The sequence below is a fragment of the Sus scrofa genome, chromosome 15 (assembly GCF_000003025.6).
Source record: "Sus scrofa isolate TJ Tabasco breed Duroc chromosome 15, Sscrofa11.1, whole genome shotgun sequence".
NCBI classification, from domain to species: Eukaryota; Metazoa; Chordata; class Mammalia; order Artiodactyla; family Suidae; genus Sus; species Sus scrofa.
Window position 1 is genome coordinate 82,413,093 of NC_010457.5, and position 72,089 is coordinate 82,485,181.

At 40.9% G+C, this 72,089-nt stretch overlaps 1 long non-coding RNA gene across 1 annotated transcript; it reads right to left on the reverse strand.

Moving 5' to 3' along the window:
* LOC102161209 lies at positions 23,659 to 33,133 on the reverse strand. The gene is made up of 3 exons (XR_002339197.1): positions 29,160 to 33,133; positions 27,740 to 29,045; positions 23,659 to 26,255 (listed from the first exon to the last, which is right to left on the reverse strand). It is a non-coding gene; the product is annotated as an uncharacterized LOC102161209 (long non-coding RNA).

Sequence of the window (72,089 nt, forward strand, 5' to 3'; positions counted from 1 at the left end):
AATTTAAAAGTGTTTACTTGTTCAAACACAACTGTGTGTTTTTGGCCATTAAGACCAAGGCCAGAGAGCAGATTTCTTATGTTCCCAATTCGGTATCACTTGCAAATATTTGATCTAAAAAAAAAAGAATAGAAACCACATTTTAACATTGAATGTATTTGTGATGCTTGTGATGTTACAGGCACTAAGCACCTGTTACCCTGTATAACATTTACAGTAATCCCATGATATTTTAATCACCCCGATATGCAAATGAAGAAATTGAGGCATAAACCCCACCTATTTCCCTTTTCTACACTCTACTTTCTAGTAAGTGGCAAAGTCATCATTTGGGCCAGGTCTCTGGTTGACTCACAAGAAACTGATGGCTAATGGAAATGCTGACTCTCTGGTGGAGGACATCCCTTTCCCGAGGGCACAGTGCCTTTCTCCCACCCCTGACAACACTGGCTGCTGTCACAGTAGCTGAGAAGCTGTGTCATTATTCAGAAATCTGCATAATATGGATACTGTTGGAAGATGTTCCACGCAGACCATGGTAAGAATGTTAGCACTTCAAGTCTCTCTCTCCTTCTCTCCTCTCTCTCTGATGACTGGAGATTCCCTTTCTTACCCCATCACCGTCTCTTTCTTGGGGCTGCTCTGGACAAGTCACAAAACTCTGCCTCTGATTACTTTGTGCTCTGGTACTACCTCACTTAAGGGCACGTTCTTTCTCTGGCTTGGGCCATGCTCTATCCCACATACCCACAGTAGGTATGTTTTACCAATCAGTTCCTTTCTTGGTATGCTATTTCTTAAAAAAAAAAAAAAAAAAAAAAAAAAAAAAAAAAAAAAAAAGCAGCAGCAGCTTGGAGAGATAATGGAGTTTCACGGTTTAGAAAAAAAAAAAAAAGTTTGGAGTTCCCATTGTGGCTCAGTGGAAATGAACCTGACTAGCATCCATGGAGACACAGGTTCGATCCCTGGCCTTGCTCAGTGGGTTAAGGATCTGGCATTGCTGTGGCTGTGGCATAGGCCAGCAGCTACAGATCCGATTCGACCCCTGTCTGGGAACCTCTTTATGCCATGGGTGCAGCCCTAAAAAAAAAGACAATAAAAAAAATGTTTGAGAGAAACGCAAGTGTGAACAAATGACATGGGCATTGTGATGATCAAAGATTATCCCAAACTGATTTGAGAAGCATCTTGCAGGGCTCGTGTTCCTCAGGATGCTGGGCTATCCTCCTATTTCCTCTAAGATCGCTTTGTCCCAAAGGGTAATGAAACCTTTTGTCTCTTTCACTTATGCATTTATTTAAGCAGCTTAATGCTTAGAGGTCAACCACTTGCCCTCTTTCCAAGTTTCTGAGAGACACCTCGCAGTCACCCCAAATATCATCCATCATTTATTTCCTTCCATGGCCTCTAACATTTACACATAGTAGCTGAAGAAAGTTTGAAGCAATAAGTTCATTTTACTGGAACCGTGTCTAACTGTATTAGCATCTCACCCACAGTGGCTGCTCCATAAAATGTCAAATGATAAGAATTGCGGAGTTTGGGACGTTTTTCTGTGGTTGTGAAACCTGGAAGTAATCCAGCTGTCGAGTCAAAGACAAACCTCACCTGTGCTGCTGCAGATCCATCATGGGTAGGAAACGGAGAGATAAGGTTACACCCAGGGAGGTGCTGAAACATGGGAAACCGAGCCAACCCAAGGGCCACGTTAATTAAAGCAGAGCTCTGTCGAGAGGGGCTTATCAGAGACCTGAGACTCCCCAAATGTGCGCAGTTCAAGATCAAACCCAGCCAGATTTTTGCCATGGCCGAGGGGCCCTGGAGCCCCACCTGAAGCACAGCCTGAACTTGGCTGGCACTGGCCCAAATGCCTACCATGGGCTTTGATCTCGTAGCCCAAAGTGCCATGGGACTTCAGACCAACTGAAGCTCAACTACCTTCACGAACAACAGCAAAAGGTGGAGCAAGGAGAGAAGCAAGGGGGGCCCCCCAAGTTCAATCACATGCCAGCGCAGGGGCGCTGTGGCGAGAAGCAGTCGATGTCTCACAAACCGAGCTCTGAGGCTCAGGTCACAACAGAGGCCCCCATATCTCCCGTGCAGATATTTTGGTTTTTCAGGTTTCCCATTTGTTCCGATGTTCTTGTGCATCAACAGCTTTTGTATCACAATGTTTCTTTCTTGGCATTCCTGTCATGGCTCACTGGTAAGGAACCCAACTGGTATCCATGAGGATGGGGGTTCCATCCCCGGCCTTGCTCAGTGAGTTAAGGATCTGGTGGTGCCATGAACTGTGGTGTAGCTCGCAGATGTGGCTCAGATCCCGAGTGGCTGTGGCTGTAGTGTAGACCAGCATCTGCAGCTCTGATTTGAGCCTGGGAACTTCCAAATGTCACGGGTGTGGCCCTAAAAAGACAAAAAATAATAATAGTAATGTTTCTTTCTCTCGTGTGTCTGAGAATTTTAATGTAGTCTAGATTCTGGACAAACATTGTGGAAGGTTTGTTTTTCTATGTTTTGATGGAGCCGAAACTAAGTCCTCAGCATAGAAAGCTGTTCTCTGAGGAGAGTTGGCTGGTTTCGAAAAAGAGGTGCTATGTGTCCAGTCCTCATTTCTTGCCTTTTTTGTACCTTTTTCTTAGGAGGCTCTGTTCCTGGGGTCCCCGTGGCTGGCAGCCAAGTGTTGAGAGAAGGAAGGCCGCTGGGCGGTGGGCGCCGACGGAGCCGGCGGCTGTGCTGAGTGATGCTCTCACTGTGGGCCTGGCCCAGATGTCCGGCAGATGGGTGTCTGGAGTGACCCACACAGGCTGTGAACTCAGGAGTCTGTGGCCCTGGATGCCTTTGGCTGGCACCCCCTATCTGGTAGGTCTGAAACCTTCTCTGTGCATGGAGCACCTCATGGTTACGATGCCGAGTGTCGTCCGGAGAAATGGGTACTTTAATTGCCAATTGTACCGGGAGCGGCCAGAGAACCAGGCCCTGAAGACCCGAATCAAAACAAGAACAGGAATTCCTGTCCTGGCTCAGTGGTTAACGACTCTGACTAGGAACCATGAAGTTGTGGGTTCGATCCCTGCCCTTGCTCAGTGGGTTAAGGATCTGGCGTTGCCATGAGCTGTGGTGTAGGCTGCAGATGTGGCTAGGATCCTGCATTGCTGTGGCTCTGGCGTAGGCCGGTGGCTACAGGTCTGATTAGACCCCTAGCCTGGGAACCTCCATATGCCACGGGAGCAGCTCAAGAAAACGCAAAAAGACAAAAAACAAAAAAACAAACATAAAAACAACACCACAGCTATTTTCTCTATTGTTTCCCTTAGAGCAGTGTGCACGCTCCTGCTTTCCCCTCTGAAGGTAGATTCTAAAGTGAAAAACCTGATTTAGTGAAGTTGCCCACATTTGTGTTCTTTCATGTCTACTCATGAACCTCCTGCAGAGACAGGAGCCCTGGTCATGTGCTTTTTTTGGGGGGGGAGTCTTTTCAGGGCCACACCCTCGGCATAAGGAGATTTCCAGGCTAGGGGTCTAATCAGAGCTGCAGCCTGCCGCCTGCACCGCAGCCATAGCAACATGGGATCCAAGCCACATCTATGACCTACACCATAGCTCAAGGCAACACTGGATCCTTAACCCACTGAGCGAGGCCAGGGATAGAACCCGCAACCTCATGGTTCCTAATTGGATTCGTTAACCACTGAGCCACGATGGGAACTCCCCAGTCATGTGCTTATTATTAGACACGTGGTGCTTCTGCATTTTGCACAAGATCCTGGGGGCGGGAGTGGGGGCGGTGGGTGAGGGGCTTGATTGTGACGGTGGCCTTTCACTCAACAAGCTTAGGGTAGCAGGGCTTTGCTCCATATTGAGTTACTAGCATTACTTTAAATCTTTCAAATGGTCATTAAAATAGTCTTTAAAGCAGGAAAGGACACAGCCTCCTCTCTTTGGGACTTCTAGTCTAAAGTACACATGTTAAATAATACCAAGCAACAGTCCTACACCCAATTATTTCTGTGCATGATTCGTGTCCTTCCTTCACTGTCCCCTCATGCTCTGACCTGTGTCCCCCCCACACCCCCGGCTCTCTGCACACCAACCTGAGTGCTCCGGAGGCGTCCCAGTCTGCCTTTGCCCATGCTGTTTCCTCCTTCCGCCTGCTCTTACCCAGCATCTGCGTCACTCAGCCCTTCCTCCCTCCCCATCTTTGTTCGAAAGGCTCTGTTGGTCTTACGGAGACCCTCTTCCCGGGCCACCCTGCCTAAAGCTTCTCCTGTACCAGACACTTTCTGTCTTCCTTCCTGGCTTAATTTTTCTCCTAAGTATTTACTGCTATACTATAAATGTATACACACTATATATTTTCTTTTTAGCTAGTTTCATGTTTATCTCTCCAAGCAGATTGTTCAGGACAGTTGTTTGTCTTGCTTCCTCAAGCATTAGGCCTTGGGATGTGCTGCTTAATAGGAAACTGCTGAATGAATGACTGGGGCCAGACTCTGTGCGGGCCACTCATGATCAAGCCAAATATGGTTTCTCATTGCAAGGAGTGTCCGGTTATTAAGTAAGAAATTAAAACGAAACATGCTTCCTACAGGGAACCATGAGGATGAGCCGCAGAGGAGCCAAAACTGGTTTCCCCTCGGAGGCGATGTTTACACTGAGACCTGAGCTTACAGGAGATGAGAGAATACGGAGGTTCCAGGCATCAGAAGCTGGGTTGTGAGACGTGAGAGGGGTCCTGAGGTGCAACGAAGCCCAGGGGACGAGCAGGGGCTTGGGGTGGGAGTGAGAGTCCTGAAGACTGAGCAGCATGGAGCCAGCCAGGGAGGGGTGGTAAGCGGGAAATGACTTGATCCAGAATAGCATTTTAAACAGACTTGCCAGGAGCAAGATGAAAGGCTGACCTCAGTGAGTGCAGACTGTCAAATCTGTCCCTGGGAGAACTGGATGACCCTGAAGAAATAAAAATAGCACAGAGGGTACAAATGGACAGGCTTCTTGGGCTCCTTACAGTTCTGGAACAGATGGAAACTCATTCCCGCCTCAGCACTTCCACCCACCATGTGCCCGTCAGTGGCAACGTTCTCTTACCCATCCAAGCTACCCACCTCTTCTGGAGAACCAGTCTGTAGCTCTTTCTGTCCTCACTGATATTTCTTTCCTTTGATCTCCTAAAGCGCTAAGGTACATACCACACAGTATCCATCCGATCTTAATGGTCTGCTTTTTGAAAAAACAGATGCCTAATGCCCCAAGCAGAATGTCCTCTCCTGAAAAAGAAGGCCCCCCCCACCCCTGCAAACATCCCACCCACCTAGAGAAAAAATAAGACATACTAGAGTTTTCCAAAATATACCAACGGATTGAGGTCCAGATTATTGAATATGCACTGGCATTTCACAACCTTAGAACCAGGCTTTAAAGAGTCTCATGTTACATATGAGGATGTCTAGGCATATGTAGGTCAGCTGGAAAACCAGGGGGAAGAACTAAGCTTTAGAGTTATTATCTGGCTATAATTTAGTGACGTGAATGCAAACCAAAACAGGAAAAAAAAAAAAAAAAAGACCGGAAAGTCCTTTGTGATGTCAAGGTGCTTGTGAAGCGCAAAGGCAGAACATCTAAAATTTAAAGGCAAATCTCAAATTGGGCAGTTACCACAGGAATATCCAGTAGGACCTAAAAACCAAAACCAGGGGAGTTTGACCAATATAAACACCCAAAACCTCAGGATGGTGCGCATTTATACCCAAGGTAATAGAGAGAAACATGCAAGAACAGCTCTATCGTGAGGGTAAGACGTCATGGCCCTTCGTTTTGCTGTTGTTATACAGAGAATAGGAAAGTTCAATAAAGTTACTTCATTCATATAGTCTCCCAGTGTCTTCTTCTCAGCTCTCAAGGACCCGCGAATGGCTCAACGCGAAATGACTTGGCATTTCTTTTCTGGGGCCGCACCCGAGGCATATGCAGGTTCCCAGGCTAGGGGTCCAATTGGAGCTACAGCTGCCGGCCTACACCACAGCCACAGTAACGCAGGATCTGAGCTGTGCCTATGACCTACACCACAGTTCACGGCAACACGGGATCCTTAACCCACTGAGCGAGGCCAGGGATCGAACCTGAAACCTCATGGTTCCTAGTCGGATTCATTTCTGCTGTGCCATGATGGGAACTCCTGACTTGGCTTTTCTTGACTCCAGTTCAAAAACCATGGTGTGTTGCAGTCAGCTCTCTTTTAGTGAAGACTTGAGGTTGTTTTCCTCAGGCCTTGTTGAGACAATGAATGGGCTTCACATTGCTGATCTGGATCAAGCAGTTTGTCCGATTGGTAAAATATGCTCAGACATATGTGACTGCAGGTCCTCTGTGGCTTAAACTATGCTGATGTTATCCTACGTTGATTTTGTGTATCAGTTACAACACGATGCGGACGGCGGTCACACAGCTCTCATTACAGGTGTGTCAGCATTTCTATTCGAGGTGCTTGTATTCAAGAGTTTATAACTTGGCCATAAAAACTAATCATGGAATGAATCTTGGCATATAAAAAAGCCACTTCCCAGAAGATTTATTTTTAAAATACAAATGAGAAAAAAAAAAAAAAAGCTCCACATGCTTTGACGTTCTTACATTACCACAGCCTCTCAAATCAATTAGCAAATCCTTTTCCCTAAATTTTTTTTTTTTCTTTCTCCAAGTAAATTGTGTACTTCAGGGCCTTTGGGTCAATGTTTGACCCAACTTGGTTAGAAAAGGTTATCGCTTGGAGTGAAAAGAATTAAGTTCTTTTGTGTTACACAGTTTCCTGCAAGTTGTGAAAGGAGGAGGGAAGCCTGGCTAATACTGAAATCTCAAGTTTGAGTTCAGGGTTGTATTTCTTGTTATAAAAAAGATACTAGTATTATTAATATACATTTAGATGCTCTCTCTCTCTCTTTTTGAAAGATCTTTTGAGATTTTAGGTCATTAACTCTTGGGCATCTATTCAGAGAAAACCAGGACTCGAAAAGACACATGTACTCCAACGTTCATTGCAGCACTATTTGCAATAGCTAAGACACGGAAACAACCTAAATGCCCATCGACAGAGGGGTGGATCAAGAAGATGTGGTACATATACACAATGGAATATTACTCAGCCATTAAAAGGAATGAAATACTGGCATTTTTAGCAACATGGATGGACCTAGAAATTATCATGCTGAGTGAAGTCAGTCAGACAATGAGACACCAACATCAAATGCTTTCACTGACATGTGGAATCTGAAAAAAGGACAGAATGAACTTCTTGGCAAACCAGATACTGACTCAGAGACTTTGAAAAACTTATGGTTTCCAAAGGAGACTGGTTGGGGGGTGGGGGAATGCACTGAAGGTTTGGAAATGCTATAAAATGCTATAAAATTGATTTGTGATGATTGTTGTCCAACTATAAATGTAATAAAATTCATTGAGTAATTAAAAAAAAAAGACTTTAGGTCATGAAAAACTGTGAGATCAAAGATTCAATATTGTTTTTTCCTTGAAATTTCAGTATCATATTTGCTGCACACTGTGTTCCAGATACCTTATGAATATTAGGCCACTCAACATTCATACCAATGCTGCAAAGGACACAATACTGCCCACATTTTATAAATGAGGAAACCATGGCTCAGACTAATTAAGTAATTTGCCAGGGGTCACACAGTGGAGTGGGAGCAAAAACCCTGGCCCTGGGCAGAGGCTCAATCTTTGGGTATTCTCTGTAATCATAACAGAGGCAAGTCACACTAAAAAGTACCAAGGCTTCAAACTATTTGCAGTTAAATGTATATTGTAAAGGGCTTCATTCCACTAACATAGAATAAGTACTTGAATGGCAATTGCTTAGGACTCTGCAGGGCTGGACCTAAGAAAAATGTAGATACAGGCAGCCCCTTCCCCCCAATTAGCATGCCTATTTTTGCCCACATTGGGGAAATTTGGCAGTTTCCTCAAGTCATCTTCAATTCATTCAAAAAGTTTACCATGATCAAAAACTGATCACGAGGGCTGCAAGTAGCCTTGACTCAAAGCTAGACCTTCTCTTGTCCTCAAAGAAGAATCCCCTCCCAGGTCTGGTCAAAGCTGGGCTACACTTGATGAGTTCCCCGCAAGTGGGGACTCATGTGCTTACAAACTGAATGTGTCCTCTCACAGCTGCTGGTTATTAGTTTGGTTTTGATCAGATCTACTCCAAATACTTATTAGTCAAAGTTCAATTCACCACTATTTCACGGTTTTCAGAAAGCACTTTTCCTTTTCATTTTAATTAAAGGAGAAAGGAAGAAAAAAATTAAAAACAGAAGCAAGGGGAGCAGGAGGGCAAGAGGAGAGGAGATGTGATCTGTATCAAAAGCATTTTTAAAGCAATCATTGACCAACAAGAGGTCACAGATACCCAAAATCTGTTACCATCTCTCATCTTTTTTATAGTGTATCTATTTTTATCATAAGCCCAACAGGCAAAGACAAAGTCAGCTTCACCATTTGGCATGGAGCCTGCTGCAATATTGATGATATAGTATCAATCATGATTATAAGTTACCCTGTTATCATTATGTGAATATTATTTCATAAGTGTTAATAAGTTGCTTGAGCATTTAAGATGAATGGTTGAAAAGTCTAAATTCATATTCATGCCAAATATGTAGGACATATTTTTCATAATTGTTCTCGTCCCTTGGGTCAGTAATACAGTTTATAATCATCGTAAAATTTCATTCTTAATTCCTTTTAATTTATCAGAAGGAAAATATGGATGGTTATTACCCAATTAAAATACTCCTGATGCTTTTAAGGTAGACATTATGGGGTTTTTGGAGTTTCACTGAGGACAATTAAAAAAAGAAAGCAGCTGCATGACTTCAAAGCGTTTTAAGTGCTCCGAGTTCATGGAGATATTCAGCTGTTCAGTAGTACCCTGTTTCCACCTGTCTTGTTCTCATATCATCTGTGATGTAACCAAGGAAAAATTGGAACATTTCATCCACACAAAAGGTGCAGGAGCGTATGACTAAAGATAGAATTTTCATTTGGTAGCTAGAGACTCTGTTTTGATACTTAAACACCCTTGGCTTATAGTTGCCAAGAGCAGGGACCAGGAAGGGAGTCACTGAAAAACTCAGGACAAATGCATGAATCTGCGTCTACCTCCTTGGTTGGCCCAAGTGGCTCTTGCTTAGTGAGAGACCCGAGAAGTGTGCCCTTTGGACGGATGCTTTGCGAAGGTGTATGTTTTTCCCAAAGGGTTCCCATGCTGCCAGCTAGAAAGCACCCCAGCAGGGCAGACCCGGTTACAATAGCGACAGTTTCTTTCAGAGAAATCAAGTGGGTCAAAGCGATATCCATGAAAAGAAAATGACTAGTCTTCACAATTATGTTCTAATCCATTATGAAATAATCACGTACAGAAAAGTAGCCTCATACCCCTTCCTTTGATGCGCTCACCTTCTCCTTTCATCTCTATTTGATCATGACCTTATCTGATCATAAACTGATACCTGAACTGTGTTGGAATCTATTTTAATTTCCTCACCCAGGTGAGTGCATGGCTCCAGGCTTTTCTCATGGGTGCTGGCCTGGAATATGGGATCTGCAAGCACCGACTTGTAAGGGAAAGTCCCACACCTGCAGGTTCATTGCCTTTAGTGGCGGGGCAGGGGGACACTCAGCCAGAGAACGTGGAGTCACCGAGTCTTTCAAGGGAGGGTGGGAGCCCCAACTTTTAAAGAGGCTTACCACACAGGTGACAAACTGCCGGACTTCCAAGACAGGAAATCCCTTTAAATGTTAAATGGTAAGGACGGCAAATGACCTACATTCAGGAAAATGGGGAGCCAGGAATTCAACATCATGTTTGTTCCAGTTTAATGGAGCGTGTTTGGTGGATATTAACTGGTCCTGAGGATTCCTGCTCTACGTAGATGGCAGCTGTTTCCACCAGAAACTCACATCTTCAAGGTCTTATTTAAAAAAGTCACTTGAGTTCCTGGCAGATTGAAGTTACTGTGTAAAGACTCTCTCTGGGCCAGTTTTCACCCTTGAAATTAGTCTGGTTTAAAATTACAAATTATTCAGAACGCTAAGTAACTCTATGAAAATGTTTTAACATCTTCCTCAATGAAGGGACATCCCCCAGCCTGTGGCGCAGGCTTGGAAAATAAGCAGATGGATTGTTTCGGGTTTGACAGACAGCCTGGAGCTCCCCAATATCAAATGATGCCCAGGCTAACTCAATAGTTTTCCCCTGCTCAGAATGCAAAGTCTAGAGGGATTTCTGGCCAGTCCCCAAAAGTAGTTTGGGCTGTGGATCTATCAGTTTGAACCATGTGCGCAGAAGTGCTAAATTCTTGCCCAACTGATTCAAAATAAAAGGAGGGATGGGTACAGGGATGGCTGAAGGGGCCGGAGATATGTGAACACTGTTTTCTCACGACAGGGCCTCTGTCGTTCCCCAGCACTCAGAGGAATTACTGAACACATGTGCACACAGGAAGGAAACTGGGGGGCGGGGGGTGAAAGTTGTCCGTCCTTTGCTGTTTACACTTTCAAAAAGCGAAAATCCAAAAGAGGGTTGAGATCGAAAAGTTCCTGGGGAACCAAAAAGCTTAACCTACATTCCCTAGTTGTATCCACCGAAGCCTCTTTGAGCAGGAAGGTCAGAGTTAACTCTGATCCCGCTTCCAAAACAAGACAGCTTATTTTGTATGTATAGCCGTAAACTGTTTGCAAGTTTCCTCAGTCCCCGCGCTCGGGATGAATTATGAATGGAATTAGCCAGCTTGACTTGGAATTTCCTCACTTTTACTGGTCTTTAAACAAGATTTTTATACATTCATATGTAATCAATGGGGACCAGCACATGAAATGGTCCTTAACGTAAAACACTCTGTTTTAGAGTGATTTTGCAGTTAAGGAAACTTAAATATGAACTTCTAATGTGGAAAAGGTAGTTTTTACATGCTGCTTTAAAACCGATCTGGAAAACTGATGAGCTGGCCACAATATTTCTGTCAGAAACTGAAATTAAGTTTATATTTTAACGTACAATTTTAAGTGCTTGCTTTCTTTCATGAAGCCAATCTGCTTCTCACATCCACAGCCTTGGTCACCTTAACAATACATAAATTTAGTATCTGGTTATTGAGTTTTTCAGTTGCAGGGTAGAATAATTTAGATATTCATAAATACAGAGCATAAGGAGACCCTTCCTGAGTGCAAAACTACTTTTAAAATGATCACTCAGATGAGTGAATGGCACATCTCCTGATTTAATTTCAGCTTTTAAGTATTTTATATCCTTCTATACATTTTCCATATTAAACTTGCACTGTCTTAAAATTTCCCTACAAACTATGTCCAAATTGATTTCAATACCAGTCTGTGTACATAAACACTATGAGATCAGGATCAATGTCAAGTTTTGGAGAGAAAAGTGAACTTGGATTCTTTTTTTTTACTCCAGTAAGGCACATGTTCAAATTTATCCCCTGGCGATGTAAAAGAAGATGAAAATAAAATATTTCTCAAATTGCTCATGCAGAGAGTAAAACACAACCTATTTCAGTAACACTTTTATCATATAGCTAATATAAGAAAATATTTGGGACAGTTAAAAGAAAGGCATTAATTAAAGTACACATAAAAATTTCAAAGTTTAAAAAGCAGTTGGAAAAAATACTTCGTAGTCACTTAGAATCTAATTACTTGCACATTTTAATGGTCTTGTATATTTCAGTAATAAAATGTTTTTACAAACTTCTCCATGCCTTTTCAAGTACTTCAAACGTATAAAGAGCTGAGAATATTCTTTTTTCTTCAAAATACATTCAAATGTATCCACCATCTTGACAGACCTGTTATTATGGTAATCATTTTCTTATACCTGATTATGATATTTCTATCAAATGGAAAACTCTGATTTTTCTTTGGAAGGGGGAATAGTGTGAGAGAATCCCCTTAAAATACGTTTAATATTCATTAAAAGTTTCTTTACAAAAACTTTTGATATTACAATTTTATATAGACCACACTTATAGTTTTGGAATAAACCAAACTCCTTAAATAGGGCTGTGCTAATCTTGTTTAAAATTAAGAAACTAAAAATTACAGCAATCCTATAGCTACCTGAAGAAAGTTGAAAGTACTAGTCTTGATGTTTTTAATAGCTATGAAAATATTTTTTCCTGAAGGACAGATGAACTTCAGTCTGAAGTACGAACACAGAACAAAATAATACAAGCATAAAGTTTCCTTTTGAATTTCATTAATCAATGAAGAAATGTTTATTGTTAAATTTAAAATACAAAACTTTTAGTCTCGACTCTTGCGAAAATCCTGTGTGGTTAAATATTTGTTTCTAGATTTGCTCCATAAACCTACTTGCCCTTCATTTTTCAAAGGAACACTGACCGACCACATTCACAACTGCTGTCTGCAGGGAATGGCTCAAAGTCACCACCATGTCATCTGTCGCTCCCCCCTAGGCAGGCTCCGGAGAGTCAACAAGAAATTTTATTATTTATATCCATTCCTTTTAATTCTGTTATTAGCTCTCAAAGCCTTTAAATAGCAAATGTCAAATCACATGTAAATTGTTTGCTGTTTAGCTCCAAGTTCCAGGCCAGGCTATTTCAAATTCGATACTTTGCAAATGACAGTAAAGGGGGTTGCTTAAAAATTGTTAAAAAACACTTTTCCCCATATAGCTTCTGACCAAAAAAAGTCTAAAACACGGGGCTCTAATTCCCACTTTAAACTAATTACAGTTATTTTAGGCTAAAGTGTCAAGTGAACATTACTTATCAAAAGGTCCTCGGGTCTTCCATTCGCCTTGAACATTACCTTACCACGTACACATCAAATGCTCTGGCCATCTGGAAAATTAAAAATATAAGGCATCCTCACCCTAGTCACCCGCACAAGCCTCAACAGAAAACTAAAGGATCTCGGGTGGTAGCTTACACTTACCTCTCTGGGCTTTAGCAAGCGGTTTACTTAAAAAGATTTACTTTCTGGCAAAATGTAGGTCATTCTTAAATGCAGCTTAAAACTCTGGGCATCTTTGAGGAAAAAATGATGTCACGAAATGTGTCACTGCTCATTTATTTCCTATATCACTAAATTCTAATTAAGACACTCCTGATATCGACTCCTCGTACAGCAGCGTTTACACCATTTGGGGCCGCAAACCCAGACGTGGCCCGCTGGTAAGCTCTAGCTAAAAAGCACCCGTCTTTCATTGGGCACCGACATTTTTCTCCTTCGAAGACAAATACTTTGCAGACCTCGCACCCCTCTTTACAAACCTGCGCGGGGCATTCGGGGGGAGGGGGAGGCAAGACTTTGGTGGGAGCTGCTTCTCTTCAGCAGAGCGAGGGTTGACTGCAAAGGCGCAGGCTGGGTGCTCGAGCAATTTCCTGCCGATTTCAGATTCCACTTGGAGCAGCGTGGAGAGGAAGTCGGACTTCTTTTCCAGGCGGAGCCTCCACGTAGGACTTGGGGGAGCCCGCACTCGTGGGCCCGGGGCCGGGGCCGGCGAGGGCGCTCCTGGATCCCTGCGGGAGGCCGGCGGCCCAGCGCGGACAGGCGGGCCAGGGAAGGGGTGCCGGGAGCGGCAGGGCGCGCCGGACTCCGGAGAGGAGTCTGAGCCGGGAAGAACTCGCTCCCAGCGCTGCGGGATCCAGCCCCCGGGATGCCCTTGAACCCGCGGCGAGGAAGGCGGCCCGCTGAGCTCCGAGCGCCCCGCCGCCTCGGGCGGAGCCGGACGTGGGCCTCGCGCGCTCCTCCGCCTCAGCCGGCGGAGAGGTCCGGTCCGCGGCGCGGCGCTGGGGGCCCCATCCGGTCCCTCGGGTCGGCGTCGCTGCAGGCAGCGCATCCCACCCAGAGACCTCGAGTCTGAAAGCGGAGACCGAGGGTCGCCTGCGGCAAAGCTCGGCTTGCACATCACTTTCCGATTTGGAGAAAATGTCACAGGAGAGGGGGAAAGGGGAAAAAGGGGGGAGGGGAGGGAGAAAGAACCATAAATTCGAGTTCGAGGAGGGTGAGGGCCCGACCTACGCGCGGCTTCAGGCGGCGCGGCGGCGGGGGCGCCCGGGCGGGGATTCCCGGTCTCGCAGCGCACCCTAGTGGCCGCCCTGCCCCTCGCCTGCTCCCCGCGACGTTCGCTGGGTCTCCCCAGCTCATTACAATCCGCAATATATTATTTCTTCCAAAGTATTGACAATGTGTGAGACTCCAGTAACCCCGGAGCTCTTGTCTGTAATCAGCACATTTATTCACATTTAGGGAGAAGAATCCGAATTAAATCCCCGTGACCCAGATTGGGTTACAGTGTCATTTTCCCTGGATCCTCTTTTAAATCCACTCCACACCGCTTCTCTGTCTATTACATGCTAATTTAATTTTACTGTGGACGATATTTTCAGCATTTGCTGAGGACAGTAAATTTTGTAGTTTATGTTATTTCACTTTTTATGACTTTTTAACACTTAATAAAATTTTATTAGAGCACTTTTGTGTTTACAAGGCCACAAAACTCTTGGCAGGTTGTCAGAAGTCCTTTTTATTATGATCCTACTGATATACTGCGAGTAATGAAATAATCATGTCCAGAAATGTATCAAAGGCCAGAGGGATTATCCCACTTAATAGCTCCACAGATGCGCCCAGAAGAATGCGGACACGCGGCAGGACGGGCTGAGAGGCGGCTGCAGGAAGGAGGCAGCCCCCCGCGTCCGTCTTTACCATTTCGGTTGCTTTCCTAAAAGGCTACAGGCAGGGTCATGTGACTTTCTGCGGTCTCAATTTAAAAAAAAAAAGAGAGAATTTATTCTATTGCAAAATGTGCTTTTCTTTTTATTCTCCTTGTGTGGGCATTTAAGGCTGTTCTAGTGGCAGTGGGGCTGGCTCAGCATATCCGTGTCAGTCACTTTCTTCTCATTTCTAAGTGTACTTTTGTGGCATTTAAGCAGCCGATGGTGACACTGGTGTCGATCGGTGCGACTTCTCCAGTCCACGCCCGAGAGAAGGCATGGGGAGGGGCCCAGGAGGACTCCATACGTTTTAAGGAACTGCCCCCCTCCTGCCAAACTGCACCTTTTGCTGTTGCTTTTTGTTTTGTTTCTCAAAACAGGGGAATAGTGACTTGAGGACTCTGCTTTCTGCCTTGTACCAAAGAACCACAGTATGCTGCTTTTATTTTATTTTGATTTTTTTGGCTAAGACTTCCTGAGGACAGATATTGCAGCTTTTTCTTTTCTTTCTTTTTTTTTTTTTTAGAACTATTTCCTTCTCTTTTAAATAGATATATGATCATTTAACACACTGGTGTTAAGTTCATTCTTGCTGCAAAAGAAGGCCATTGCACTTCCTGACCCTGAAAGCAAGGTGGGTGGCTTTGTTTTATAATCAAATTTTCTGTCTCCAGCTTCATATTTCTCTTTCTCTGTTATTTCCTAAGTCGTGTGCCAAAGTGATCAAAGAGATGAGGAATGGAACCGTAAATGGAGTGATTTTGAAAGGACTGTTGCTGTATCCAGAGCACGTGTTCTTCTAAACTTTGGCTTTGAGGGACTTTGGCAGTATTTTTCACAAGTGTGTGTGCGCGCGTGCGCACGTGGGCATCCCCGCACGCGCGTGTGTCTCATGTTCCAACACATCACATTTGGATTTGGTCCTCTGTGGTTGTTTGAAACAAGCCCTGGGAAGCGTGCCCCTCTCTCTGGATTGCCTCCACACCACACGTGTGTGTGCTTGGGTTCTGATGTTCCTAAGGCTGCCCGCAAGAGCTCTTTGATTTCAACTTCAAGGGAGCAATTTGGTTCTTTTGTATGTCATGTGCTAATCGCGGGCAAAACTTAGTGCCTGCTCTAGTAGTCTACTGTGTGCACAGGATGCTCTAGGTTCTGAAAGGAGCGTCTGGAGGCTAGTACCCATCCCTTAAGAAAAATTCATGTCCTGAGACTATTTGGGCAGCCCTTTTTTTTTCTCTTTTTACAGAGTTTTCCATTTGCAAATGAGGCAGTTTTTCTTTTTTCTGACCCCTCTTGTTTAAATGATTTCTGTAATGTAGCTGAAGAACTACAAGAAAGTGACTTTAGGCTCCTTCCCTCATCCTGGGTGTTACTGATGATTCGTAGTCTTTGCCTTTTACTGCAAGAGATGGGACAGAGAAGCGGCTTCAGATTTTAGTCCTCCAAATTTCACAGCATTGGACTTCAGGGAATTTTTACTTGAGGGAATTTATGCCCAAGTGTGGGATTCAAGAGAGCATATTAATTTTGATTACACTATAAAGTGACAGTTCAATTTTATAAGTAATTTCTGCCCACCCAGGACAATTTAAATAATACTTCAAAGGCTGTAATAGCCTTCAAGTTAGAAATCTCTTTTATTAGATTATGAAGTAAACCTCCCCTAAAGTAGATAGTTTTAATGCGTCAAAGTATGTTTATAATTCTTATTCAAAAGAGAGAGAAATTGCCTGAAATATGATAACTGATAACACACGACTTGGCCAATAGAGACCCTGTCTGGTGTCCACAGGGATTTTACAGCCCTTCTGAAGTCTTCAGAGCTGAAAGGAAAGAGTGAAGCCCCAATCCTATCACCTAGGGCATCCATCTTCGAATAGAGGAGCAAACAAACCAAACCAGAGGCATGAACTTGTCCCCTCACATGACCAAGGACTGTCAGAAAGCAGTAAGGGACACGAGTTACGAGGACAGTTATAAGACCCCGGAACCACTTTGCTTGGGTCCAATTTCATTCTGCTGCTTATCACTGTGTGGCCTTGGACAAGTTATTTAACCTCCCTGTGCTTTGTTTCTTCATCTGTAAAGTGGGACTGATGCTAGGACCTCTCCCCTAGTTGTGCTGAAGGGTTAAAAAAGTTCATTTATCTGAAATGCTTCTGAGGTATCCATCACCTAGCACATGCTTGGCACATAGCAGATGTCAATGGGTATTTACTGGATGAGCGTTGACTGATATTTCATGGAGTGCCCTGGTTGCTCCCGTGTGACTGGGCCAGTAACCGAGGCAGAGTGTCAACCTCAGGTCTGCACTTGACTCTACCAAGAATGGTCAGCACTCCAGGGAAGTTGTGTCCAGCTGCTCTTTGACTTCTTCGATGGGTTTCTATATTGTCTCTCAATTAACAATTGGCTTATTTAGTTTCTGAGGAAAGAGAGTTCAAATTTTGGAAGGCGGTGCCCCGTACACAATGCTTTCTATAGAATTAACATAACTGATAAGATAATCTAATATATCAACAATATCAAATTACTGTGTATTATCATCTGTTATTCCATAAACGGCAGTTACAGGTACTGTGCTCAATTCTTTGATACATGATTTCAACTCATCCTCACACTGACCTTCACATGGGTAGTTATCACAATCCCTGTTTTACCAGTAGATATATGAAGCTCAGAGAAGTTGGCTGACTTTCCCCAAGGCACACAGCTAGTAAATGACAGATCTGGAAGCTCAACCCCAGTCTCTGGGAATGAAAATGTAGGCAGTTAGTCACCCACTGTTCTGCACTGCCTCCCAATTTTTACAGAACCTCTAATCAATTTGGTCATTTGTGATTATTGTGTAAACAATCATGAAAATGGAAATGACGAAAGCTGGGACCCAGGCCCATAGTCTTGAGTCGTCTGTGTCTTGTGCCGTGATTTGAATCCGGGGATCAGGGAAGAAAGACACAGGCTTGTCTCCCAGGGCCTTGCCTACCTCCACAATTACAGCCAGCTGCTATTGGCAGATATTTGAAAAGGGTCAGAGATATTTGAAAAGGGTCAGAGGAGAAGTCAGGATTACTTTTTTCCCCCTTTGGAAAAATCTGATTAAGCTGAATTTACCTGAAGTATTAAAACAGCAGGTGAATGGAGTTGCATGGCCAGTGATTACAGACTGAGAAGGCAGAGCTCAGATCCCTGGGTGGCAGAGTGCTTTTTCCTTTTCACCAAAAGTTCTCCATGGACTTTAAAGATACCATTCTCCTGAGACAGTTGACAGGTGTCCTACCCATTTCAGGGGATAAAGAAAAACTGAGACAATAAAAGCTTGGATCCACGTACAAGGTCACTTAATGGTGAGCAAAGGGGAGTGCGGGAGTGGTCTGCTTTACCCACATGACTCATTCTGCACCCTTGAGACAATATGTGTAGACCCCAAAAGAGGTCATCAAAGAGCTCTCAAGCTGTCCTAGGGAATAGTCAACACCTTCTAATTAAAAATACATCCAAAGCTAAATTTCAAAGTGGATAATGAAAAGAGAATGCCAATAGCAGCTAGCTGGAAAATGCTATACTTTTCTTGGGCAGAAAAGACTTAGTCTTGGGCTGGTGAGACTCCGCCACCACCAGAACAATTAGGATTCATTTTTAACTTGAGGCTTTGTGACTATTGATGCTGGGAGAACAGGAGGGAAAACAGAAGAAATGAGGTGTCTCCAAGAGGCTCAGGACTCTGTAGAGCCCAAGCTCCCTGCATGCACAGACGATGCCAGCCTGGATTTGCTGCTGGGGACTCAAGGCCAAGCACCAGGGCATTGCTGGGCAAGGGTTCTGTGTCTACCAGTCCTCCGAATGCTCGATTCACCTTTCTATCTCAGACTTTTCCTTTTTGAAAAAAGAAGTAATCATAATCGTAATTCACATTTATAGAATTTTAGAAATGAAGGCTCTATTTAGAGTTGGTTTTGAGCTCTTCACTTCAGCTCTTCACAGTCTGAACATTTAAAAAAAATAGATGAATAACTTAATGTGTCTGGATGAATATTTGATAAGAATAAGAGAAAACTGAACAAGCAGCATTAGCTGCTGAATTAAACCCACTAAAATAAAAATGTAGCACAAGGTACAACAGAACTGAGGTTGGAAATCCCTGGAAAGAGAGAATTGATGATACTCAAGCCATTTTGCCCCAGATAATTTTAAGCCATCAAAACTTTTAAGGACCTTGAGTCATCTTCTTCGGATTTGGCTTGCTTTTCTTTCTGCATCTGTGAATTTGCCATGTTAAAGTTTATTGCTGTAACAGATTTTGAATGATAGTGCTTCTTTTTTGAAAAGGTCTGAGTACTCTTTGATTATTTGATGGAAAGAATGTACTCTTTTCCCTTCTTATGTATCTTTCAAACCAACTGCTCCAGTATAAATAAAATCTTGAAAAAATACATCTACCCTTTTTAAGCTGAGAGCAAACACTATTCCATGAAAGTCATGTGATCGCTGAATGCCTGTTATGAATGAAATCGCTCTCAGCTCTAACACAGTCAGCTAGCCTGCAGATCAGACCTTATTCCTAAAGTTTCAGAATCTAGAATGAATGCAACCAGCAGCAATGTCAAAATCAAAAACCCGTGGCAACAAAGCAGTGAGCTGGGGCAGGCTCTGAGGACAGGAAGCTGCTGGAATCTGGTTGCTAGGAGACACTCGTCTTTCTTTTGCTGGCAGCAGGAAGATGTCCTTGAGCATGGCTTCCCTTGCGGTTGGCTTTGGACAAGCCGTGAATCAGTCTGTCTTCACTAGTGCCACCCTCCCAATAAGATCAACCAGCCCACAGTGCAGGTGACACGCAGCAATGACAGTTTCTGTTCTCTCAGAAAGTTTCTCACAATGCTCTGCCTTTCCGATGGACTTTTCTGAAATCAATAAGCATTTCATATGTCTACTCTGGGTTATGAGGATATAGCAAAACTAGATCCCTGTATGGTGCTTATCACCTGTGACAACTTTGCAATGTAAAAGTACACGAAACAGCCTACAAGCGCTATTGGATAAAAAGGATAGGATAATCCGTGACCAGGATTTAAGAGAGATTTCCTAGGAGAGGGAACTGGAGCTGGGAGGACTTGTTTAGGGAAGGGTGGCTCTGGCAGGGAACACCAGGTCGACCATGGAGCACTCTCGGAGGGTCTCGAAGGGTCCCGGAGGGCAGTGAACCTTGTCTTTTTTGCTCACAGAAGCATCGCCAGCACCTGGGACAGTGCTTGGCAGAGAGTACAATCTTAGTGTTCAAGGGCTGACTGCATGCGGAAGAACGGAGGGGCTGGGACCTGAGTGGTGGGAGCCTGGGGCGGGGGGCACTGTTCATGTTCTGGGGAAAAGCCCCTTGAAAGAACGTGAAATGAGGAAGGCTGGTCTTGCTGTATCAGAACGTCGGTACCAGGCAGTGGTGAGAAATGAGACTGGCCAGAAAGGGGGCAGCCCACTTATGAAGGCTCTTCAAAACTCAACAGAAAATGGCTTACAAAATGAGGGCACTCCTGGGAGATGCTGAGCCTGGTAGAGATGGTTTACAAGTGCTCTTTCAAATGCATTATTTCTCAACTATGTGCAGCTTATTATATGCCAGTTATGACTCAAGGAAGCTATTGAAAACACATGATCTCATTAGCTGGCTGGTATTTGGTGAAACGCACCTGATGGTTAGTTCATTTTACCGAGCAGGAAACTGAGAGGGACCCAGCGAGGCTCATGGCTTGCCCAAGTTCAGACGCTTCAGGCAGCAAGCCAAGACTTCTGGGTCTTCAGCCTTCACACACCTCATTTGCTCCTTTCTGGGAGCAGTTGTCTATTGAGGGCCTTGGGACAAGCCAGCCTGTGGTGGGGGAGGCCAGCTGGGAGGCGGTGACAAATGGCTGTTTACGAAGTGATCACAGTGCTGGCCTCGGGGATTGGGCAGGAAGACAGGAGAGCAGGTTTCTCTCTCAACTTTGCTGGCTTTGCCTTCCCTTCCCCATCCCTTCTCCTTTTCTGCCAGGATCCTGACCCCTGAGGACAGTCCTGCTAAGCATCCTGTAGGTGGGCTCTGTGACGACTGTCACAGCAGCATGGGGCCAGCTTTGGGGCAGTACTGTACTGTCTGGGGAGGAAAGGACAACAGAACCTTCCCTCAGTTTTATTGAGATAGAATCCATGTATAACACTGTCTAAGTTTAAAGTGAACAACATAAGGCAAATTGCATATTACAAAATTATCACAATAAGATTCATTAACAGGAGTTTCCTGGTGACCTAGCGGGTTAAGGATCTGGCTTTGTTACTGCTGTGGTGCAGGTTCTTTTCAATCCCTGGCCTGGGATAGTCTGCCTGCTGTGGGAGTGGCCAAAAAAAAAAAAAAGATTCGGTAACATTCATCACCTCACATAGTTACAGTTTTTCCCCCGCTGTGATGAGAACTTTAAAGAGCTACTCTCTTAGCAACTCTCCAACACACAGCACAGTATTGTTAACTCACCATGCGGTACATTACATTCCTGGAACTTATGCAGGTTAGAGCTGTGAGTTTGTACCTTCTGACCATCTTCACCTAATTCCCACATGACCACCCCTTGCCTTGGGCAACCACACATCTGACCTCTGTTTCTATGAGTTTGGGTTTTTTCAGATTCCACATCTGAGATCATACTGCATTCGTTTTTCCTCTGTCTTATTTCACATAGCATAATGCCCTCACACGCAACACCTTTTGGATCTGAAACATGACATCTGTGGCACCTCTGGAAGAGGTATGACTTTAAAAAGAATGGGATTTGGAAGCTGTAAAATATTACTAACATTTGGACTGCACTTGTGAACACCGCATTTAAAGACACATTTAAAAGACCATCTTAGTAGGCTGCCAAACCTGGTTTTAAAAATATTAACCCGATTCTCACAGGTGTGAGTGAACAACACTTAGATTTTACTTGAAAATTAAATGGGAGGAATTCCTGTCGTGCATGGCTCCGTGGTTAATGAACCCGACTAGTATCCATGAAGACTGGGTTCAATCCCTGGTCTTGCTGAGTGGGTTAAGGATCTGGTATTGCCGTGAGCTGTGGTGTAGACTGCAGATGTGGCTTGGATCTGGCATTGCCGTGGGCTATGGTGTAGGTCACAGACATGGCTCGGATCCTCCATTGCTATGGCTGTGGTGCAGGCCAGAGGCTACAGCTCTGATTCGACCCTTAGGGGAAACTCCATGTGCCACAGGTGCAGCCCTGAAAAGACAAAAAAAAAAAAAAAAAAAAAAAAAAAGAAAGAAAAGAAAATTAAATGGCCTCAAATAGAAGCAATCATACCATGTGAGGGAGGCCATATAGTGGGCTTCAGAAGCAGATGACTGAAGCTGGAATACATATTCCACCATTTACAAGGTGTTCATTAATCTCTATAAGCCTCAGTTTCTTATCTGTAAAGTGGGAACGCATCCTACTTAACAGGTTTGTGTGGCAATTAAATAACGAACCGAATATAAGGAAATGAGTACAGTACCAGCGATCACCTGGTGGGTAGTAGCCACTTCTGTCACCACATCATCAGCTCATCACCCTCATGAACAGCATTTGCAAAACCCCTCTGTCCTAGCCAATGGCATTAGAGAAAAGCGGCCTGGCTTCCTTTAGCTTTTAGTCTCTCCCAAGACAGAAGATTATATTCCTAATGCTACAGCGTCAATAATTTTTCCCTTTCATACCTCCTTCAGCAGCCTCCCCGGCGCCTCCCCCACCCCCCGCCACCAACTTGCTCATCTAGAGCTAGTCAGCAAATGATGCAGAAGAGTTTCTTGTTTGTTAAGGGAATATATGAAATGAAGGGCATCACATGCAAAGTTTATTTTCTCTTATTGTTTCCAGTAAGGATTCTTTCTTGGTGATTGGTAAGTGTGTTGAGTAACAGGCGTGACTCGGCACAGGTATTTCTGTGAGGTCAGGTCCTAGGCCATCAACCCACTCATTTCGAAATCCCTTTTCATTATAATCCAGAGCGACCAGCTGGAAAAGGTAAACTAGTTCTCTGTGGAAGACAGCCAAGTTGGCAGGATTTTTTTCCTCTGAGTTCCGCTCCCGTCTCCTGTAGGGCCTGGCTAGATTGACTTGTTGTTCCAACCAATGAGCCTTACCTGAAGTTTCTGTGACAGAGCCCACAGCTCAATACGCCTTCCATCCCCAATGTGCTCAGCCAGCTGCTGTGGAAAGAAGAGGCTTGACGATCTCCGTCCCTCCACTGAGTCTTCCTAGCCCACCAGTCATGTTGCTGCCGAACCCCAGTTTGCATCACGAGTATAGATAAGGTGTAGAAGGGCAGGATTAAGCAGGTGAACACATGGTAAATTGGAATAGAATTTTTTTTTTTTTTTTTTTTTTTTTTTTGTCTTTTAGGGCCGGACCCATGGCATATGGAGGTTCCCAGGCCAGGGGTCAAATGGGAGCTGTAGCCACTGGTCTACACCACAGCCATAGCAACGCCAGTTCCAAGCTGCACCTGCAACCTACACCACAGCTCACGGCAACGCTGGATCCTTAACCCACTGAACAAGGCCAGGGATTGAACCTGCGTCCTCATGGAAGCTAGTCAGATTTGTTTCCACTGAGCTACGAGGGGAACACCTGGAATAGGATTTTTTTAAGCCAGTGAGGAGAATAAGACGTCGGCCAGAGTGAAAGGCAATTTGGAGCCAGTAAGACCTATCTTCCTCAGGGGTATTACACCAATACCTGGAAAAAAGAGATCTCTTCTTCTTTTTGGCTGCACCTACCACATATGGAAATTCCCTGGCAAGGGATCAAATCTGAGCTGCAGCTGTGACTGCGCTGGATCCTTAACCCACTGTACCACAGTGGGGGCTCCAAGAGGTCTCTTCTTAACAACAGAGTCAGATATATACCTATCCTTTAATATTTAGTCATACTTTAAAGTCACACTTGAAAATTTTTAAGTATTGGGTTTGCATTTTCCCATATTACCAGAAGTACTTTTTCCATTCTACCAAGAACACTAGTTCTAACGGTAATCTTGAACAAGTTCTAAGATCCTGGCAACCTGACAACTCTAGCTGCTCCATCATCTGAAGCTCCGACTGCCATGGCAGCACCTAGTTTCAGGCCGATGCTGAGGCCAGTTACTGCCACCAGGTTTGTCTTGTGCCATCTCACCAGGGGATCTGGCTCTACATTTCTTTGCATGAACTCAGCCCAAGAGTGTAATCCTAAAGGAATATCAGACCTGTATCTGAGAAACATTTTTTTTTAAAGAATCATTTGCCTACCCATCCATCCATCCATCCATCCAACCATTCATACAACTCTTCAATAAATATCTTCACATAGGCTCTATATTCCAAAAGGCAGGAACCTTGTCTGTCTTCTTGATCACTTTATCTCCAAAACTTAGCCCATGTCTGACAACATAACCACTGAAGCAATGTTTGTTCAATAAATGATCAGTTATCAAATGCCCACAATGTATTGGAATTGGAGGTATCGATATGACAAAACACAGCTCCTTTCTTCTTAGTATTCATAATTCTTTTTCAGCGTGGCTTTGTACCTCATTGGAAAAATAGATTCCAAGGCTGCTAATGCTCTTTTTATATTCAATTGACTGGCCGTTTCAATAATTGACTGTGTAATGCACTAAAACAGATGCAAAATTCCCTTCAGAGACAAATGAGGGGGAAAAAAAAATAACCAGCTTCACATCAGACAGATTCTCATCATTTCTTCCTAAAGTGCACAGCACCTCGTCACTAATGATTGTAGGAGACTTTGGGGACACTGATCTTAATGACGGCACCATTTCCTACAGGTCTTGTTAGTTCCTAAAACCATCTGTAAGAAGTTATTGTGTTTGGCTTTCTTAAGCCGTATTTTTAAAGCACGACATTTAATTAGTGCTTGTTAAGATGTTGCCAGTGCTATGGCCACTTCTCTCACCCCTGCTGTTTCTTCTTGGTCAGCATCTTTTCTGGAAGTGTTGTTTCCGGGAAAGGGCATGAGATGCTTCTCTGTTTGCAGAACTGCTGTGTGTATCCACATGAGGCCGGCCTGATGGAGACCCAGGGGCCTGTCAGACTGGCTGTGCAGAAAGGGCCTCCGTGTTCCCAGCCGCTCCTTGGAAAGACCTCTGGTTTTGACATTTTTAGCTGAGACCTCAAAATGGGTTTGGGACAACTATGGGTAGCCCTAGAGAAGAATGTCACAAAAGGGAAATGTATTTGAAGTATTAAATCTAAACATCTTTGGAAAAATTTCATAAAGTCGGAATTTTCTTGAAAGGATATCATTTTCAGTTGCTCTAAGAGATTCTGTGAAAACTGCAAAACAATGCATGGGCTGAAAAATCCACCGGTACTCACTAAAATAATAAATATGCTGAATATATGTCTTTATTTTCGTAAATACCTAATACCATGAATTTAATTCAATTAATGTACTTAAAAATTCAAACCATTTTTTACAAAATAAGACAATGCAGAGTTTTCACCAGAATCTTTTATCCATATTTGGATTAGAATGGCTTGATATCTGTAGTGGTTGATGTATCACAAGTGCATGTCAAATCTAGTTCTACAAAAAAAGTATTTCAAGACAATACAATGCGGACTCTGTGAAAATGAAGAAATATGTGAATCTAGATGTGTTAAGAAATGTTATATAATCTACTAAGAATTTATTTACACCCCTCTCCTTCATCCCAAACATCTGTTGAAGGAACACAAAGTTTCATGCTGGTTATGGCTTAAATGATAATTCCCTTTCTCTTTGAATTGTCATGTGCTTTTTTAAGGTAATCCTTAATTAAAGAGGACATTCAATAAATGTATACACGCTTAGCCAAATTGTTAAATCTCCATATTCCCTAAGTAATGTCTATTAGAATACCTTTTGCCTCGGTAACCTAAACATTTAAATATACTGAAGGCTTCAGTGAAAGATTAGCATTTGGCGCTAAGTGTAAAAACATTTCCTGTTGGGCCCTCCACCATTAACAAGCTTTTTGTGAGGGAAGGGGGGTGGGCAGGTGACGGGGAGAAGATGAGGGAGAAGTTGGCCAACTCTTGACAGCTGAAGTCTTGATCAGTCACAGCAGCGTTTGTGGTTCTTGCTGATGGCTGGTGGTGTAGGTTTTTATTTGTCTACCATTCTCTGCTGTGATGCGGAGGGTCTTGCTGGGAATTAGGGCAGCGGGCCAGATCCTGGCTGTCGGTTACAATCACCTCCCCGGCCCTGAGATTGTTGCGGGGTGCCCTGGGTCCCTTTGAGCGGACTACCCTGATACAGGACGTTTCAGGCCATTGCTGTGAGCAAGAGTCCGTTCCTGGCTTTATTCTCGTTGGAAACAAGATTTATGAAATGAGGAGGGGTATCTATTTTGCTGGTAGGGCGGCTGTTTTTGTCGTCGGCCTTGGGTTTAACGATACAGCAGTTTCCTCTGCAGCCCAGACAACTCACTCTTTGAACACAGAGAGAAATAGTGCATCAGAAAATTATTTTCATGGTGTTGCCATGTTTACTGTTTCCTGTTGTCTTTGCCTGAAAGTGTTTTAACAAAAATTAGGGTTGAGCATAAAAACATTTGAGCCAGGGGATGAAAGGAGTTGTTATTACATTTCCTTTCCAGGTTAACATGGTCGCCTTTGATTTAAGCGCTATAGACTTGGGACAGGATATGACACCAATTAAAAACATGAAACTTAATTTTTGGACTAAACAATCACATACTCTTTCTTCTGATATCTGGTGGAGGGTTACTGACATGACATTTATTTCACAACCACAACCCTACATTTATTGGGTTGGCTTGATTTAAGATACATGGGGGCAACTAAAATTGTGCACGGAAAAGTCTAGCAACGTCTTCAAAACTGTAAAGCAGCTGTTATAAAAGGGAACACAGTCTTCCTGGTGACTGCCGTGCAAGGTCAAGAACACAAGCAAACTGGCTCCCTGAGCTCCAGACCTATTCATCTTGGTTGGAGGCAGATTTTAATTTAAGAGCTACATTTCAAAACAAATCAGTTGATTTTATCTCATAAAGGACAGCAGGGAAACATTTAACCAATAACCTCTCCTTAGCCTTACATTTATTTTTTTAGTTTTTATTTTTTGTTCTTTAGGGCCGTACCCACAGCATATGGAAGTTCCCAGGCTAGGGGTCAAATCGGAGCTGTAGCTGCCCCGCCTACACCACAGCCACAGCCACAGCCACGTGGGATCCAAGCCGCGTCTGCGGCCTACACCACAGCTCACAGCAACACTGGATCCATAACCCACTGAACGAGGCCAGGAATCGAACCCACAACCTCATGGATACTAATCAGATTTGCTTCTGCTGAGCCACCATGGGAACTCCCCAGCCTTACATTTAAACTTCATTTTTTCACAAGAGTTTTAGTATTTGTTGAAAATCAACTGCAAATAGTAATAACATAATGCCCTATGAATCATTACAAATATGAAAAGTAATGCACTCTATTTGAATATCGATATGTTTAAATGATAAAGCTGAATATTCGTGCTTAATTTTAATGCAAAAAATAAAGTGAACACATGCGAATTTAAGTAGCTAGGTCAACCTCCCCTTTTTTTCACCTGGACACCTTGTCTCACTCTAGCCAGTGATCCTGTGAAGAAAGTATTAGTGGTTTCAGCTCAGTCCCAGGTGGCCTATGTCACATACTGCATAACCTGCTGGTGGGTCCTCCAGGGCTATTTCTATTTATAGACAGTAGCCTTTTATAATTCTGTCGGGGGCAGTTGTGGAGAGGGTGCATACCCTGTTTTAATCTACTTATTATGCACTTGAAAATACTGGAAACATTTACAGAAAGAAGTCAAGTTAAATTTGTAAGACCTTTTCATGCGTTCAAATAAATTCGAGCTTACAGCTCTATACCAAGTGCTCAAGTTATTATGTTTGAAAGAAAAGTCACTCACAACTTCAACTCCATGTGGAAAATTACCAAACACTGCAGTTTTTCTAACCACGAAAATCCTCATTTCCCATGTGCAGTTGGTTAGCTCCTCACCGCATCCCCAAGGAGTCTGTGTGAGTCTGAAACACTGCAGAAAAATGAGAATTTCCACACTTAAATGCAGCCAAGGCAGCATTTTTAATGATTAAAAATAAGAGCAGAAGTGGAAAAGGAAGGGACCATGGGTCCTTGTTTTATTTTTTTTTCTTTCCTCCCATAAAAAAATGAGAGTGTGGGGGTTCCCAGGTGAGAGTCAAATGTGGGCCTGCATTTAATTTTTATGGGACTTTTTTTTAAAACAAGAAAAAAATACCAACTCTCTTAAATTTCCTCACTCTCAGTTGCACGCCGTGAATGTTAAAATGAAAGGAGGCATCAAGGCCAAATTCACCGTACAGCTTTTGTGAGCTGTTAGAAGCGATTCTCAGGATCTGGGCTTTTATTTAGGTTTGCTTTCCCTCTCAGCCTGAGTGTGCATTTTTGACGAGTTCTTTCTATCCCTAGCTTGAATGTACGCAGCCGATGCTTTTCACACACACACACACACACACACACACACACACAGGTTTTATGTATTTAAAGAAAATGAAAATCTTTAGTCCCTTGGTAACAATATTTTAAAAAGCAGCTCGATATTTGGATCAGCAAGTAGACTACTTTCAAAGACAACTCTCATGGGCACAATGTGTTAACTGTTTTCCGTGCCACCATTTCATCGTGTGCAAACGGACAGCAAAATGGTGGTTCCAGCATTTGGTTGTATGAGGGCTCTTTCGCAGACAGCCTTCCCTCTCAGATCGCAGAACCAGTTTGAAGAGCGATAGAAAAGCCAGATTGCTCAGGCCAGGGACGGATTCAATAAAACATACACACAGATCTTCCTCTGCTCACTGCTTTGCAGATGCTCGAGCAAAATTTGAGATACGTACGATACAAAGAGAGCACGCCCTGGTTAAAATAAAAAATGCAACAGAAATGATAGTTCAGTTAAACATGGAATTCCTTGGTGTTGGTAAATGCAGATGTTATTCATAGACCCTCCAATGTCACCGTTAGTAATCTACCTTGAGAAAAGACCCAAAACGGGGTTAGCATAGCGAATGTGAATGTTTCACTTGTGAATAAATGATCTTTCCAGATCAAGGTTGAGGTCACTGGCAAGCTAGTCTAGGTGAGCTCATTCCACAGTTATTTGCACATGCAAATCAGGCTTCTAAATTTTTCTTACCTTACTGTCTTTTGTTCATGAAAAGATCTTTGATGGATCTCTTAAAATAAAAATGTTGAAATAATCGAACAATGTAATAATTGAACTTTGCTAATAGTATTCATTTAGGACTAGCTCCTAAATAGAACCAAAAGTAAGATAGGTTTTGACTTACCCTTCACTGGACCTCAAATCGAAGAGAGATGAATCTGACTGAGAGAAGAACTTGACATTACCCTGTATTGCCTACGGCTGAATCACCACTCTCTTTTGTCTGAAGGAAAACATTTTCTTCTCAATGAGGTGTATATTTTAAAGAAATATACTGAAGAAAACTGAGGCTCATAGCATTTTTTTTTTTTTTTTTACTGTTTGACCGAAGTTTACAAATATTTGAGATTATAAAAGCGACGGTGCTACATAAAACAGACCTGCAGCAACACTGTTTACGGCACACACAACAGTATTATTTTCTGTTTGGTGTGCAGAAATTGTAAATAGGAAAGGGTATAAAGCTATTAAATCTAGTAGCAAGAGGACTCTTAAGGCAAGGTTTATTATAATAATGCATGGAAAAGCTTTACTTTTTTATCTGTGGGTATTAAATTTTCGTGTTTGCAACACTATTTTTAACTCTGGAGCCATATATCTGGTAGCATCTTGGAGAAAAAGGAAATGGACAGATGTCCATAAACAAAGGGCTCCACCTGGTGGTAGAAGGTATGAAATGGTGATGAAGAGAACTAATGCTGCGAAGGGAAAACAGATGCCAGGGCAGCTTCTGTGTGTGTGTTTCTTGTAATAAACACATTTGAAGGAAAAAGAATGACACAATTCCCCAAATTTGGATTTCGATGTTGATATAGCTTTATAGATAATATCATTCAATTTCTTCTTTCAAATTCAGTCCTCACAATACATTTATAAATGCACCCATCAGAACAGACATTTACATGGGGCCCTGACAAATATGAAGCAAAATAGAAGGCAAACTATCCACATCCTCTGAATGTCTGACTATTAAGTAGAATACCAACTAGTAGATTTAACAAAGAAAGCATTTGTTCCAACCCAAGGGTGTTCCTTGGGTGACTTTGTGGCTCACCTAATTAGGAAGGACTGGAAAGGAGGTGGTGCAGAATTCAAACAGGGGAGGGAAGAAATAATTTCAAATCCATGACTAAGAAACAGAAAATTGCTCATTTTAAAATGGCATTTGTGGCTGAAATGTTGAAGCATTTGAATCTACATATTGTGACTCTTCCACCTTTTCAAACTCTAAAATTAGACCAGGAATTACATATACCAAATGCTATGCAAAATGTAAAATAGGCATGCCATTTACGGCTCTCTACGTAAGGTGGAAATTAAATCTTCAGCCTCCAATAAAATTGTATTTCTGTAATAAAACTGCTGCACCTTGACACTAGACTACATTGAATCCCAAATTAAACACCCCATTTACTGTACTGTAACAAGTAAAAGAGTTTGCTACACTGAACAATATTACATACAGAAAAAGGTAGTATATTTTGCTCTGTAGAGTCAACCAAAAACAGACTCATTCCCCACATCCTCTTTCTTAGAACACACCATATTTTGATGACGGTAATTTTTAAGGTTTGTCCGTCATTGTTAAAATGTCTACTTCTTCCTTAATTACACAAACCTGTATAGGTGGGTAGGTCTAAAAAAGTCCATCAAGTAGGATATTTACTACAATGCTTTTACTACAAAGCACTTCATGGATAACTCAGCCCCATAAGCAGAAACGGCCGGTGTGCTGAAGGCTGGGTACATTTCCTTATGCATCATACATAATGGAGATGCTTTTCGCTACAACTGACACGCTCCGTATCCACTTACACGGCACACACGGGGTGCCACGGCATAAATACACGAAGGTTTTAAACTTAGCGTCTGTTAATACAGGTTATGCATGTATCTCACGCAGTGTTGATTTAGAAGAATCAGACTGGATGTTGTCTTAAGCAGGCAAAGACGGTAGGTGTTTTGTTTTGTTTTGTTTTGTTCTGGTTTTTTTCTCCTCACTAAGCTATGGCTAAGCCAACAAGGCCTTCTGGCATTTGTGAAGGGGCTTTATGAGAAGTTAAAATCTACACAGGGTGACCCATAGAGAACGATGAATACTAACGTTGCTGCTTCTTACCATCTAAAGTGCAGGCGAGCTGGGGGATGCTGTCTCCGCGTCTCCGCCGTCCTCCCGCCGGCCCCGCGGAGCCACCCTCTAGTGGACGGAAGAGAAATTGCCTCTCCTGGCGCCCTCCTGCTGCTCTTCATTTAATAAACACGCTCCCCTCCCCCTCTCTCAGGAGATGGTGGATATTATTAACCTTCAAGCACGATTCAGCGAGATGAATGTTAATCGTGAAGGGATTTCTAATCAAGTTTAATGGTGTAGGACAGAGAGAAGTTGTGTTAGCAGTTTCAATCCTGCTGGAAATGCTAATTGTTAGGTTTCCTATGATAGGTGAGGATAATATGAAAATGGCAACAGCTGTAGTATTTCCATTTAGAAGTTGTTGCCTATAATTTTGAGGCAAGTATGGAAGAAAGGGACAGAGCCCTTAGTAGGAATGACTAGTCAAGAGGCTAATTTCTTGGGAGATATTAGAGGTTTGAGGCTTGATACCTACTCATTTGGAGAAAAGAATTCTCTGCTGGGAGAAAATCTCTGCCTACCAAAAGCCACGGGGAGAAGTTTCGGGTTGGCAGGCGACGTGTCTATGGTAAAGGATGCAGAAGTTACAGCGCTGAGCACTGATATTGGAGCCCTTCCATCTCTTACGCTTCTCTCTGTGGCTCATTGCCTTTTTCGCCAGCTTCTTTTAGCAGATCTATTTCACCCTGGCTTAGGAAACAGAAAAATAAAAAGCACTTAGGAGTTCGAGATGAGCCCCGACTGCACCTCCATTTTTGTCTCACTCACTTCTGCCCCTCTCACTGACTCAAAGAGTCATTACCTGTGGTCTAGTATAAGGGTGCCCTGCTGTGCCCAGCTCCCATCCTCCCACTCTGGCACAGCTGCATCTCCTGTACCACCATTGTCTGTCCCAGTCCCCTGCTTACAGGGCAGATATGCACATGGAAGTGGAGGGTATTCGATGTTATGTGAACAGTGTCTTTGGTGTACACTTTTACTTGACTTTGATGACCCTAAATTCTATGGCTCAACCCTAAACTACCCTAATACTGTCATAATGTCACCTACCAAAGAACTGGAGAGCCTTTTACTGCAGTGTATTTTACCAGATGAACGTGGGCCTTGAAAAGTTTCCTTGTATTTTCATAGTCGACTTGTTTAGTCTAAGTTTAGAAAACATCTAGGTGATAAATACAAAGTCAAAAAATAATCTATGAAGTTTATGTACCTACATGGACATGGTCTCTTTTAACTGTATTGTGGCTTTTGTCATCATTTAGCTTTTGTTTTTTAGACTCCTTAAAAAATGATTCAATGTAGAGGAAATAAAAATGATTCCCGGGTGTTCATATGAGATACAAAATCAGTGACCAACATTATTTTCCCATCAATAATAATTATACTAATTAGCCCAGGCATTACACCTGTGCAAAACCCTTATCCCTATTTTACAGATGAAGTAACTGAGACGCCAAAGGTTAATTGCTTGCCCAAAGCCATGCAGCAACTCTGTCAATACCACGTTTTAAATCTCCAACTCTTGCATCCTTGGCAATAGAGCAATTATGCCTCTCTTCAAATAAGGTAAATTTGTTTGTTTGTATCATAAGAGATAGGTGTTGGTGAACAACAGAACACAGAGGTCGAATATTATTTGTTTTAAAACTGTAGAATCTTTCTTATATTAGAAGCTTATTTTACTATGTTTTCTACGTTGAAGTTACTTCACTGTCATAAAATTCCACATTGCATACATTACACAAAATCAATAGTCACCCATTCAAACAAGAGATTGGTAATTAGGGACGGACAGACCCCAACATATCCTTTGCTTGCAGATAAATTCAGTGAGATTACCTAATTCTTTTCGTTTTCTTTCCGCAAAGAATATGTTTTTCCCCTATCCAAATGTCTCAGTGAACATTGCAGCTGTGCAGCAAGAGGCAGTTTTGCATGCATATATTCTGAGAACAATGTGGAGTATTTATCCCTTGGGATAAAAAAAAAAAAAAAAAAAAACCCCAGCAACAACAAACTTGAAAACAGATGGTTCTGATACAGTCTGATAAGAATGTAAACAGGAAAATATCTTTGTTGACTTATTTCTCAGTAATCAGTAATAATTAGTTATTGTCTGGAGATGAATTACAGTTTTGATTTCCCAACCATGGCCACCAACAGCCTCTGAAAAGGGAAACTACTTTTCTGATATTGGTGAGGAATTATTGACTCCCGCTGAACCCTCCTCATTAACATTCTCTTTGATTGATGTAAAAGAATGAAGACTTTAGAGAGGACCAGTTCTGCATTCTTAACTCTTTCTTCTGTCAACAGTTGATTTAGAGATATTATCCACCTATGGTCAACCCATGAACAGGTTCACTTGAAAAATAAAATTTCTCTTCAGCCTAAAGCACCAAGACTTTCCTTCCCTCCTCCCTTTCCTTCATTCTTGCCTTCCTTCTTTTTCTTCCTCTCCTCGCCTCTTTCCTCCCTCCCTTCCCTCCATTCCTTTCCTTTTCTTTTTCTTTCTTTCTTTCTTTCTTTTTTTTTTTTTGGTCTTGTTATTTTAGATAAAGGTACAATCATCTCCTTTAGAGTCTGGACTGGTGTTTCTTTGAACTCATTATATTCCTTTGTCAAAAACTTTGTTTAGGCTCATTATTTAGGTTCAATAAACATTTAATGAATGCCTCCTATCTGCCAGGCCCTGTTTAAGGTGCTGGGGATAGAAAGGTGAATCAGACATACTTTCTCTTGTTTTATTTTTCATTTATTTATTTATTTATTTTTAAGGCATATGGAAGTTCCCGGGCTAGGGATTGAATCAGAGCTGTAGCTGCCAGCCTACACCATAGACACAGCAACACTGCTGCTGAGCAAGCCCAGGGATTGAACCAGCATCCTCATGGATACTAGTCAGATTCTTAACCTGCTGAGTCACAATGGGAACTCCAGACATACTTTCCCCTGTACTATAGGACTCAGTTTAGATGGGGAGGCAGGTACATAAACAAACGATTTCCCCTCAATTTGTGAGGAAGTGGGCAAAGTGGCATAGAGGAGTGGGGGAAAGGATTGATTCCTTGGAGAACAGGGAGCTTTACAGAGGAGTTATTAGATCAGGTCTTAAATACTTCTGTATAGAATCCTGGCTGCAGGGATCCACTGGCTATGAAATCCCTGTGGATTTCAAAACCTCTGAAATCCTAAATGAAAAATGAAATTTCAACTTGCTTACAAGTTCTTTGGATTAGTCAATGTAAACAATTAGTTGTTATTTGGACAACAACGACATTACTTGTTGTAGATAAGATCATGGAATCCTGCCACAATCCAGAAATTCTGAGAAGTAATCATCTTTTAAAATACAAGGTTTGCAAGAGAAAACTTAGGTTGTATTCCTCTATGATATTATATCTCTTGGCAGGAGAAGATCTGGTATTTCAGAAATACATGAGTCATTAACAAAGCAATATCAGGAGTTCCCTGGGTGGCTTAGTGGGTTAAAGTCCCACCATTGTCACTCCTATGGCGCAGATTCAGTCTTTGGTCCAGGAATTTCTGCATGCTGCAGGCACAGTCAGGAAAAAAAAAAGTAATATTATCCTGGGCTGTGTTAAGAGTATCATTTGTAACTAGGAAATAATCCTTGTGTAAATTTATTGTAGGTTGGGCTCTTATTTGAACGTTACACTTTGGGTCTGTAACTTAAAACATATGTATGAAAGCTGCATATAATTCATGTATGGAAAGAAGGAAATGATGACAGGGATTAGAGTCTATGGACCCAGGAAAGGAGGTGGGTTATTTATGCTGGAGAAGAGAAGGCTGACGGGAGACACAATTAACAACCCCTGGGCAGTGAGGTGCAGCTGTGGAGAACACCAGTTAGCCTTTTCCACCTCACTGGATGGAGCAGAGGAAAGGGAGTTTCAAGGGAGAGCATCAGGACAGAGTCTGCTTTTAGACACAGGAAGACTTCATGATCTGTAAGTCTGACTGAAGTGAAGAATGGGCTGTCCCAGGAACTTCTGGAGTACTTTAGAAGGAAGAGGAGTTCCCGCTATGGTGCAGTGGGTTAAGAACCTGACTTCAACAGCTTGGGTCACTGTGGAGGGGAGGATTCAATCCCAAGCCTGGCGCAGTGGGTTAAAGGATCCAGCACTGCTGCGGGTGTGGCTCAGTTTCAATTCCTGGCCTGGGAACTTTCATATGCCGTGGGTGTGGCCATGAAAATAGGAAAGAAGATAGAAGCATTCATTTTCAAAATAAGGGCCTTGTACCAGACTTCAGCTCCCTACGGCAATGCAGCAAGCACCCTATACAGACTTTATAGTCTGATGTCTGTAAATTTACACATGGAGAAAGGTTAACGATAAAGAGGTCTAAATAGTCTTACCTTGGCTGTGAGTCCCAGGTAATATCTCACTAGGGAAAAAAAAAAAATCAATATGCACAATTTTTTCTCTGAAGTTCTATGCCAGCTACTGGTTCCTTTAAAAAATATATACAGGGAATTCCTGTCGTGGCTCAGAAGAAACGAATCTGACTAGTATCCATAGTATCCATGAGGATGCAGGTTCAATCCCCGGCCTCTCTCAGTGGGTTAAGGATCTGGCGTTGACATAAGCTGTGGTGTAGGTCACAGACACAGCTCGGATCTGGCATTTGACCCCTAGCCCGGGAACCACCACATGCCACGGTGTGGCCCTAAAAAGACAACACACACACACACACACACAATTACTTTATATATCATGTTTAAAAAGAAATGTGTATATTCTTAGGAGTAGAAGTTCTCAAATTCAATTTTAGAGCTATTTTTTAACAGATTTATAGTTTATCTTTCTAACTATAGAAGTAATATGTTTTTAATGCTAATACATTTAAAAACATGAAAAGCATAAAAATGCATTTTTTTTTTTTTGTTAAAAAACTGAGCAAGCACACAAAAAATGTCCACAAAATGGCCCCGCCATCTCCTGATTGTGTCCTAGGTAGTCCAGCTGGGTTCCTCTGGTTGGCATCTTCTCTTCTAGGTTTGTCCTTCAAGAGTGAGTTAGGAACTATATACAATAGATGATTAACAAGAACCTACTGTAGAGCACAGGACAAATCTCAATAGTTTGTAATAACCTATATAGGACGAAAGAATGGATATATTTATATGTATAACTAATTCATAGCATTGTTAGGTCAACTATACTCCAAAAAAATTTTTAAAAAAGAGAGAGAGAATGACTCAGGAGTGTGTGCTTCGCTGCATCTTCCTCCTTCTTTCTCGCTGCAATTGGATCTCACTTCCCATCCTCTGCTACGTCCGTGTTGAAACAAGTAGAAATGCGGGAATGGGACACTGATTTACCTGGCACCTACATCAGGGCTACTGCTATTTGCAAGCTGGTGGTATAATCTGTGGCTTGGTAGCTATGGACCTGGCAAGACACCAAAATGACCATCTATCTGAGTGTTGGTTCAGACATTTGTATTGAACACCTGAATGGGATTCTTCAACTTCAGTCTACGGGTCTGAAGAGGAACCCTGTCTTATCTGGGGCTCCTGCTTGCTTGAGAGGCAGGGCAGGAAGTGGGGAGCGGGTTCTTTAAGCAGTGGTGGCTGCCACAACAGCATTCCAGAGCCAAAAGAAGTTTGAAAATTGCAGATCATGTTGGTCGTGGGTGACAGAGGTGTGACCATATTGGCCTGGTCCTTCTCATCATGCAGAAGGACTCCTGAAGTTACATATTTGGTCTTCTTCCAGGGAAGTCCTCGCCCTGCCCATCACTTTTATCCAATCTTCGTGAACTCTGGAGCCGAAAAGATACTCCCGTTTCTCCTTTTTCTCACACTCCTTTCTCTCTACCTCTCCTATCTATAAAACAACTGTATAGAATACACAGGAGCTGGGCTCCTCCTTGGTTCAGCTGCTCTGCCAACATGCTTAAATCTTTAACCCTTTTCTGCACTTACCTCCATGCTGGCTGCAGTGTGTGGACCAGTACCTGCCTGAGCACACACACAGACCATGAGATTCCTCTCTAGTTCCGCATAATGAACTCAAGGAATTTCAGAGCTAGAAGGAAATGCAAGGCATTTGAAAATTTTTCCTTTCCAGATGAAAAATCAATACTGGATGTCTTGCCCAAGACCATACAGCCACTTAATGGGAGATCTAAGACTAGAACCCAGGTTGTTTATGCCCTATAATTTTGCTGCTTCCTCCAGAAAATACCGTCAGAGAAGGCAGGAGCAGCTCTCTGTCCTCCCCAGCCCTCCCTTTTCCATCCTGCTCTGGGGGGTTGTCTGGGGCACAGAAGCCCCTCTGATCTCTAAAAATGGGCATTTAAGAAAATTAACTATTGTTAAATATTCTCTGTAACTTAATATGGTTATTTTCCTGAAAGATCTATAGCATTCATATTTATACAGCAATCAGAGGTCTATATAAGACAATTTATACAGACAAAAGATTACTTAAAAAAAAGACACCAGTTAATTCTTTCTCATTTTAGTCTCTAAAAACCTCAGAGAGCTAATGATTCTTGCTTTTTCATTCCTCAGCTCCCTTATCTGTAAAATAAGCAATATGAGATAGTGTCTAAGATCTTTTCAGAACCTGAAAAACTTAGACCTCTGGGTTGGGATTTTCGAAGAGTTAAGATTTGGAGATTTTACCTTTGTTTTGAATACTTCACAATGAAGGTTTTTGAAAATGTTTGATCCCTGCCTGATGCTAAGAAGAGTGCAGAGAGAACTTCGAATCTCCCCCTGGTGAGCCAGGATCAGGCGTGGGAGCAGCCACGCTGCTGAGCTGTGCCAAAGGCAATGTCCTCAGAGCCTAAAACAACCTGCAGACCACTGGTTTTTTGAGTTCTTGTGTCAGAAGTGATAGAATTTCTGCAAAACAGAAAAACAACAGGAAGAGAAATGAAGGAGGCTCAAAGGCTTCTAATGGAATGGGGAACCTGGCCAATGGCAGAGAGCCAAGTGCCTTCTGACAACCAAAATGTTTTCATTATGTGTTTCCCTCTCTGACATGGACCTTAGCTCCTCAGTATTCCTCACAGGCTGGTCTTGGTCTAACATTTGATTGGTTCGGCACCCACAAGGAGTCCAAAGGGGCAGGTCCATCTGAGGCTTTGGGGTAAGAGCAGTTAGGCAACTTGGGAGGTGCTATCAGGGTTAAGAAGCACCTAAAGGTGAACCATTTGTTGTCCAGTTACACTGCCATCCCAGGTTTTGTTGTTGTTGTTTGTTGTTTGTTTGTTTTTTCTTTTTAGGGCCACACCTGCAGCATATGGAGGTTCCCAGGCTAGGGGTTGAATCGGAGCTACAGATGCGGGCCTATGCCACAGCCACGGGCCTATGCCACAGCCACAGTGACACGGGATCTGAGCCGCATCTGTGACCTACACCACAGCTCACTGCAATGCCAGATCCTTAACCCACTGAGCAAGGCCAGGGATCAAACCCACATCCTTATGGATCCTAGTCAGGTTCATTAACCACTGAGCCACGAAGGGAACTCCCATCCCGGGTTTTTGAGACCACTGTTCACTCACATAGAATTCAATACATGGTATAGTTAATAAGACTCGAAATTCATAAATATACTATGACACAAACAGTAGATTCTAATCTCTTTCATTATAGGAGCTACAGGGCTTTCTTCCACCATTCCTGATGTCACTTGTGTGAGGAAATGACTTTAATGCTCTCCCTCTAGCTGGGAGGTTGGAGGAGGGAAGGGGGGTGGACATTGAGGACCAGGACAACAGAAGATCACCCGCTCGCTAGTCATGTCCCAAATCTGTCCACGACGCAGCCAACCCATTCATCCCTCTGTCCCAGCAGTCTCCTTGCAATGGCCACTTCTGGTCTAGTTTACTTAACAGCTGCAAAACCAGTAAAGTTGGTGATGAATGCTAAGGCCCAACCAAAAAAACAATGTTTTTTTTTTTAAATAATGAGATAAAAACCCTATAGAGAAAGGCAGGAGCATTCCAGCTAAGCTGTCGTATTCTGGAAAATCTTTTACATCTCTGGGGCTTGTTCTCTGTGTCTGTAAAAGAAGGAGGCTGAACTCTATGATTCTAAGCAGCTGGCATTAAGTTTATCGACTACCAGGCCTGTGGCACAAATGTGTTTTGGGAGCAGTAGGGGGTTCTGAGTTTTTCAGAAATTCAGAATAAGAAATTGATCCAGAAGGTGATTTGTGCTTGTCAACTCCCAACTCCCCAAAGGGGTGCGGACCTTTGTCACTGCCGGGCCCCTGGTTTGTGGATCCAAGAGCCCTGGTGCTGTCTGGATTTGTTGTAGACTCAGTGCCACTCTGAGTCCAGGCACCCATTATACCACAGAAGTGGTAGGGGAGTAGGGCCACACATTTGCCAAAGGGAACGTCGGGCAGTTTTATGCTTCCCTCACAGGAAAGGTGTAAAATTCCATTCCGTGAGCAAGACGGGTGCCCAGGCTCAGGATGTACTTTGTGTGTTAAATGTAAGATTTCCAGTCACCCTCCTTTGTTTGACTCAGGCTTCATCAAGAAACCCCTTCCTTAGGATCTGGCTGGCTGGTCAGATCTGCCTACAGGGAGAGAAGAAGGTGGAGTGCCTTGGTTCCTGTGACATTTATAGGTATAGGTCATTGCAAATGTTTAAAAATGAGTAGATGGTATTAATGTGGAGAGGGAACTTAAAGGGAAAGAATGTACTAGAGAAACAGTGAAGGGTGGAGGACCGGCAGGGGGTTGGGCCAAAAGGGCGGTGGCCCTTAGAGACATTTTGGAGAGCATGGGAATGCAGCTTGGAGGTCATCCATGTGTCTGTGCTGCTGGCCCGTGCATATTCATCAGTGGTGGGTTTGCTTTATAATCAAGGCAGCACTTTGCAGTTCATCTCTAATAAAGAATGTGAATCATTTATTAAAGACTGATGCACATTGTGAATAGTCTTTATGACAAATAAATACATAGCATGGTGGTCAGAGAATAAATGAATATGTATCAATTTAAAAACTGAGCTAGCATGAAATTGCTAAAAAGATATAAAGTCTCTTCTACACAGAAATATTTTTGTGTTCATAGATTGATATACTTCCACATACTTATAGCTGTACAAACAGTAAGGTCAAAAAAAACCTGGAACATTTCAAAAGTTGAACAATTTTAGAGACCTCTGTCAAGATCTGAAATATTACTGGTTAATGGGAATATATACTTCTTTTATGTCATTTGAAATGTATTATAACAACTATTAAATAAGTATCTAGATTTATATGTCTTTTAAGTCTCAAGCTAAAAATCTTCAAGAAGCATAAACACAAATGCCCTTGGTCAAAAAAAGGACTGATTAGCAGTCTAAGAAAAATATAATTAAGGAAGTTAATTTTAAGCATCTATGCAATTATTATAAGATATGTTTAGAATTTGCATTTAGTAGCAGGATTGGGTTATTAACCATACAACTTATCACCTTAGTAATCATATTAACAGGGGTAAAAGGTCCAGAAACTAAGAACTTGATTAGTAATCTACATTTTATACTAATTATGGGAGGTATAGTAAAGATTATAAATACACAAGATAACAATCCCATGTTACTGAGTGCAAAAAATAAACTTTCACATATTTTGACAAGCATTGCTTGGTCTGAACTATTTATAATACTTTAGAGTGTACTAGCACTTTTTTGTAATATAAAAAGTAATAGAATCTTAGTAATATGAGGTCCCACTAGAGATATTTGCTATTAAATTGTTGCTGAGTGTGCTGAGGTTTGGGGTAGAATTATCGAGTTTGCAGATTAGCAAAGCAGGTTCTGGCAATGTTTTAAAATTGAGTCAGTGATGCTTTAAAATGAGGCATATTTTAAGGATTCACAATAAAAATTTAAAAATAGATGAAAAGATTGGTTTGTTATTCTCAAGCGGTCTATGTTAATTAGTGCTTTTATGTAAACTAATTTTATGACTATCTACAGGTTTCAGCAGGGGTGTGAGAGTGAGGCAAAGTTCACGAAAGACTAATTGAAAATGAGGTGTGACATTAATTTTACATAAGCATTTCCCATTTTACTTCTGCTTTCCTTTTATTTTTTAAAAACCTATCCCCTTTCAACCATTATTAGCGCAAAACCAGGATGGCCCAATTATGTGAAATTAGCCTTTTGCCTCTGTTTCTGATTCTAAATTTGATATACTTTGCATTTCACCCTGAGTGTTGCCAGCAAGAGTCCTCTTCTCTCCTGGGCACTGTAAGTTTTGGGGGACACCAAAAAAAATATACTACACTCACCTCTTCACCACTTACCATGGGAAAGCTTGCGTTTGTGTCCTTATTGAATTTCTTTTTGCTGTGAGCAAAGCTGCCCAACATAATAAAGCTGCTTGATAAAGGCAGAACAGTTAAATGACTCCCTTCTCCCTGTCCACCAGTTTAAAAATAAAAAGGTCGGTAGCACGGCAAGAGAGAAATTCTTTACAGTTGCCAAATGACTGTTTTAATTATTTTTAATTGCCTATGTTCTGCTCTAGAATTACCAATGGCAAGGAGATAGTTACTGGGAGTTTCCTAGTGGAAATCTTTGTACTTTGGCAGCAATCGTTTTCAGCGGCCATCTTCAATTTATTTTGAAACAATTGCTTAAACTGGATTTATCTAGTTATTAAGTCACAGTTAAGGTAGTTAGCTTGTATGATATAGTCAGAGTAATCTGTAATTAACTATCATGAAATATCTGTACTGGAAAAAAAAGTCCTTGATAAATTTTACTGGCGTTCCTATTATGGCTCAGGCATAACAAACCCAACTATTACCCACGAGGACGCAGGTTCAATCCCTGGCCTCACTCAGTGGCTTAAGGATCTGGCATTGCCGTGAGCTGTGGTGTAGGTTGCAAAAGGAGCTTGGATACCATATTGCTGTGGCTGTGGTATAGACGCGGAGCTACAGCTCCAGTTTGACCCTAGCTTGGGAACTTTCATATGCCATGGGTGCAGCCCTAAAATGAAGAAAAAAAAAATTTTTTTTTACTAATTTTCATGGTATTCATAATTACACCTATTAGAGGTCAATATTATAACTATTAGAGAGTTTTTATGTAAGGTTAACATTAATGTTGTTAATTAATTCCAATCTTAGAATTCCAAGGATTTGGGGAAGTTATCTTGTCTAGCTTCTTACCTTCAAAGATTAAGATAAAACTCTGCCTCTTCCTTGAAAATGATTCTTTCTGCCCCAAACCTTGGCAGAGCCGTCCTTTGAATTCTGTGTAGTATCTGTGCTGGACATTTTGCACTCAGCATGGGTTGCCCTGTACTGCAATTCATGCACATGTCCTATCTCCTGAACTGGAGTCAGACACTTTAAAGCACAGACTGGATTTAGACCTTTTGGTTCACTTCCCCTGATCCTGGGGCTGTGTGGCCTACCACAGAAGATCATCATTATGTATTGAGAACGATGATGTAAATTTATCATGAAAGCCATGCTAGTCCTTAAAAATCCTCTCCTGCTATTTGATCAACAACTTGATTTAGAAAATGTTCGAGACGCTTGGGACCTTAGAGATGGTCTAGTCTAATCTTTGTTTTACAGATAATGAAACTGAGTATGGGTCAAAGAGGCAAAATCACTTGCCTAAGACTTACTGCTGGTTAATGACAGAATTTGCACCAGAATTGCAATTGCATTGCCTCCAGGTCTGAAACGCTCTCTTTTCGCATGCCCTCTGATGTGACCATCAGTGTCCTTGCCCCTCCTTAGGCGTGTTCATCTGAATGAATGAATGAGTGATCTTTATAAATGTCTGAGGCGCCAGCCCTTTGTTCTTTCCTTGTGTATTCATCCACTGGCGGCAGCAGTAATGCCACAGATGTGTTCTGATGTCAGCCGGTGGCTCTGGAACTTAATTTACAACGTCCGGGTATTCTACACTCTCTTGGACATGTGATTTATTTTTTTCTCTGAATTCTATGTTTTTTAGGTTGCTTATAGAAGATCAAAGTGGAAGGTTTGGGAAATAAGTCTTCATCATTCACTACTGTTCCAGATTGGGAAAACCAGGTCAGTGAATTGTTCATCTGGTTTGGAGGGACCATTTTAAGCATTCTCAGACATGTAGCTAAGCAAGTCTGGAGCTCTCGGGCATGACATAATTTTCTGCCAAACCAAAGTTCTCATTGAGTTTGCAGTATAACAATATGTTACGTTGGATTAGGGGATACTGGCTCAAAGCTCAGTTTCATCATTTGTCCAGCCTCACTGTATTTCCCCAGATAAGAAAACTGACTTGTTTTTCTGTCACTGCTCGGAGAATTTTCAGTGAATAAGTACAAGATAGGGTTTTCTTTTGTGGCAGATGTTACCTTGTTTCTAATTTTTGTTCAAGTTATTGTAAGGAAAAGCACCACCCACTTTCTCGGACCAACTTAAAAAAAAAAATGAAAAGATCTTCTCAGCACAAAAAATAGCAAAAAGCACATGACAATCTAAGCTTTTGAATTCTCAGACAGCTGGGATACCCAGAATTGGCACACTTTTTTTCTTTAATGACATCAGAGTCCTGTGTGTGCGATCGGAGTAGACTGTGTCACTCTGAGCTTAAACAGCCCTAGTGTCACATGAGGCGTTTTCATTTCTCAACAAAATAGACTTTCTGGTTTGAAATTAGCATCCTATCATGAAAAGCAGGATGGTATACAGGGAAGCTGGCTGAGACCTTTGCTGTCATTTGAAATGAGCACTGTTTCTGTTTTTCCTCACACCAGTGCATTGGAATACTATTTGGATTGGGGGACCACGTGATTCTGGAGCCTCTCCAAGAAAGGAGAATCCAATAAAGCACTTAGTAGTGAAAACTCAGTAGCCCAGGTCAGTGTAGGAATGAATTAGAAACACACTACGAACACTTCACCTAGGGTCAGTCACATACCCAGCAAGCTGCATCAGGAGCAGAGGTTCAATACCTTTGCTGCGTGAGAGTGAAGGTCATTGCGATTTGTGGCCACAGGTTCCACATACTTTCATGAAGAGGCCAAGTTCTAAGTGGTCCGTTCACATTTCATGAACTAGCAGTTTCCAAACATAATTTGACCACTAACAGAGAATGGCCAACTCCCTCCCACCCCCAGTCCAGTAAAGACTTTGTGAACACACCCAGTCTCCTTACAGCTTTGCTTCATACAAAAATGGAAACTTTAGTCCTATAATATGAGAGGACCACAATCTAAAAGTGAAGTCTTTCTAACTGGATAAACTTAACTTTAGGAAAGTGTCCCTACATTGCATCTCTTAAAAAGAAATCCTCTCATTTTGCTGTGGACCTCTGAAAACATTTGCACAGACCTCCCTTTGAGAAAACTGCTGTACACAGAGCAATAACACAAAATTCTCACTGCTTATGACCACAGCACAGCTCTGTTCCTGGCTCAGGCTAGCTTTCTGTGTGCTTGATACTGTTTTTAAAATCTGGTTGAATGTCTCTTTGTACTGGCTGGAGCCTTGTTCACTAGTTTTGGTGGATGCTGGCTGGTATTACCCTAATTTATTCATTCACAAATACATACAACTGTTCTAATTCAGAGTAATACTTGCAAAGATCTTGCTTCTGATTCAACACCCAATTCCATATTGCACGAGTGGAATCCTGGGTGGCTGCTTTGTTTCCAAGAGCTTCCACCTACATCAAGGGCACAAAATTTCTAAAGCCCTCTAGCTGGGCCTTTGGTTTTTGTTGTTGTTGCTGTTGTTGTTTTTATTTATTTCTTTTCTTGGACAGTTTTATTCATTAAATACACTTACAGTAAAATGAAGTTATAAATAATTCCTAGGAAGGTTAAAAAAAGTGTGCACATAAAACGTGTAAGTCCATGAAAAGGTGTGTTCCCAATTGTGTGCCTATACATTTTTAGTCCTGCCTTCATCTCCCTGAGTGTGGGCTTCCCAGCTCATGACCCTGAACTAACCCCAGGCTATAATCAGGCTCCTTAGGATCTTTTTCTCTCAAAATTAAGTGCAAAAGAGATTAAAAGAAGAAACAAGAAAAGAGAAGTAGAAGCCAGGCAGTAGTTGGAAAAAACACCTGGGTTTCTCAGACACCCAAGTTTATCAAGATGCTCATGCAAACCTATAAAGAAAGCCATTCTAAAGCTCACATCCAAGGGGACTGTGATTGAGCAGAAGAAACATTAGAATCAGAGGACTTGGGTTTCAGGTTCCTGTTCCGCCACCTCGCATTACTGAGTATCTTTAGGCAAATCACTTAATCCCCCTGAGTCTCAGTTTCCTCATCAGGAAAATGGGGTTACTGCTTCTATGTCACAGGTTTTGTGAAGATATGACGAATAACTCCATGAAAAGTCTTCAGAAGCTATAAAGTGATGTCAAAACAGGTGCTGTTAACAGCACTAAGATTTTTAAAGCAATTTGAAATTATGAAAGTAATACATGCTCATTGCAGAAAATTTGACAATTATATGAGTTTCAATGTCCTGATAACATGACTGAAGGGGTTAGGGAATTTAGTGCAAATTGGAGCAAGTTTGAAGCATCAGTTCTATGTTATCAGGGTCTGCCTCCCTGTGTTCAGAAACTCTGCTTTGGAGCTCTGGGCCATTGCAGACCACCTATAATGCCTAAACTCTCTAATGTCACTTAGAGAGTTTCCACCAAAAGACTCCTCAGAAGTAATCAACCAGGAGTGGATAAGCAATGAGATCCTGCTGTATAGCACAGAGAACTATGTCCAATCACTTGTGATGGAACATGATGGAGGATAATGTGAGAAAAAGAATGATTATATATGTATAACTGGGCAACTTTACTGTATAGCAGAAATTGACACAACACTGTAAATCAACTGTAATAAAAATTAAAAATTATAAAAAAAAGAAGTAACCAACCAGCAAAACTTCAGGTGTCCATAGAAACTGTGTGTTCTGTGTCCTGAAGAGAGATCCGTGGGATGGAATCAGGGGGCAGAGCTCTAGTCCCCATCCTCTGTCAACTCTTCACCTTCTTGGGTCTCAGTTTTCTCATTTCCAAAATGACCTATTAGAAGAGACATTCTTCGAAGTAGATTCCAGGCATGGTTTTCAGGAGACTTTGCTCAATCTGTTGTTTTGGTGGACTCTGCAGGCACCAATAGGGACCAGTCGGGAAGATGAGACCTGCTTTATGTCAGCTCAGGGCACTTCCCACAATATTTCTGAGTGCTTCAGTAATCCTGAACACCACTGTCACTCTGTGTCACCCATAGGATGGATAAAGGGACCTAGCCAATGAAAATTATGAGAACCAGTTTATTGCTCAGTTTAAAATGTCTCCATTCCCCACTTGTTTTCTTTGGGTAAATGAATCAAACCTCGAAAGTCTGATTGGCTTGAAAGGCTGGAAAGTCAGAAATGTGAATTGGTTATAGATTTTTTTCCCCCCAAGAGATAAGCAGTAGATGGATCAAATGAAAAAGATGGGACAAAATGAGAGGGGGAAAGACAGACAAGCAGCTGTTGAGAAGGACCAAAATTCCTCTTGCCTCTAAAGGGAACAATAATATATTACAGGGCATTTACATTCTGCTCCAGACAGTGGATTTCAGCCTAGATGGAGCCCTCAGAGTGTTCTGGAATGAAAAGTTCTTAAACAGAGTTCTTAAACGTGTTTAAATGCTGACATACAGATTTAATGTTGGGGTGCTTTGACCTGAAATCACCACCAGCCTTCCACACTGATTAAAGCAGTTTTTACAGGGGATTTGGGCCTTGCCAGCATTTGCACATTCAAGACAATTTACTGAAAATTTGGGTCAGATCTTATAAGAACACAGTAAAGAATAGAGCCCTTTTTATTCTTTAAAACTTGTCATCGAGAATACCTGCTGTCAGAATGTTGCGTTAAATTTTAAAATGTGGTCTCTTAATAAAATGGTTTTGCTTTCACTTTAGTGCGACAACAGTGTACATTAAGCTCTGAAAGGCCTGAGGGGGGGAAGAAAAGCAAGTGATAATTAAAAGTGAATCCTTAAAAGCATAAAAAACGGAAAAAGTAGGTTTCTTTAGAACACAATGAAATATAAGTTGAGAAGGTAACTTGCCAACGTGACACTGCTCTTGTAATATTACTGGAATAGTCTTTCTGACTCTATCAGTAATACAGCACTTTTTAAAAAAATTAAAGGAAGGCTGATGTACTGACATTAAATTCCATGCAAATATACTGGTTTTTTAGTTGTAATTTATTGGAGTTTTACGGGAAATGTTCTCCTCTTAGTTCTTAAAAGGTTTTACAGTTTCAATTAGCACTTTTACTCCTAATAATCAATATTGATTTTACTTTATTCATTTCGGATTTTAAAATTTTTACCTAGAATTCAAATCTCAACTATTTTTAAAGTAACATATCTCATTAAAAAAAATCAGACTTATTGGAAAAGGATAACTTTCCATTAATTTGAGGGGGGGTTCTTTATTGGAAAAGAAGTAACAGTTCCGGGTAATCGGGGTTGGAACCATTGACAAAATGTTAAACAAGAATGTGCACATCATTTCCAAATATCTTCTCAAAATTAGGTAGCAGTGCTTATTTTGACTCACATTGTGGATTCTAGTTTTGGCCTGGCTCTTCATCTCTGTATTCCAGTAATTTGATGTGTCTAGGAGCTGATTTTCGTGCCCACAAGTTACGTTAATTTTATGGGGCACACTGCTGGCCAGAGACCACTGAGGGGGCTCGATGTGTTATGAGATGTTTCCAGGAGAACAATGGAGGGTTAGGGATGATTCCTGTCCCCTCTGGGGGTCATGACAGGCAACCGGAATTAATCATTTTTTACATCAGTAGCTTTCCCTCTCATATTCCAGCCTCTCTCTGATAACATGCCACACATCTGGAACACAAACACTTCACCAAACCCCTTCAATTAAATCCTGCCAATTGTTTTCAATGTTTCTTATGGTCTTTTATGTGGCGTTCAATTTCATCTTCTTTTGAAATTTCAAACATGACTTTGGGGGTTGTGTTTAACATTCAGTGACACTAGCAGAAAATTAAAGTGTTTCTAAGGGCTACCTTTTCCAGTCCTGCATTTGGCAAACACTGGAGCTACCCGGGGTGGGCCGGAAAACGTCGGCTGCCACATTAGTGATGTGATAATGGGCTTCACATATCACCTGGACGTTAATAGGATGAAATCACTTACGGCTTCTGAAAGCAGTTTTGTTCTCAGCCGGTGTCCTGAAGGCACTGTACAAGCACAATGGACTTTCTATCACGGAGGTGAAAGTCAGAAATTACCTAAAGTCATCTTTATTGCTGGAGTGTATTAAGGAGTTGGGGGGGTGTGCACACACACATATGCACTTGTGCGTATTGTTCATCTTTGTTTAATGGGTCCGCTGATAGTTGATGGAAATGACCAAAATCCAGCTAGTTGCCTAAAATATTTCTGGGCCTCCAATCTGTTCTGCTCTGTGACATGCAAAACTTCCAATGACTGGGGACCTCTAACTCAGCTGCAACAGCCCATCAAAGGTGCAACTTTATTCTCTCATAACAGCCTTGTAATGTGATCAGCAGACATATCTGCAAACTTTTCCCCGAGCTGTGCAGATGTGGCCATAAAAGAGGAACGTATGCCATTGTGTATTTCCTACTTTCTTCCGAAAATGAATGTGGTTTCTGATTGTGACGGTGCGGCTGCCTGCCATATAGAATTTCCTACAGGTGCACACCCTCTTAAAAAAAGCCAAATCTATGAAAATTAGAAACTAGGAATGAGAACGAATCAGGGCTGTTACTAATTTTATAAGGCTCCTTTGCTTTGAAAATGTTTCTCTAGTACATTTACGATCTTTTTCAATTAATCAAAAGTAGACGTGTATTTTAGATAGACACCCCTCACACAAATTTTAACATGGATGTTATTAAGTAATTAGCTTCATGAATTTTTGCTTGGGAAAATTATAAACCATGAATTGATATGCCGTACACGTTTATTTTAAAATTGAGCATCTATATTCTACCTTGAATTAATTAATTCAGGCCTTGAATTATTGTTTCTCAAAATAAAATGCATGGGTTCTAAAACTTAGTTTTGAGTTTTTAACCTATTTCTCCTCTGAGGAATATGAGCTTGTGAACAGCATACATTCTTCATAACACATTGAAAGTCTAATCTGGTTTTTCTAGCAATCACATGGATAGGTGTAAACAGATAAATAGTCACCATACAGCATTGACTGCCATGGCTCATTTTTCATCTTTTGAAATAAAAGCCCAAGAGAATTTTTGTCAGGATAAATTGGAGATAAAAAAAAGTTCTCTTTTGAAGTGGATACTTTGAACACAGCAGATTTGTAGGGAATTTTCTTTTGCCTTTGACTCCTTTTAAGACCTAGCAGGCTCTACAAAATTAGAATTTCAGTTACTATAAACAGTGTTTATTCGACCCTGAGCTAAAGAACTGTTTTTGCACCAGAGCTGAAGTTGTTTTAGTTTTTGTAATTTCAGATATATTAACATTAAATTTAAATATTATAAATGAGTTGACTTTTCCCCTGATCAGCCACAGCTACATTCCTGTATAAAAGCTGAAAATCTGAACATTCACAGTTCCCTCTAAAGGAGTCTAATTACATTATGATCTGAAATAATATCTCCTTAATGAGTCTTTGAACAATACTGCCTATGTTTTCTTTCTCCAGGCAGACTTTTCATAAATAACAGTCTACATTAAGACACACCATACTTTTAGTACATTTTTTGCAATATGGAAAAAGGCAAGTTAGAAAAAGCAAATGAACCAAACTTCTGTATTTGTAACAAGCTTCTAGACCACTTTAATGCAGAATTCATGATAGATGTGTACCTTGTTCATTAGCGTATTTAATTTTTTTTTTCATAGGTTCCATCCAGCAAATATCCAAAGAAGGCAAATTACTCATGGGGACAAATTTGAAAAAGCCCAGAAATACTGAGTGACGCATGGTGAGAGTATGAGAATAAAATACGCAGTGAATTATAAGAATACTAACCACTAATAAAGAAACACAATTACCAACATGTGGTCATATTAAAAAATGGGCCTTCTTATTTAAGGTGAAAAAAATACCCTATCAATTCTGATCCGGCTTCCATATTTAGAACAAAATAAAACGCTTGTTTAAAGCAAAATAAAGCAAGGCTTCTAGTAAATCCTTCAAGACATTTTAAATCCTACATAAGATACACCAGAATTAAAGAGCTTTACATGGACTTCTGAATGGCACAACTACAGAGTTATTATCCATCGAGTTATAAGGAAGTGGCTTCCCGTCGAGTTCAGGGTTTGGTTTTTTCCCCACAGTCCATGTTTAAGCCACTTTAACAGTTTAGTAAGACCAGATACGTAATTTTACCTTTCCAAGGGAATTCCATCTCGAGAACTACACAGCAACCTGATGACATGCATTGCTCTTTAATACAGATTTGTTACTTTTCCAAAATCCAATTTTGTGCTGTATTTATTCATTTCTTGAAGGACTCCTTGAGTTCACATAAGTAAATGAATAAATGAATGAATGAATGAATAAATAAATAAATAAATAAAATCTTTATACGTGCTCCATGCCATGGACCCATGGGCATAAATAACACGATGTGAATTCAATTACACATCCTTTCCCCATTCGTTTCCATTGTCAGTGCCAACTTTGGCTCAATAAACAATGACCTTCAGCTCAGTATGAAGGAAACATCCAGTACATAATGCACAGAGTGGTGCCCCTTCAAACAACGAAACCCTTCAGAATAGCTAAGGGTGAGAATAAAATAGAAGCTCAAGAGAGCAGAATACTTAAGGAGGTAGCTTCAGTTTCATTCACCTGGGGCGACAGCAACACCTTTGGCCAAGTCAGGGAAATGTTCTCAAGTACGGTTTGGGGGATCACTTTTAAAAACATGACTCAGGAATAAGCCTAGAAGATAGTCATGAAACCAGGAGTTGAAATGGTCACAGAATTGAACACTGTCTCAGAGCTCCCGATTCCTTCTTTATTGCACAGATTCCTCAGCTCTCAGGCAGGAAAATGGAGGCGTTAAGCCTTTGCACATTTCTCAAAAGCATGTTTTAAGGATTAAAGAATCTGAAGGATCAAACTGCTACTTATCTAGGGCTCTTTCTAACCAGTGGGGCATCACAAGATACCCTGAAAGGGCTTATTTATTGAATCCCCAGTTGAATTGGCCTTAGAGAGTTAATACAGCATCCACGGTGACAAATTTACTCACTGCAAATGAATTGCATTCGTTCCATTATTAGTAAAGCATTTTCCCATCTGGGAAGAAAGTTGCAACATAAATCCCATTCTTTTCAGTAGCATGGCTGGAAGGCATCAACCTTTTACGAGCTAGGAAAGTCAGGATTTTTCTTGTATTAATTTGCTAAGAATTCTCTGCCCCATGAGTTTTAACACATTAGAAATAGGGAAGCTGGCAGAGGACAAGGACAAGGAAAAGAGATGAGCCTTTTGTCCCATCAGGCAATATTACACTTTTAATTCTGTGGAAGCTTGTTTCATAGGATTTGGGGTTGACTTTAGCTCAAAACGACACCTGCGTTAACAACTGCAAGTCTCATTATAGTTGAGACTTACTTCCGGGTAAGTCTTCAAATTTGAGCATCTCAAAATTCCAGTTGATTTATGGTCTCAGGAGTTCCAAAATCTGAGGTGCCCTATCCCTAAGCATTTCCACAGAGGAAGTATTGTATAGTGTCAGGAATATATACCTGGGAGCCGAGTGATCTGAGATCAAGCCTAAGGATCCTAAAAGGCAAATACTGTTATTCTAAACTTTGAAATAAGGATTCAAATTCAGGGTCCGCACTCTCAACTACTACCTTCAACTACCATCCTAAGATAGGACTGATTGCTGACTCATTTTTAAAAAGTTCCAGATGCTCGTCCAGTACAATCTGTCCTCTTTGAAGACCGAGTCCTTATTCCTCGCTGTATTGAATCAAACACAGCTGCACTGAATTTATTAGCGGTCATAATCCTCCACAGTCATTTGCCATTTCTAGTTGACAGAGGGGTGTTACATGCGTTGCTATTTAGACACCCTGTTTTACCAAAAAGACTGGAGGGCTATCATGTGTCTAATCCTTGCTTGGGGGTCACTCTTAGCCTCATTTCGTTGCTCAGGAAGCTGAACCTTGGAGACAGCACAGAACTGGACCGAAGCCACTATAATGATGAGAGATCCAAGTATAGTTGAACCCAGATCTTTTATAAATACTGAAATTAGTCTTATAAAACTGTAATAATGCATTTTACACATCAGAGGAAAAGTGACTTTGACTGCAGTGAGTGAACCAATGCATCATCCCTCTATGTCCAGTTCATTTCCAGTCACATCACCGAGCCCTTCCCAAAGTCTCAGCATAATCCTATACAGAGCCTGACCAGAAGGAATCTATTTGAGAGGGGAAATTAGAATCTTCAATCAAAAATATAATAATAATAATAATAATGATGATGATGATGATGATGATAGCTATAAAGGAAAGACTGGAGTCAGGATATCGAAGGGATCTTTGTAGCCAGGCTTGCAGCCCTGACAAAGGAGGGGGCTACTTTAGCTGGTTAGATAACTGTAGGCTAAAAAGCTCAATTTGACACACAAAAAAATGAAAAATGTCTTTGTCTATTAATTTTATCTTTCCTACCAATTGTTTTGTTTTCATAGATAACGATATGAAATATTTTATGAACTCAAATGAAAGGTTCACACACCAGATGAAAAATCTGAAGTTCATATTTTCAGCTATTTCATATTTTGCATTTCATTCATTTAAAAACCATCTCATGTAGTTCAACGATGGCAGTGAAACATCTCTGTGTAACCCAGTTAGGCATTTTCCCTTTAAGAAAAGATTCTGGTCCTCTTTTTTAGATGGTCATTCAGTGATACAAACCTATAGGACTGAGATAAATTGCTCCTGGAAACATTTTCCTCTTGGAAAATCACAGATGAGACTAAATGAGACATTTTATATATATAGTAGCAAACAGTCATAGGTACATTTCATTTTGAAAGTCCCATCTGTCTTGCAACCCAAACAGGTTTTGACACTGCAGAGTGATTGCAGCACTTCAGGATGCAGGAAGAGCCAGAGATGCAGAACAGGATGCTGAAGAACTGACTACCCTTTTACCATTGGGTGTTTTAAAAAATCAAAAATGTAATTAGAACTGCAATTATGTCTCTTGGTGAATGTGACCACTCTATTTTGCAAGGTATAACTTGAATACTCCAGCCCAGCATTTAAATACAACTGCAGCTTTTGTAACAAAAGAGAACCAGCAAAGCTTCTTGCTAAGATTAGAGTTTTAATTGATATCATTATAGCTAGAAGTTTTGAACATGATGGGAATAATGGCTCTGGTGTTTTTCAGGACCTTATTATTCATTTTACATCTTTATATCGGCTATGTGCTCAAGTCCACAGAGTCTGTAATATTTAAATTAATAATGTAAATTTAACTATTGCCATTAAAGCAAAGAGCTAATTAGGTCCCTGCTTGCTGACTGACAGTATGATGCAATGAGTAAAATGGTTTGAGCTGATAGCTAACACTGCCAGGAAAATGTGAATTGAGTTCACTTGAGATTAAACAACCTCTTAAGACTCCAAAGGAGGGGAAAATAAAAATTGTCTTGTCTAATTTTCTTTAAAAAAAATGCATGTAGAAACACAAATAGCCCATCAAGCAGCTTGGAGCAAGCTTTCTGAGAGTGGGACAAGGATTTTGTGCGTTCCATTCCCTGGCTCTTCCCGTGCGCGGGGTGGAGATGCAGTTTTCCTCGGGCATCAGTTAGAATGTTGGCCTTCTTCCATGGTTTTCACATCCTAAGCCAGAGAGGCTAAGAAGCTGAACTTTACCTGTTTTTATAAACACCTCTTCTAAAACCAATTGTGGAAATGCAGAGGACTGGCAAACAAATGCTTATTTCCAATTCAGCTAAACGGAGTCTGTCCTGGAAGTCTCAGAAGAAGAAAAATGGTACAGAAAGGCATAAGCACATCCTCCATTTAATGGAGTGAGCCTTCAGGATTGTCAGGAACAAAGCAAGGGCTCTCTCATCCTTTTGACAACAGTATCGGCTCGCTCAGGGCTTGCAGACTGGTTCAGTAGGAGCTGCTTTCAGAAGCATGGGGCTGCCTGGCCTCCCCCTCCTCTCCCTGGGCTCTCTCATGATGGGGGTGCTGTCTGGACAGCTGGCGGGAAGCCAGGCTGACCCAGCAGTCCTGTCTGAAGATACAGTGGAGCAGGAATTAGATGTGAAGGGGGAAAAAGGGGACTTGGCTCAACATGCTTTTTAAAAATAATATAAGGCATGTATTATGTTCATTGAGAGACAGTTTCATAGGGTATGTGAAAAGACTATGTTTTTTTTTTTTTAATTGGCTCCACCCATTGCATGCAGAAGTTCCCAGGCCAGGGACTGAAATGGTGCCACAGCAGCAACCTGAGCCACAGCAGTGACACCACCAGATCCTTACAATTGCTAGTCACCAGGCAACTCCAAAAAGACTCTTGTTTTTTTTTGTTGTTGTTGGTTTGTTTGGTTTTTTTGTCTTTTTGTCTTTTAGGGCTGCAGTGACATCATATGAGGTTCTCAGGCTAGGGATCCATTTGGAGCTATAGCCACCAGCCTACACCAGAGCCACAGCAACGCGGGATCTGAGCCGTGTCTGCTGCCTACACACACAGCTCATGGCAACGCCAGATCCTTAACCCACTGAGTGAGGCCAGCGATCGAACCCGCATCCTCATGGATGCTAGTCGGGTTTTTTAACAGCTGAGCAATGGCAGGAACTCCCTAAGACTGTGTTTTTAAGAATGTTCTTACTCTAAGGGAACCAGTATTTGCCTCATGTAATTTCATCAAATGACAGTTCATACATCTGTGCTGACAAATCCATTTGTAGGAAGTTTCTCATGGCCAATGCTCTTCTATATTCTCAGCCTTCTCCTTCCCTCTCTCTCTGTTTCTAAAGTGTCATATATGATTCCCCAAGGATGACTTGTCTGGTTGTCCATCAATGCAGAAGGCTCTCTCCCCATAGAGAAGACCAATAGTGAAGAACCCCGTTTACCAAAAGCTATGTTCACCTTTATCTCTAGCTTGGCAAGGAACTGGCACTAAAGTGACAGAAATGGAGTTTTAATTACTAAAAGGCTAAAGGTGTCAGCCCAATGATTCTTCTGGAACTTGTCTACATATCATCAAAGGTTTTGCTTTCAGACCAAAAATTGCTTCTTGTTTTAAAAATTTGATTAGCAACGCTAGAGGCAATGCTGTGTAGTTGTTTGTAAAACTAACATCTACTCTGTCCTCAGAGGTTCCCATGGTGCCATGTCATCTAATCCTTAGGACAACTTCATGACTGGCTTTGAAGTCAGGCAGATCAGTTGTGCTGCTTTGAAACTTAGTTTCTTTATCTGTAAAATGGGGTTATGATACCTCAGGGGTTTTGGGGGAGGTTAAAATGAGACCATGCATGTAAATTGACTAAAACACAGACTTTGGCCTTCAATAAACAATGCTTATCTTAATCATCTGTAAGAAAGCATGATGTTATTGTTTCTGTGCCACTGGGGCTTGATAGCTACACTCAAAGAGCCATCCAGGCATCATGCTCATCTTTGAAGAGCAGAATTGGCTGGCCACTTTGAAAATAGCCCTTTTCAAAAGGAAGTTGGATCCTTCCTTTAAGTCATAAAGTTTGGTCTTTCAAACCTTCCTCCCCAGGTAAAAATCATTGCAGAATCCTAAAAAATCCCAGTGGATTCTCAGAATTGAGTCACTAATATTCCATTGATTGGATGGACTAATATGAAGTTGACTACAACATTATGGGTAGATATTTAGGTTGCTGTCAATTTTAATTACTACTGTAGTTATTTATTTAAATTCATATCCCTCCCCCCAAATGCTGGATGATTTCCTTTCCTCAGACAAGATTTCCAGAAAGTAGATGATTGGGTTTAAAAAAGTGACCATCTTCATGGATCTCAATATATACTGCCAATGCACAGTGTGAACAGTCTTACCAAACTCTAGAATAAACTTGAGTTCTTTTCTCTTACAGAGAATCTCCAATTCAAAAATATTTGCCAAAAGATAGCACTACAGCAAATGACATAGGTACAATACTACAATAGTACAATAATGAAAGATGTACCCAAACTCCCGAGCATTCTTAGAAATTGGTAGGAAAGGGAGAACTGCCATGTTGGATACAGGTCCTAAGGTTGGAATGAAGAATATATCAACACCCGAGTGGCTCACAGGAACTACAAGAAGACAGAGGTAGCTAAGTCTTCCTATAAGCCAGGTCTGTGCTTAACTCCTTATGTGGATTGTTTCATCAAAGCCTCACAAATTCTCATTTTAACAGTTGAGAAACCTTAACTAGCATCCAAAAGCAAAATTCCCAAGTTCAGTCCATAGAAATCAGTCCAATTTTTCCTGTTTTATGTCTAGACTAGCAATTACAGAACTTTTTCCAAAAGCCACGTGAAGCGTGGGGATGGAGGGTGTGGTGAGTCTCCTATGGGGTTAAGCAAGGAAGAAAGCAAAGAAGAAAGTGGTTAAACTGCCCTCTTTTCAGGAGCCTGCAGAGGTTTTGTGCCGCATGATCTGTGCTCCCTTGGGCCAGCAAGTCCCCTTGAAGCTCTACAGGATAGAAAGAGCTGACACTCTGCAAACGGTGTCAGTCACCAAGATAGGAGTCAACAGGGCCAATAGGCTGGCCTTTCAGGCCACAATTCTCCATCTGGGAACCACAAACACGTGCATTCCTATCTAGATCAGCTTTCCAGTTCATCTTTTCTTCCCTGAACAAGCCTATTTATCATGGCTATTGTGTGAGAAATGTCCTTTTTGTGCCGTTCCCCTTTGTCCTTCCCAGGCCTTAGTTCAACTAAAGAACATAAGACTCTGACATTTTGTAGGATTTGCCTCTGAGACTGGTGCTCCACAGTGGGGAGCACTGAATGTGCCCCATTACCAACCAGTGTCTTGGGAGTCTTTCTGCTGATTTTACTTCTGCGTTCACAGGAAAGACCCAGGTGCTTACTTTGACTCAGGGCTGAGATGTAGTTATCCCAAGACAGTCTGTATAGAGGGAAGAAAAGGAACCTTAAGGGGATAGAGAGGATGAAGGCTGGCTTCAAAAGTATAGGTAGGAGGTAGAGTCAGCTGAACTATCTTACTTGCTGTATTTCAAAATAGAAACAGTCCTATCCCATTACAGTACTACTTTCCGAAGTCCCACCTCTCTCAGGAGAAGATCCACACTCCTTCATAGGGCACACAGCCCATCAGGAATCTTCTCCTTCCTCCAGTGGCCACTATTTGGTCCTCATGAGATACACTCGAGCCTCACTGATCCATTTTCAATCCTAGGATCATGTAGCTCTCTTGTCTGGAGGGCTCTGTACCAGCCCATACCTTTGCCTTTAGGGATGTTCTCCTCCTCCCTGAGTTGGGTGCCCTAAATGCTTCTTCTTCCAGGAAGTACTCCCTGACCATTCAAGGGTCATCCCCTTCCTTCTGGGCTCCTATAAATGCCTGTATACTCTGTTCTCATTTAAGTGCTTTTCCTGCTGATTAAAAGTCCCTTTTACTTATCTGTTCTCCAATTGGGCTACAAGCTGTTCAAGGGCAGAGACTATGTCTTAGTCATTGTTTTCATACCCACTCAGTGTTTTTTTGATTTTGTTTTTATAACACTGCTTGACTCAGAGGAGGCACTTCATCAATGTTTGTTATGGTGCAAGTCCTGACTTAGGCTGCTTCTTTAGATGACATGTGCTTACATTAAAATGTGATAACTGTATAGGGATTAGTATCCCATTCCTATGTTTGAGCCACTGAATTGCAGGCTGTCTGTATATCTCTGGCCAACACATGGCACTCTCTCTATATCACATGGTTATTAAGCTAGGCTGTTGAACTAGAATCTTGCCTACAACACAGCGCTATGCCCAGAAGGCATTCTTTCACATCCACACTGCTTTGACCCAGAAAACACACTCCTTACTCGAATTCTTCCACACAACCTTGGTGAGAAATGGATATAAACTTAAACGTGGATGATAATGTTTCTTCCTCCTTCCATTCTAAATAGCTGGGTTTGGGAGCCCACAGAAAGCCTCGTCAGAACCATCTAGTTGGTTGGGGTCTGGGAAAAGGTGTCCATTCTTGTTGCCCTTGTTGTTTTCAAAATTCAGCTAAGATCTGATCAGATATACACAAAGAGTGTTCTAGGAGCAGCCTGTTACTCCTGAGGTTACTTCAATGGTCCCCAGGGCCCTGCAAATCATTGATGAAAAACACAGCCTACTTTCAAAGAATTAAAATGACTCAACTTCAAAGAGCTGCTCGGTTTGGAGCCACCTGGTGCCATCCCCTCACGCCTCCTGTCTGGATAGGGTAGAAGCTACCACTTGCCACCAGCTCCTGGCCTCCTAACCCACAGCTTGTTACATTAAGGTAGGAAAGTTTTATGTGTATAATTTGTGAAGTTCTCTTAAGCAGACAGTGCTATATACATGTGAAATGCTGTTATTAATAATAAAGGTTGGCACACCAAGAATACTGTAGAATTAAAGTAATGAGATTCTATTTTTAGGCAGACTTGCCAATAACATGCAAGGATGATAAGGCTGTGATTTAGAGCTCACTTTAACCTTCCGTTACTCTTAAGAGTACATTTTCTGGACTGCCTACACAGCAGTCAGCACCCCCCTCCCCTGGAGCTCTATTAATGCTAATGGTGGGGCCACACTTGGAGCCCAGCACGCCCAGCTAAAAATAGGCTTTGGTCTTTCTGAGAAGGGAGACAAGTTGCTTTCACAAGATAGAGAAAGGCCTCTTCAGTCAGCTCACAGACCATGATCGCTGTCTTGGGAAATGATCAAAAAACCTTCTAGGGCATGTTTTGAAATTCTGATATACCTGTAATTATGTGAAGATGTAGGATGTGTTTGGGAGGCTCAGTTATGTTTATTTTCATGTGTGAAAAGAAATTTTACAAAGGCCCAGGTTCGAAGTGATTCACCACTAGAAAAGGAGTCTTGCTCCTCAGGAAAAAAAAAAAATGATTAGCTCTTCCTCCACTAATGTTCAGGTCAGTGCTTTGTCAATAACAGTAACTCTTCTTCACCAATTTAGCACAGCCTATAAAGATCGTTATGACTCATAATTACAGATGCAGATTTATGTCAAAATGCATATATAAATCTCTGGTTCTGGCCATTGGTCACCTCTTATCAGAAAAAAGATTTGTGTAAGGAGACACTCTCCTTGATCCCTGTGGGTATTTTTTTCTTTCTGATTTGGGGGCAGAATTATAAGGGTTTGCTACCAATGACACAAATATGACCCAAGGCACATTACAGATTCACGGCTGGAGGGAGTCAGGAGCTGGGCTGGCTTTGATGGTGGGTAGTGGGGGAGGGGGAGGTAGCCATGGAAATATACTTTCTGGGATTATTGCTCTCTGGCTAAATCAAGACCACCTTTTTAACACCTGCAGGCCAGCCACTATAAATCAATGGAAAGATGATTATCTGAACAGAGGGAGATGGATTTTAAAATGACCGAGACTTCCTGAGGCTGAAAGCCTATTGCTTGGGTCAGGGACACAGGGATATCTTAGATCCGATGGCTTTTCAAGCTCCATGGAAGCCTGAGTGGGCAGAGGAGACGTCAGGTTGGCCTTGCCCAGGCTTCTCACATGCTAGGATCTGTTTTGCGATGCAGTTCCCGCTAAGAAATCTGAGTTTTGAACAATCATCTGGTCTCGGGGAGCAAGCTCACTGATGATAGGACTTTCCCAGTACCCATGGATGATGGGAGGGCTGCACCCACCTTCTCTGTGTGAACAGGAAACTGCTGAAATTTTGCTGGAGTTTCTGTTTAGTCGCTGTCTGAATGCTGAAGCTAGGAGATTACTAAGAGAAAACTCCAGAAATTCCACATTTTTCCTCCCAGCAGATCTCAACTATGTACCTCTATATACACCTAGACAGTAACCTATTTTTTTTGTGTGTTTTTTAAGGCCGAACCCATGGCACATGGAGGTTCCCAGGCTAGGGGTCAAATCAGAGCTGCAGCTGCTGGCCTACACCACAGCCACAGCAACGTGGGATCTGAGCTGCGTCTGTGACCTACACCACAGAATCCTTAACCCCTAGAGTGAGGCCAGGGATCACACCTGCATCCTCGTGGATGCTAGTGAGATTCATTTTCACTGAGCCACAAGAGGAACTCCAGTACACCTAGACAGTAAATGTCTAATGTGGCAATTCTCAAACAGTGTTCATACAAATATATAGAAAGTTAAACACATATCTACCCTATGACAAATCAATTCCGCTTCTGGGAGGACACCCAAAAGAAGCTTGTGTGTATGTTCACAAGAAGACCTGCACAGAGATATTCACTACAGCTTATTCATGACAGCCCAGCCCTGAGACAACCCAAATGTCCATCAACAGGTGAATGGATAAACAAATTGTCTTATATCCTGCATTTAACAACAGAAAGGAATGAGCTACTGATATACACACAGCAAAGATGAACCTAAAAAATGTCATATGAAGTGAAAGAAACCATATGCAAAAGAGTCCATAACATGTGATTCCACTGATATGAATTTCAGGGAAAGGAAGAACTAGTCTATGGAAATGGAAATCAGTACTTCAGTGAGGAGAGGGTTAGTGACTAGAAAAGCACACTAGGGAATGCTCTGGGTGATGAAAGTGTTTTATATCCTAATCTGGGCAGTGGTTAACATGGTATATAATATGCAAAAAAAAAATCATTGGGCTGTATGTTTACTTAAGATTTGTGCATTTTACTGTTTTAGTGAATTATAGCTTAATAATTAAAATTTTTAAGAAGCTCCCTGAAAAACATACATGGAGAAAAGCTCACTTTATAAGAATGATCATGAACAAAGATAAGACCATGAAGATAATCTAAAGAGTAAATGAAAAAAACATGAGCCTTTCACTTCTCATTTTTATCACAGGACATGAAAATGCTCTGGCTTTGGAAACTAAAATCACTATATGATATGCTTAGGAATTCACCAAGAGTTCTTTAAGGGTTTATTTTCAGAATGTTCCCATTAAATTAGGAAGTGCTTCATTTGCAAGTTTCTCCTTAGGAAACGGTGTTGTTTAACCATAAACAGGCAGGAAACAGATATTTTAAGTTGATTCATCACTTGTCTTAGCAAGAGATCAATTAGCTAATGATACTGTTGGCCTCCAGCATTCTTCAGCAAAATGTATTTCATTCTCTTGATATTTAGATTAATTAAGGTATGAGGCTACGGTGTTTTTATGACCAAAAAATTGATATTAAATACACATTTCTCATTTTTCATGCAATATACCTCAGTTCTGCATTTGTCTTAGGATAAAGACTTTCAAATTGTTAAAGGAAGTCTTTAGGGTACTTGCTTTCCTGTGTCGCTAATGAAACAAAGAAGGCTTATTTTTAAAGAATGATCATGACAGAACTTCCACATGGTATCTGCTACTCATTATTCAGCTGACATTTCCATTTCTGGAATTCTGAAGTTTGCCTGAAATTGTTAGTGACATTTATAAAATGCTTGCAGAATTTTTAAGTGGACCCTAGAGATCATCAAGTCCTTCCCCCTCATTTAAGATGAGGAAACTGAGATCAAGAAAGGTTAAGTGACTTGCCCAGGGTATGACTTTTTGGCTGACTTCTTGTGTCGATTTTGAACACCTTTCTTGAACTCCCATTCCATGATCAAAGAGATATTTTAGCTGCATTGTTGGTGAGCACGTGCACATTTTATAGAACGGGGAATCCAGTGAAAGATCGTCTTCAGGACCTAGAGTGTTTTACACTCCTGGAAATACCATTTCCAAATCTCTAGACAGTTTGCCCACAGTGAAGCTTGTATCACTAGCATTAGGCTAAACTTGTCCATCTCTCTTCCTTGCAATACTGCATTTATAACCCTATGAATCAATGTAATATATAAAATGTGATTTAGGGGCTGCATTGCCTGAGGTCACTTCTGATTTCACTGCTTTTGAGCTGTGTAGCACTGTTCCTTGCACTCAAATCTCAGCTTCCTAATCTGGCAAATGGGCATAATGATAGCAGTTTATGTCTTCTTTTTATTAAGGTTTAAATTAAATAAGTCAAGTAAGGCTGGTTCTTAATAAATATTCAATAAATGTTAGCTAATAGGTCATTTTGGAGTTTCCAAAAAGAAAACTATACTCCAGTTTATTTTGATTTTCCCACTTCCATATTTTTGCATATACAGTTCAGTGCCCTGGACACTATCCTCTCTCTTCCTTTTTCAGGCCCCCCGTCTCATCTCTGGCTCCCTCCCTCATTATCCACCTGGTCACCCTCCCCTCCCCCCACACCCCTGATCTGCCTGATGTACAGCTTACATATACATTGTAGCACTTGACTCTGAGTCTTCTAATGCTTGTTGAAGGTGCCTAGGTTTGTCTGCAGTTGTTAGAATCCTGCAAGGTACACCTATACAACCCCACAGCTGTAAGAAATACAGCTATACAAGTGTTCATGGTATTATCTTCTAATCTTTCCTCATTCAGACACCCATCTAACAGGTACTGAATACCATATTCACAACCACAGCAGAAAAGAAAACACAAACACTCTCGTCCTCATGAAGCCTAATTCTAAGACCTCTTCTTTGAATTGCTCAGAACTTGGTCCTTTGCATCTTTGCCTCAGTTCCACTATCAGGTTTTGACAACAGTGCATTGATGTGGTCAGCAAGGATCTTCGTTTCAGCATTGCTTGTTTTATGCTCTCTTGACTATACATGTCTCATCCTTAAAACGTAACTCAAATATATATTAATTAACTTAAAAATCTGATACCATTTCTTTCTTTAAAGCCTCCGCAGTGGAGGTGTTTTCTGAATAAAGTGTGTCATGGGAGCATTTTTTCAATGAAGAAAATTGGAATTATTTCATGCACCTTATGTGCCTGAGTGTAACACTTGGACAATTAGTTAATGGATTGATGGACTTATTAATGTTTTGCAAAAGCCAGTTTCGTTTGTAGTTAATTGCCTTTAACTTTTTTCATGTTCAAAAATAGAATTCATTTATTGCTGTTTGGCCTACCAATGTTTCTCTTTGTTATTACAATATATGCTAACAATAGTATTTAGAGTCTAGTGGTCATGCATGGTCTTAAATGCTTGAATACTAATGATAGGCATAATGTCAATCTCACAGGTATGTTTTTGACTCTCAGCAAAGATGGTTAATAGAGTCTGTGATTCAGTTTGAACACCAAAATTGGTAGCAATCTCTTCTGTGTTCAGTGGAGCAGAACTCGGGACATCCTAAAATGTTCATTGTTCCTCCAGGTGATGGTGATTTGATAAAGTATTAGGAAAGGTGGGAATAGGGATTAAGATTAAGTAGGATTTCTCTGCAACATAGTAACTATTTTCAGAATTTAATGTTATGTTCATCCCTGTGATCACATTCCTGAGATTGTCGGGAAATAGAGAAATCATTGCTAAATGACTAGGGTCAAAAAAATAGGGAAACACACAAACCCTTTTCTGTTTTAAAGGGTATTTTTTTTAAAGCACTATGTATGACTGCCCCACATTATCCCACTCTAAAGAGGCAGTCAGTTGTTTCTATCGTATACATGCATTCCAAGACAGAGAGCTATGTAGGAATGTAATTCGAAGCAAAGAGCAGTTGAGAAGTTATGAATTGCAATTATGAATGGATGCGATGGATTGCAGCCAAAAATCAGTTGGGTCCACATCTATGAATCTGAAATAGATGTTTGGACTATGCCTTTGTTTTCTAAACATTTCCAAATAACTTCTTTCCTTTCTTGGAAGTCATAACAAGATGAGTCCCTTTTACTGGTTGTAGGACTGAACCAATACTGAATTATAAAATAACTTAAAAAAAAAAACAGTAACATTTACAGATTGCTTTCCATTTGTCAAACATATGGAAAGTACAGAAATTGTTTAATTTTTATCTTAACTCTATGACATTAGTACATTTTAACTTCCCTCTAACAGCTGAGGAAGCTGAGGCATGGAGAAATTGAAAACTTTCCTAACCGGACATGGCTGGTGTTTGGATGGAGGGTCCATAATCCAAGCCTTGAACTATCTTTTTACAATGCCTGTCGGGTTTTGGCAAGAGAAAATTAAATTCTATATTATTCTTTTTTATCTCGTACTGTTTATTCAAAGGTCAAATTCCCATCTTTTCCAGATGGACATTTTGTGGTTCTTTGTGGAGGATGGTTCATGATTCTTTTCAAAGACCTCTTTGAGTTAGGGGCCTATTTCCAACTTTGAAAGTTGCCAGGTCTGAGCAGCTTAAAATTATCTGGTGCTTACTTGCAACCTTTTTAGTAAAGGCCCTTCTGGCTTGGGGTGGCTTTGGTATTTCATATTTAGTAAAAGTGTCTGCTACCTGCCCTTAGAAAATATCTTGGTTTTATGTCTCCCAGACTGCTCGTTGCTGAAGGCAAAATGAGGAATGGAGAGCGGTGGAATTTCGCCATGCTATAGAAATTAGGTGCAACTACTACATTAAAAGCAACAGCAGGTGCTATAAATCTGAACTTTGTTTGGGGGGAAAAAAGGAATAAAAGTAAAACATGTGAATGGATAGGCTGCTAAATTGTCAAGTGGAAGACAGTTTTCCTAAAGAAACAACTAATTTCTTTCTACAAAGAAATCATGTTTTACTTTGGATTGCACTTAAAATGTGAAGGTACAATGCAGATTCCTAAATAATCAATCATTCACTCAGTTTCTACAAAGCCATTTCAGGACACTTCTCTTTTTCCAATATTTAAAAATACTTTCTTGTCATTAAAGCAATTCATGTCTATGGTAGAACATCTAGAAATATATGAATACCTCAGAATATCACAATACAGAGATATATGCTATTAACATTTTAGTATAGATTCTTCCAATATTTATTTAACACACAGATACTTTTTAATGTAACCTATTCTTGTCACTTACTATGTCATAGAGTCTTTTCATCTTATTAAATATTCTTTGATAGCATCATTTTTAATGGTGATTATATCATATCTTAACCAAACCACTATACTGGAAATTGAAATTTTTTCCAGTTTTATACCATTATAAACAATGCTGCAATGAACACATCTGTAGCTAACTCTTGGTATATATATTTATGACTATTTTTCTTAGGATAAATTCCTACAACGGGATTTGCTGACACCCCACTTGGTGTGGTGGAAAACACACCACACAATTGCTCCTCCAGAAAGGCACCAACTTACAGTCACACCATATGGCATTTCTGATCTTTCTTTTGTGTAGTTTTGGTGAGCTCTTATTTCTTTATTAGCAAAACAGGGCCTCTCTTTGTCCATATGTCCCATGGACAGTGGAGACACTGAGACAGTTGGTCAGTCACCTGTCCATTTATTTCCATCTCTACCTCAGGCTTCATATTTTGCTCTATTGCGCTTTGGTAAGGTTATCATAAAGAGAAAGAAATGGTAGGGGAGCAGGGTAAGGAAAGAAACAAGCACGCTATCCTAAACCTGAGTCTTTAGGATACAGTGCTTTCCATGGACAGAGTTATGATGGGGAGGGATGATGCTCCTTATTTTTATTCATTTTCCATAGAGATTAACATTTGGAACACTATGTTTGAGGTTATGAAAGGAAGCTAACACATTAAAAAAAAAAAAAAAAACACCCTGTTAGCTTGTTTCATAGTTCTGTCCTGCTCAGAGTGTCCTTTGCACAATGGCTTGGGCTTCTGCATCTGTGGTCAACAGTAGCTTGCTCTAGTAAGCTAGAATGACCATGGTTCTTCAAACCACAGAGGACGTCTTTGGAAACTGGGTAGGACTCCTGGAAGGAAGATGCCTGCCCTCCACTCTTAAGGGACTACTTCATCTTTAAGCAGAGATTTGAAAATTCAAATCCAGCCTTTTATTTTTAGAAAACACTTGGAATGATCTTTTTTTTTTTTTTCTTGCCCACATATATCATATATGAACAAAATGGGGAAACATAAATTCATAGGGATCCATCTCAAATATACTAAAAAAATAACTTATTCAAATAAGATGAGTTTATTTTGGATAAAAAAAGTGTTGGTTTATAGCACCAATCCTTCTTTATCCAATTATGTCTACATAATAAACCACAGGGCAAATGTCTTTAATTCTATGTAATTTACCTGTAGAAGCAGAAATACTGTTTTCTTTTCTTTTCGTCTTGTGGACAAGCAAAAATAAGTAATTTAGTGTGAAAAATTTTGGAGATTAGATCAGTTGAAGCTGATTTGGTCCACTGACCACAAAGAAGAAAGGAGCTCTGACAATAAAATATCTAGCAAAATGGTATAGTTATAGCAAAATTCATTTCATAACCCAAACATGAACCTAACTGTTGGCTATATGCCTCCAAAGCAGTTGACAGAAATGGGCTTAGCCCAAGGCATATGTAAACCAGAGTTGTCACTCATTAATCCTAGAGACAACTGGAAGCCATTTAGCCCATGGACTGAGTGTAAATGTGCAAAAATTGGACTGGCTTGATGGGCACGCCAAACTCAATTACTCAAAGGAAGGTTTTCTTCTATTACAATTATCCTTTACAAAATAAATTGGTGCCACTAAATTATACTGTGTTCTAAATGTGCCCTTTTGCCAAAACCCTTTAATTCAAATAATTAATTTACTGTCTGTCATATACTTCTTCTTAATCTAGACAAATACAGGTGTTTCAGATTCCATAAGAAAATTTATTAATACATATTTTTGGTATTTTGCCTTGCTCACCATAATTAGTCCTGATGTGTTCCCAATCCGATAATCTTCTCTGATGGTATATTTATAGTGATGGGAGAACTTTATCAAAACATCAAACTCACCACCCATGTTCCAGGGAGAAAAGAAGACTTTGGAGCTGCAAAATACCCTCTGATGATGAGTTTGTTAGTATCACTGGAACAGTGTTACAGACCATAACTGGGCCAATGAACAACCTTACTCATATGGAGTTAGAGGTTGGTTTTGTTTTGTTTTTTCCTAAAGACACAAATCACTTATTTTGGTCTGAGAAGAAGGAAGAGGAATTGAGTGGCTTAGGCTAGCAACAGATCAATGTATTTGAGAATGGTAGCCAGTCAGAGCCAAAGTAACACATGGAGACCCAAAATACCCAAAGGAAGCATCTTCCCAAAGGAATGCAAAGTTCTCATCTGTGATAGCTTAAGGAACCATGGAAAGAAAGTGGTTTAACTTTTCTTTCTTTTTTTTTTTTTAAGCACCGGTCCTGTGGCATATGGAAGTTTCCAGGCTAGGGGTCTATTCAGAGCTACAGCTGCCGGCCTACCCTGCAGCCACAGCAACGCCAGATCTGAGCCATGTGTGCAACCTACACTGCAGCTTGCAGCAAGGCCAGATCCTTAACCCACTGAACAAGGCCAGGGGTCGAACTTGTATCCTTACGGATACTAGACAGGTTCACTGCCACTGAGCCACAACTGGACCTCCTAACATTTTTCTGACTGAACTAAGATTCTCTGCCTTCTTGTAATAATAGTAAATACTTCCATACTCTAGCTAGAGATGAAACCTCTAACTAAGTTGATTCCAAGAAAGAGAATCATACAAAGCCATAGTTCTCAGACTCTGTCACTATTAAAGCTTCAGGAATTCGGCTGAGGTGTATTAGGAGGTCTGGGGTAGGGTTCCTCTTGCTTCACCCAGAGCAGACCTACTTTTATCTGAGCTCTTCCTTGAAACTCTTTCTAAGTACACACTTAAAGGAAGGCTTCCTCAGCAATAGTAACAGTGATAATAATAAGAACAATAGAAAATTACTAGTACTACTATAAAACTATGATTTAATAATGATTAAATCATAACCAGAATCTTAACTCAGTCATAGATGCCACCAGCATTGAAAGATGCTCTAATTCTTTTACAGACTATTATTGGGAAGAGGGATTAGTGTAGCCCTGTACCCAGCAAATAATAGGTGCTCAATAAATGTCTGTGAAATGACTAAATTTGTGAATAAAAGAGAGAGGGGAGAGGATTGCACCTGTGGTTTAAAGACCTAGATTCAAATCCTGATTCCCTGAGGGATCTTGGCTTCCTCTTTGGGCCTCTGTTTTTCAAACTGATAAATTTTGAGATCCATATAGCTCTGCCTGGAATTATGACCGGAAAAATGCATGTCATGTTGGAAAGGAATCAGAAAGGGAAAAAGCAAGTTATACATGCTGAATAAAGATCAAGTCACCAACAGCATCTACAATATCCAGCACAGCCTGGTTGGCAAGCTGAATATTATTTTGCTGTTCTGTTCACAGCAATTTCACACACATCTTCAGAATACTTTCAACTCCAATTCATAAGTGACAAAACTGAGGTTTGGTAAGACAAGCGGTTTTCTTAATGTCACCAAAGTGGCAGAGCTGACCTTGGAAACTGAGTCTTTAGATTTCACCACCCTGTGGACTAAAATACATTTAAAAAGTTTTTATAATCTAGTGACCCAGGTGAGAGGAAAACCTAAAGTGGCAGAAGGATTCCACAGAATTGGGGTGGCCTACTTCTCCTCTACACAGAAGCAGGCCCATTACCTAAATCTCATAATTTCCGATCCAGAGTTTCATGCATGAAACTTTATGGCCTCTCAAAAGGTGAATGAGTAGGTTTGATTCATTGGAAGTCAGAACAGCTTTTTTAAACATTTGAGAATCAAGATAGGTAGTTAGTCTGCCTTATAAAATTTTCTTATGGATGTCACCCTCAGATAAATTTATCTTAGCTTAGTACACTGGGAAGCTTATTCAAATCTATCACATCTTCAGATTCAGTCATTGTTAGCTGAGGGTTTTAGCATTAATCCTAGCTACATCTTAATTCATCTGATCTTGAAAAGTAGCGATTTGTTTTGCTATCACCAAATTTCATCCATTTAAAATAGGTCACCAAGATGTCACATTTTATGAGGTTATTTATACTACCTCCCTCTTCCAGCTGCAGTTTTGCAGGTTATTTTTCTTCTGTGTATTAATGAGAGGAGTTCAAGAGTACTGAATTTTATTTATTGAAGAAATTGACATCTGTGAATCCTGAGTAAATAAAAAATACAAAAATAATGCAGTACCTTATCTGGCCAAGACAAAGAAAATTCTAATTTTCTATTAACCATGGAAATCTTAAGGTGAAATATGTTCTTTCTTTCCTAGTTTATTGATATAGTCTATACATGGGACTTTCAAAAAAAATCACCCAAGTATACTGTAATAATCCTTTAAAAGTATGTATATCTGTATGAGCACATAAATATGCACACATGTTCAATACATATGCTGCATAAAAATAAGTTATTGACATAAAAATTTTGTTCAGTAACTACTAGACATATAAACAAGATAACTTTCTGCATATTAAAGGTAGTTAACAAATAGCAATGATATGTCCATTAACAAGCTAATAACTGTAAGTTCTAACTTGTCCTAATTATTTCTAATAATCTCTGTAGAGACTAATATCTCAAAAAGTATGTATGTGTTGATGATAGAAAGCAGGTTGAAAAGTACTGATTTATTACAACCCTTCAATTAAGGTTAAAAGCATTCCAGTGAGATGAAGACATCTGCCTTGTATTTTCACATTGCAGAAGAAAAGTTAAGGACAAGAAGAACAAAAAAGAAGGAAAACAATGTTTCAAGTTGAATTCAAGCTAGGTTTGAAGAAAACAACGCTAACTTCATATTTGCAAAAGTTTTCAAGAAAGAAACATCCCCATGTTCATGACTATCATTTACTACTAAGCCTACTAAATGTATTTATTACTGCATATTAACAATCGAAATTATGCTCTCTATTCCTGTCATTGTTCAAATTTTTATATAGTTAATCAACATATGTATCTTTCAATTGGTTTTTCTTTAAAAAGTTAACAAAGAAGGCTACTATCAGAAAGAATTAAGATAGGTTAATTATGCCATGTATTGGAACAAGGTTTTTTAAATAGGCCATTTCTTTTCTCTTCTATTAGAGGGGGACTAGGTAGACTTGGCAATTATAGGGTTTAGTGAATAGCCACTTGATATTTTGGAAATCAAAGGAAAGGGCCACTGGAGAGAGGCTGAACTTAGCTGTGGCAGGATTTTTATCTTTTTAAATGAGTGCTACTGACAGGAACCATATGTGGTACATACTAAAGCTGAGGAAGAGAACATGGGTGGTTTTCCAGGGAGCTATGACCTGCATGCGTATGCCTGTCTATTTGGGAGCTCATATACAAATCTGATGTATTTATGAATGTTCAGTAAACACTTAGTGCCACATACGAGTTTGAGGACTCTGTGTTTCTCTCATTTAAAAGATTATATGTGAATATTCAGGTTGATTTTGCCTTAGAATTATATCAGTCTTGGTGTTTTGTGGTGTTTCTCACTACACAGAAATATCCATGGAAGTGTGAGGCTCCCTTTGAAATGACAGAAGAAAGATTCATTAGTTCCTAATTAAGTTTGTTTTTAGCTCACTTGAAAATAAGAAACAGCTTAAGCAGAGCTGATGATCACTGAAACCATTTCACTTAAGAACTCAAATGAGTTTACTTCACATTGTAGTGTAAGGGTTCTTGAATGGCAGATATTTGCCCAGGAAGAGCAGATGGAAATGACATTTTAATTTGTGCTTTTGTGGCATATCTTTTTCCATTTATTATCTTACTTTTCCCACTTATTACTTATACATGGTATATTCTTTTACTTTGAATCTACCTCTATCATTATATATGAGGTGGGTTTCTTATAGAAAGCATATAGTGGAGGGGCATGATTTTATTCTGATAATCTCTATTTTTTGATTGATGTGTGTAGACCACTTACATTTAATATAATTATTTATATATTTAGATTTGGGTCTATCATTTTATTTTTTATTATTTGTTTTTAATTCATCTGTTTCCAATTTCCTGCCTTCTTTTGGATTATTTAAACTATTTTCAGTATTCCTTTTTAAGTTATTTTGTTTTTAACTATATTTCTTTGTATAGATTTTTAGTGGTTGCTCTAAGGATTGTAGTATACACTAGTAACTTTTCATAATCTTCTTAGACTCAGTACTTTACCATTTAAAGTGGAATGTAGAAAACTTACCACCATATTGATCCTTTTTTACTCCCCACCCCAAATATGATAGTTGTCTTGTATTACATCTACACACATTGAAAACCCTATCAGACAATGCTGTCATTTTTCCTTTTAACCATCAAATATTTTTTAAAGAACTCAAGAGAGGAATGAATAGTCTACTATATTTACCCAGATATGTACCGTTTCTGTTGTATCTCTTTCATTCCTGATGTTCCAAGTTTCCCTCTAATATCATTTCTCTTCTTTCTGAAAAACGTCCTTTATCAATAAATTATTTTCGTTTACCTTCACTTAAGAACGTTTATTTCTGGGGAGTTCCCGTCGTGGCACAGTGGTTAACGAATCCGACTAGGAACCATGAGGTTGCGGGTTCGGTCCCTGCCCTTGCTCAGTGGGTTAACGATCCGGCGTTGCCGTGAGCTGTGGTGTAGGTTGCAGACGCAGCTCGGATCCCGCGTTGCTGTGGCTCTGGTGTAGGCCGGAGACTACAGCTCCAATTCGACCTCTAGCCTGGGAACCTCCATATGCCGCGGGAGCGGCCCAAGAAATAGCAAAAAGACAAAAACAAAACAAAACAAAAAAAGAATGTTTATTTCACCTTCATCCTAAAGGATATTTTCTCTAGATACAGAATTCTGTGTTAACAGTTTCTTTCCTTTCAGCACTTGAAAACT